We start from the raw sequence: 72,089 nt of genomic DNA, 5'->3' as shown, positions 1-72,089 counted from the left end.
CTACGCCCGAGAAATCCCTTTCTGTTGCTTATAGTTTTTCTATATATGGTTTGAACGTTTCGAATACAATCTTTGATGGGGATCCTGCCCAAGTTTAAACAAACAACATTTAGTAATTGATCTTTTAATCGATATAAGACATATGATGTACTAGGTAGGATAAGTTACCTTGGCGTTTCGGCAATGTCCTTAAGTAATACTTGAGCAATCATGTTTGTATCTAAATTATAATGATCTGCTCGATTTTATTCCATATCACAAGTGTGTCTTTCGCGGAATTTTGTGATAGCCCACATACCATCAGGCTTAACAATTCCCCGAAGCAACCACTCACAGCCTTGATACCGTCGTTTACAAACTAGTCTCCATATCTTTGAGGTTGAAAGGTCAACCTTAAACTCCCTCATGTCCTTAAAACAATAAATTTTGACAGCCCGTTGCAACACCTTTTTGGATGCGAACAACATTCCCTTTGCAAGGTAGCATCGATCTTTGTTGAGATCCTTTGGTTCAATCCAGGTTTTTTGGCGACTATCATCATCTTCTCTTGTGAAGACAAATGCATCATCACGACCCTGCAGGCTGTCAAGATAAGGGATATTGTTAGAATGCCACTGAATTGGGCTTTCAGAAGTTGGGTTTTCAGCCATCGGTGGTGGTACGTGGTGGTGCATTGGTTCTTGTTGGTTTTGGCTTTGAGGAATATTGTTGGTCATACCAACTTGAACATCATCATCATCATCTTCATCATCGGTTACCTCTGCATTATTAGCTAGTTCATCGTCATCACTTGATGATGACTCATAATAATTAGGAAAATCTTCATTATCAAGTGCATTCATCCTCCTACATGAAAAGTAACATATTTTAAATACCAACTTCATACATATATATAGATAAATTAATATCAAGGTGATGAACTTACTGTCGTTCATAAGCACTGTCATGGTGTGGAGAATGATCAACTCCACCGAACTGAGAGGATTGACCAACATCCACATTTGGTACCACTGGTGAGTTTTGAGAATAGTTCCTATAAAGATTTGAAAAACTGGTTATTACCAATTTATACAACAAACACATGCTACTACACGTAATAATAATATAAAAAACTCATATTTACCAATTTTCGTTGTAAGCTTGATTAAATTGCTGGCTTAGATTTTCCAGCGGCACTTGACCACTCAAAATGTCTCCATAGGAATTAAAGTCCCCATATGTGTTACCATGAATAGGCTGGACTTGAGGGATTTCTTCCCGAGGTATCTTTTCAACATACATCTCAAGAACATTAATGAATACTAAATCACGATATTCTTCCGGCGATCCCAAATAATCACTCAAAGATTCATCATCGTTGATATTGTGCATGCCATAACGCACTACACCGTTTGATATTGTTTGTGGATATCTTCCAGTTATTGAGATTCCAAACTCAGTGGGTGTAGTTTTCATTCTTTCGTGCATGTACATGACTAGTGTTTCATAATCTAAATTTGTTGGAAATTTAACATGGGGTTTTGGTTTGGTACTATAACGAATGGAGTAATTGTCCTCGACGATATCTCCATCCCAAAATAGTGAAACCTTAACACGTGAAGCATTTTGAGACATTTTTTCAATGAAGTTTGATTTTTTTTATGACTTGTAAGACTTACACTTATGCAATTGATGGGTTTTCACTCGTCAAGCCTTCAAGTTAAATAGATTCCTGAAATCGTCATGCGTGGTGTGTTGTCAAATCAATACTTATAGTGCACATTAAAATGGTGCGCAATACAAAACGGTCAAATATTGCAGCAACGTATTGTCAAATCAAGCCTTTATGTGTCATAGATTCCTGAAATGTTGTCAAATCAATACTTATAGTGCGCATTAAAATGGTGCGCAATACAAAATGGTCAAATATCAAATCAATACTTATAGTGCGCATTAAAATGGTACGCAATACAAAACAGTCAAATATTGCAGCAACGTATTGTCAAATCAAGCCTTTATGTGTCATAGATTCTTGAAATGTTATGGGTAACGTGGTGCACTTTCACGCACAAAATCTGTGCGTGAAAGGGTAAAATATGCTTAAATTTGGCACGCACAAAATCTGTGCATGAAAGGGTTAAATATATTTTTCCACTTTCACGCACAGATTTTAGGGTAACGTGGTGCACTTTCACGCACAAAATCTGTGCGTGAAAGGGTAAAATATGCTTAAATTTGGCACGCACAAAATCTGTGCGTGAAAGGGTTAAATATATTTTTCCACTTTCACGCACAGATTTTAGGGTAACGTGGTGCACTTTCACGCACAAAATCTGTGCGTGAAAGGGTAAAATATGCTTAAATTTGGCACGCACAAAATCTGTGCGTGAAAGGGTTAAATATATTTTTCCACTTTCACGCACAGATTTTAGGGTTTATGGTCCACTTTCACGCACAAAATCTGTGCGTGAAAGGGTAAAATACATTTTCCACTTTCACGCACAAAATTTGTGCGTGAAAGGGCATAACGTCATTTCACGCACAGATTTTAGGGTTTATGTGGTAGTTGCTGCACTTTCAATTTACGATATGAAACAATAATAAAGACTAAATATGCAAAAACAAATATGTTATTTACGATAAATTTTACAACACTAATGTATATACACTATCGAGGATGGGTCCCACATGTAGTATGCCGGAGACTATCCCTAGGCCTAAGGCTCATACCATCCCCACCGCCCTCGTCATGGTCTCCATCGCCTTTTTTCCTCTTAATAACAGGGCGCTCCAAGTCATGATCATCATCTCTTTGCCTGGCACGTGCTCCCTTGACTAGAACGTGCTTCTTCTTGGGATCTGGTCCCACTGCCACACTCAGAACCTCAGGCTGAGTTAGGTCTGGTATCTCGAACTCTACCTCGTCGGGAGTCGCCACCTCAGGCGCCGAAGGATGAACCTGAAAAGTATATAATAATTAGTACCATTTATTATTTATATTGAATACATTAACGTTATTTATTTAATAGAACCTGTGTGTCAACGGGCGCCTGAGTAGTCTCCTGAGATAGGTGTGGTGGTGAATATGAGGTAGTCTCCTGGATGTGTCGCTCTTGTGGACCCACAGGCGTAGAACAATGAACCTGAAATAATATATAAATAATTTGGATTTGATGTATTCTAAAACGGAACTGAAATAAAAAATAATTAATAAATTATTTCCACTATATTGTAAAAGTCAAACCTGTGTGTCGACGGCCTCCATAGATGCCTGGTGAGAGGGCTCCTGAGCGGCCGCTGGAGCAGGAGATGCAGATGGTGCCACATCAAACACGAAGTCCTCGAACATGGAGTCGTCGAACTGCAAATGTAGGCCACCCTGTAGATCACGAACAGGCCGCTCACCCTGTGGATCACGAACTGGTGGATCTGAAAGTGAAGGCCAGGGCACATAACCTGAAAAACGGTCCGGCGTATACAGAGGTGTCTGTGAAGTCGACGGCCGGGAATGAGAAGTCGATGGGATATCTGTCGACGGAGCGTCATCACCTCTGCCAGCCCTAGCACCTCTGCGACGGCCACCAGCTCCTCGGCGACCACGGCTACCTGCTGCCCCAGGTGGGGCACGGGGAACACGCTCATGGAGACGCTCAAAGTCATGTGCCTGTCTCATACCAGTCTCGGCAAGCTCAATCATCCGTGCTGCGTACTCCGCCGTCTCGGGGGACTCCGTACGGGCAGTGCTCTCATAGCGTATCGTCTGAACGGTCCGTACCTGCATATGTTTGTCAATATTAACAATTGAATAAATTTGTAAAGTAGTACATAAGACGATGGTTTAAGTTTAAGACTAATACAACTTACCAGCGCCTCGTACGCTCCTGCGAGAGCTACATATCCCAGGCCATCTGGACGACGCCTAGAGGGGTTGCCAATAATGATGCGAGTGATCCGCATGTACCACTCCATGTACACATGGATGGGAGTGTCATGTCCGACCACCGCTAGGCTCGCCATCCTCACATCCCAACTCTGGACCTGCTGCTGCATATGGAGTCGCCATGCATCATCGACGCCCGCACGCTCGTCCCTCGCATAGTGGTCATGCTCCCAAACCGTAGCCACATGTATATTCTGTACATACCCAAACTGCCGTAACACGCGGTCGGGCGCGTGATACTCAACGATATCCATATGTATCAATGGACACCGCGACATCCACATGTGCTAACCAGCCCTACAAAACGCCGGCAGCTCATCCAAAATATGATCATACGGCGTCCATATAAAAGCCTGTAAAAAGAATTGAACTAGTTAACAACAAAAGACTAAAATAGTAGTTATGTGGTCTAGCGTGTGAATCCAAAATATGAACATACCGTCTGCGCCGTCATGCGGTCTAGCTGATCCCTAAACGGGAGAAGGCTGTGGTGCGTCTCCACACGTCGATGTACGCCTCGCGACCATCTCCGCGCGTATGGCATCGGGACAGTAAGATAGTCAGCGGGAGGGTCAGCTGGTATGGGCTGAAAAGGTCTCAACCTAGTCCACACCCATATCTAATATGGTCAATTAAAAAAAAAAATTATCAGTCGTCGTTTTAAATAAATATTTTTTGTGTATAATTACACACACTTAAATATATTACCTGAAGAAGCGAGCAAAATGCAGGGACCTCTACCCTCGTGCCCATAGAACATCGGCATAATCCTCGATACATGTAGCCCAGCACAGCAGCGCCCCAACTATAACATCCTATCTCGGCGAGATCGTCGATATACCGAAGATACCTCAAGCTCATATGCGAACCCGAAGTGTTCGGGAATAGGATGGCCCCGAATATGATGAGTAGGTATAGACGCGCACGTCGATCAACATCAGCCTGAGGCGTGTCCTCTCCAATCGGATGCTGCATGTCTGTGAGGCGCAAGTGAGCGTAAAGGGCCGACAACAAAAGCCGACTCTGGCCGGAAATATGACCATCCAGAGCCGCGAAACCGGTGAGCCTAATCAACTCACCCCGGTAAGGTGGCAGCACAGGAGGCTCCTCAATATACAATGGGCGTCCATCAACCTGTAGCCCATAAATGACCTCCACATCCTGAAGGGTAATGGTAGCCTCACCGGTGCGGAGATGAAATGTGTGTGTCTCCGGTCGCCACCTCTCAATCAATGTCGTCACTAGCGACCTATCGTGCTGTACCCGACCAACTTCGACGCACCGGTAGATACCGCCCCGACGTAGTATATCCAGGACACGAGGATGTGGTGGACGAGCAGCTAAGATCTCCCATGCTGAGTCCCCTAACCGGGTACGGACCTGAGACTCAGGCTACAGGTCGGATGTCCATATATGTTGCGACCTATGCTCGGGCTGAAGATACAGTAACTCTCGGTCGAAGGGCCCCGGATCAAGAGGGTGGTGATCCATCTATTTTACGCATTTTAAATAAATCATTAACAAGTAGTATTAGTATTAGTTATGTAATCTTTTATCGAATATTTTATTAAAGATTGTGGTGACCCATCTGTTTTACGTATTTTAAATAAATCATTAACAAGTAATATTAGTTATGTAATCTTTTATAGAAAATTATATTAAGGGTTTTCAATCCTAAGCTACGGGTTAAGAATCCTAAACTAACGGTTTTCATTCCTAAAATATAAAGATAAGTCAAATAATTAACAATTAGTTAGCATACAATTAGTATAAATAATTAATAAATAAACAAATAACTAACTAATCAAATAATTAACAAGTTATTATCACATATTTAATAAATAAACAGTTAAGTAACTAATCAAAAAATTAATAAATTATTATCGTATATTTAACAAATAAACAATTAATTAACTAATGAAACAATTAATAAATTATTAACAAATAAACAATTGGCTTAACAAAAACAAAATAAATAATTAGCCAGTCTAACAATTAATAAATACTTAAGTCGCTAATCCAACAATTAACAAATACTAAATAAACAAGCAATAAATAATTAACTAATTAACAATAGATAAACAAATAAAAAAAATGAAAAAATGGGCAGTCCCAACAGTGCACGGACTGACCAAAAACGCAAAAAAAAAAAAGAAAAAAAAAAAGAGTAATGCACCATAGTTATACAATGATCATGCTTAGGATAATAATATATTTAACAATGTAATAGAAAATTCATAGTGAAATACCTAGATTGAAGCTTTTTTTGAGTTTTTGAAATATGTTATACGCCGCTCTATTCCGAAATCCAACCTTAGAAACTTGTTCCTACACTTCAATATACCAAGAATATTGAGTTTTGGATTGAAAAATAACACGAAATTATCGTTTTAAGGGGGGTGGGACCACTGGAACGGGGTTTAATGGGGGTGGGGAAGGGAGCAGTCGCTGGTGGGGAAGATGGAGTCAATATATGTTGACCCATTCACGCATGAATTTCGTGCGTCAAAGGCCTCATCTGCAATTTTGCAGTTTGGTCCTTTCACGCACGAATTTCGTGCGTGAATACTACTTATGTTTTTTTTTTTATACTAGTTTGGTTCAATTTTTTATTTTTTGTGCTACTTAAGTCGCGGATTCTTAAGAAAATGGGAGGGAGCAAAAAGGGGTAGGTCGTAGGCCCTTCTGCGACATGTAGCTTTTTTTTTTAACGAACCAATATTAATCGTCGCCTCACTGTACTTAATTACATATCGCACAGACCTCCACGTATGTATTGAAAAAATTATATGTAATTGCTTATCGCAGATCATTTTAGCTGAAGCAGAAGGGTTCCAGAAGTCATTTTTGAACCAAACCCAACCTTGCATATCGCAATTTCCTTGGCAATAAGCCACAGAAATCACACCAAATCCATTAAAAAAAAAAATCTTGCTCCCTACACCCGTGGTGACTCAATAGAGCAAAAGTTCAGTCCAAATTCCAAGAAATTCGGTCATTTTTTAAGTTCTTAGCTTTGGAAAAATTTGAAGTTTAGGTACTTTTCTTCATCCTAAAGTTTTATTATTTTTCACATAGAATCTCATTGTGACTGGCGCTTGCATTAGGTAGACCACTTACATCACACCTTTTGGGGTCTGGCCCTTCTCCGAACCATGTTAACACGAAATGCTTTGATTAATAGTCCATGTGTTATTAGCTTATTATGATTTTGATCCTGGTGTTATTAGACTAAGCACATCGAACCTTTAATTAAATAGAGTGTGCAATTTTTGTCCTTATACCTAACTTTAAGTTAACATCGTTAACTTTTGATATCTTAAAATTATAAAAAGGAAGTTTCTTTTCTACCAAACTGGGAAAAAGAATCTAAGCAATGTCATTGAACTTCTTCTTTTACGTCTCTTTTCTTTGAATCTACAAAATAATTTGAAGTTGAACACCCAAATATTTGTGGATGAACGAAAAAGAAGAAATTGAATCACAAAACATCTGCAATTAGCAAATTCAATATCCATATGTAAGATGTAAAGGAAAACATATGCAATTGGACAACGTTTTTGGTTGTTTATCTGAGGCCATTGATACTGATACATACTAATCACTTTAATCTTGTAGTTGAATCATAACTTTTCCATTTGTTCTTGTTTCTACGCTTTCAAGGGAAAGACAACCTCTAAGCTTTGATCATTTCTAAAAGAAGTTTTAGATTTAGAAATTTTAGAAAGATCAAATGATGGCATGAGAAGCAGATCTAAGTGTAGTCTCATTGCCTAATGATTTCATAACATGTGTGGACACTTTTGAGAAGGTTTTGAAAGGAAAAAAAAAAGCATTGAGCCTTGTGCTTTCCAAAGAGGCTTTGTTATGTGAATTGTTGTTGTTGTGCATTAGATTGTACCCGGAAAACGTAATGAAGCGTTATCAGTGAATTTACCTGGAATATTGGTATCCGATTAATGTGCGGAGAGATTGTTTAAGAAGGAAAAAAAGAGTAAAAACTTAACGGTGTTAACTTCAAGTTAGGTATAAGGACTAAAATTGCACCCTCTATTTAAGTAAAGGTTAAATGTGCTTAGTCTAATAATACAACGACCAAAATCATAATAAGGTAATAACATAGGGACTAAAACCGTCATTTTCCCTTTTTTAATCATTGATCTACGTTTTGTGATCTTTCATTTTCTTTTAGTTAAAAGTAATTGTTAATTAAATATGGATATTTCTTGATTATTCTTATAAGAATTTTTCTTATTTGAATATTTTGTTTAACCTATTAAAAATCGCATTATCCTCGTGATGATTATTAGTAACTAGTTACAAGCTAAGCGTGTTGCACACGTACTCTATATCAATGCGTATACAATTAAAAGTCACATAAATATTATTAAACTATATGATAAAGTTACAAAATATAATTAAAAAATCACAATGTAATAATAAAATTCCAATAATTCTTGAAGATTCTTCCTTGGTCACTCGAAAGAATATAAGGTCTTCAAGAGCACGATGGGAGGGCAAATATTTCCTTGTATAAAGAGTTAAAGACACAATAACGGGTCCCTCATCCTTAAGATAGTTTGTTTTGATAGGTGGATGATATCGCTTGGACAAATGGAAGACCATGCCAGCAACATAACACCTCGTGATACCACCGCTTGGAATATAACTCCACCCACAGGAGTTTCTCCCCATATGCCTACATCTGAGACTTGTATTCGTTAACCTCTTCTTTGATGATATGTCTGGCTTTTCCTTCGATGATATGCGTACATGGCATATGCTAGTTTTTCCACTTTCCACATAAATATTTCTTTTCTCGATCAGTGACTGTATGCAAGTTTTCACTCTTACCTACTTGTGCAAATGTCAGAATCTTAAACGTCACGTCCTTAGTATTGTCATTCATGCGATCAGTGTGCTCAATATTCTTGTAACCTCTTTTTAACAGTGGAATCTCTTTAGTAGTGCAGCAGCAAAGGTGCCTCTTTTGACAAAATGATCAAATGTCAAATTAACTATCACAGTAACATGTAATCTATGAGCTTTATTGGCTCTGAGATGTTAGTTGTCAGAGCTCCCATCTATGATCATCTTCCTTATGCATTACTCTTTTTTACTCATTTTCCTCAAGATGATTGCTTAACCATAGATATTGTTAAGCCTTATAAATTTTTGCGTCGTTTGTGTCATAAGTAAAATAACATAAGACGGAGAGGCCATGGAACTCCTATAAGGTTAAGGAAGACCTTTAACAAGTGTTAATTAAGTATTTGAAAGTTTCGGGGTCAAGTGAATCGAAGGAATTAAGTTCGTCAAAAATCAGGAAAAACTTGGAAGAATTCTGGACAGAATTTTGATCCAAATTTGGAGAGGTATATATTCTAGCACATGGGAGTTATGGAATGCATAACTTATGTAAATTCAAGTTCAGAGAGTTATCTTTACAATGCAACTGACAGATCGCAAATCTGAGAAGTATGGGATCATGTACGGCCCAACAAATATATATGTTTCGTACCTCATTTTCCAAAAGTTGGCAGAATGTTGGATTTTTTATGGTCCAAGTATGTGATCCAAGTACGGGACGTACATGGAAGTACGCCCGTACATGGAGGGTGTATAATTAAGGCAATGGAAATGTTTTTAAGTGTTTAAATTGGTCCAAGCTCGTTTCTCCTTTATTTCTCTTCACCAATAGACCCTAGAGACCCCTAAAAACCCTCTCAAACATTTCCTAAGTAAAACCAAGATAAATCAAAGATCAAAAGTGAGTTTTAAGTGACGGAAGCCTCGGATTGTGCCTCGGATTCTAGTATTTCTTCTTGTGGCAGTTTTGGAAGGAACTTAAGGGTGAAGTAACATTGGATTTGATTTGTTCTTAAGCTCTGTCATTTGTATCTTTATGTTATTAGGTTATTAAGCCTTAACCCACTAGTTAAAGATGGATATCATGAAAGGAAAAGCTCAAACTTTCTATGAACTATAAGTTGAGTTGTGGACTGATTTTTATCATGTTGTTGTGGTGTTATTGGAATGATTTCCTTGTAATTGAGTTGTAGTTGACGTTGTTGTCATGTTGTTATGGTTTTGCTAGATGGATACGTAAAGAAAAAGTGTATAAAGTGTCATATACGAAGCGTATATTGGATTTTTTTTATGTGTAATACTTGTGAAGTGAGTATAAGGGAATTATATGAGCTTCTTGTTATTGTGGTTGGTTGCTGAATATGCTATGGATGTTGAAGAATAAGGGAAATGCTGCCCGTTTCACTTTATAATCGAGTTATCATTTGATATACGTGATATGCTAGCGCCATCTAAGTTGTATATGTATTCCTTTATTATAGGATTGGCGCTCTAGTGGTGATAAGCTCGTTGTTGGATTGCTTGGACGACTTGAGGTATGTTAAGGCTAACTTTTCTTCTTTTGGCATGATCCTTACGACGAAACGTCTTATAAGCTAGTGATGTTCCATATTGATTCAGGTTCTAGAATGTTATTTTCAGTAAGTCTTTCCTCATATTCAGTATGATTCATAGAGTCACTTATTGATGAAAATGCTATTCCATAACGATGTTTGGAGGTATAACGACCTTACGTCACTCCGACAGATTCAGGATGTACTCTTATCATATTATATATATATATATATATATATATATATATATATATATATATATATATATATATATATATATATATATATATATATGACCCCTCAGGCGTTATATACGCGTATATTATGTATTATATATATGTATGGGGTATGGGGAATGTCACGGGGTTATATACACACTACCACCTGATCAGCTGGTCACATGATGGGATGCCCACAGAGGCTTGACATATGACATATGTGTATACATACATACATACATACATATATATATATATATATATATATATATATATATATATATATATATATATATGTATATATATATATATATGTATATATATATATATGTATGTATGTATCACCTAATGCATGCATGCACAATATTTATGCATATCATTGGCCCACAGAGGCAGTTCAGACATACAAGTTGCATTTATTTCATTTTACTTCCATGCCTTACATACTCAGTACTTTGTCTGTACTGATGCCCCTTTTTCTGGAGGTGTTGTGTTTCATCCCCGCAGGTTCAAATTGACGATCCACCCCTGTAGGTTGCCTTTCAGCTGATATTGGAGCACTCCACTTGTTCCGGAGTTGCATTCTAGTCTCGGTTCAATATTTTTGATATGCATATGGGTATGTCGGGGCCCTATCCTAACTTTGTTACGTCATATACTCCAGCTTGTAAACAGTCATGGTTTAGTTAGACGTTGTATGGTCCCCTCGGCCTATATTTTGATGCATGGTTATGCAGTATGTCTTTTCGGGCTCATCCTTTTGTCAACATATTTTTCATATGATTTAGCAGATTTCCATCTGGTGACCCCCGAGGTCCACTCTTATCTATGGCCATGATATGAAAGTATGATTAGAGGTGCTCGGCAGGTAGGGCCCGAGTGCCCGTCATGGCCTTTCAGTTTGGGTAGTGATAAACTTGGTATCAGAGTAGTTGCGTCCTAGGGTTGTCTACAAGTCGTGTCTAGCAAAGCCTTGTTTATGGTGTGTTCTGCTCCACACTTATAAACATGAGGCTGCAGGGCATTTAGGATGGTTACCCTCTCTTCTTGTTCTAGATCGTGCTATAGTGCTTAGTCATAGGATATGAACTCTTAACTCTGACCTTTGTTTGTTTTATAGCAAGGAGATGACTTCTACGGAAAAGACTACAAATGATCCGAAAGAAGGATCAAGTTACTCTATTGAGACAGACCCGTCTGCGGTTGTGTCTTCTATTGAGACGGACCCATCCGAGGTGATGTCTTCTCTCGAGACAGATCCATCTGAGATACGGGGTGAGTCACTACGATGAGAGATTCCAACCTCGATGGTATTAGAGGAGCCGGGAGAGGGAAGAACTCCAGTACTATCAGTTTCCCTTATAGACCCAGTTGAGCAAGAGGTAAGAAGGGTAACACAAGTGTTGACTAGATCGGTTGATCCTCGGACCCCGTATTGTAATAGAGCACTAGAGGATATAGGGTCTTCTGAGACATTGAGGAGTACACGATCGTGGGAGTCAGTTAATCAGGACTTACCAGCGTCTGCAGAACAAGAACTAGATAAGGGTAGTGTTCAGTCTAGGAGAGTCGAAATAGTAGGTGTTACGGTTCACTTTTACGCGGGTTAAAGCATAAAAGCTACTACAAGGCTATTGGTGCTCTAATTGAATTTTAGTATTTTAGAGTCCCGCCTAATTTATTTGAATGAAAAGTAGGAAAACCGGATAAAAAGATTCTTCAAGCAAGAGAAAAATCTTTCAGTACCAAAGTTCGAGGTAAGGGTTCTGGTGATCCCCTAGGGAAGGTTTTACGCACCCTAGTATTAAAGATCCATAGAATACGGTTGACCTATGAGCTTCAATGTGTGATTAATGTATTATTTGCTAAAAAAATGTTTAGTTTTTGCAGACGTCATTCATTTGTATCATAAACTCAAGGAAAAATTTGGCAAAAAGGTCCCCTTAGAAAGGGGCTTTTGGGGTTTAAAAATCGACATAAGTGTTCAATTCACTTCATTTCCGGACTAAGACACATCCGGAATTTCTTCCGAGTAGAGTCGCTATTATTTTGGTCCTAATGAAATGGGTTCAGTACTTATAGGTTTTGTTATACGCATATAGAAAATATGGATTATATCTCCTTTTTTATACATATATACATATATAGAAAAAAAAGGAAAGTTTTTATTTGAGTCCAATTTCATCAATTTTCGAAGCCCATAAGTCAACTTATATTCCAGTCCAGATTCCATCTTATCTCATACTTGGCCCAAATGTATTTCTTCTTGTTTCCAGTCCACAGATTTCTGGGCTTTTTGTTACACCTCGGAAATTTTTCGTGAGCCAACAATGAATAGACCAACGAAGGGCATGAGTGTGCGATGTTTTACTAAGTAGGGGATGACTATTTATGAACTTTGGAAATAAGAAAGTTGCAGAATTTCATTTCAGCCCAGTGGTCGTAAAATGGAATACGGCCCGTAAAGTGCTGTCGTCCTTTACCCTTCCAAAATTTCAACTATCTGTCAAATGCATCAAATGGTTAAACACGACTTGGAATACGAACCGTAAATTGAAATACAGCCCGTAAACTGAGTCGTAAACTGCCATGATCTTCAGCCTACCTTTATGGTTTTGATATGCTTAGATACGGTCGTGGAGGATGGACCGTAAACCAGTATACGGCCCGTAAAGTGGGGTTTACGACCACTGTACACCCCGACTGCTGTTCATTAAAAATCAGATTTTGAGTTCTTAAAAAGGGACCCTAAGCTCATTTTATTTCATTTCTCACCTACATGGTTCAAGAACTCTCTAGAGTAATCCAAAACACTTCATCCACAAGAATTTAAGGGAATCAAAGGGAGATCAAGATCAACCACATTAAATCCATGAAACAAAGTGTGTGAAACTCAAGTGAAGTTCATCCAAACCAAGAAATTCCAAAAGAGGTGAAGTAAGGTTTTAGTGCTAGAGGAAGAACTCCACTCTAGGATTATTCCACCACCATCTAAGGTAAGTTTCATGACTTTATCATGTTGTTTAAGGTATTGGAAAGCTAAGATGCTTGAATTGTAGAAAGACATGGAAAATGGGTCTTAAATGGGAGAATAGTGTCATAATTGAATGGTAGTCGAATGGAACCATAAACGTTGATGTGCCATGATTATGAATATGTTGTAAATGATGTTTAGACCAGGAAATAAGCATTATATATGAGAAAACGCGATAACGAACTATAACCATAAATGTGGAGAAAATGGAGAAAAATGGTGGATTTTGCTCAACGTATATGAGTGACGATTGTTGATACGATATTGTGAAGTGTTGTTGTAAATGTTTAGGATTTGAAATAGAACGTGGGAAAAGTAGTAAAAATAAAGGAAATGCTGCCCAATATTTCCTAGAAATAACGATACGTTCTCATAATCGATTAACTAACGTAATGCGAACTCTCTCGTGAGGGTAGCGACGTGATATTGGAGGAGAACACGTGAACGATAGCTTAGCTAAATGACAAAGGTATGTGAGGCTAGTCCTTTCTTTCTATGGCATGAATCCTATGACATGATTCTTCTTTCTTCTTCACGACTCTCCTATGCTCCTATAATCTAAGAGTGTACGATCATGAATAATGATACGAGATAAGAGCAATGTCATGAGTTCAGTAGTGATATGATGAAATTCCTTGCTTACACTCACCTTACATACTAATTCCCTCCAGGTGTGGCATAATGTTTATAAATGTTCATAATGAAATCGAGGGTTCACGACCTTACGTCACCTCGATAAAGTATGGTTGTCTTAGAGTCTTTATGCATATGTTCTGATGAGCATATTATAATGAGCATATTATAATGAGCATTTTATGATGATATTACACCGCGCCTAGTTGGCCGGGCAGTCACCGCTAAGGCGGGCAGCTTATACACCATGGCCAGTTGGCATGGGCAGACACCACTAGTGGGTGACATGAGATGGTACCCCGGACGCAGGAGGCCTGGACACGGACTAATGTTACTGATTATCACACCGCACCTATATGGTCGGGCAGTTTATATATCTATGATATGCATACATGAGATGATAATAAGCTTAAAAGTAAGTCAGCATGCATTACTTTTCATGTAATTCCCAGTCAGGTACAGTTGCTCCATACTTGATGCCTCCCTTGTTTCCTTGATGCATTATTATTGTTCATGCCTCTCATACTCAGTACAATATTCGTACTGCCGTCTGTTTTCTTTGGATGCTGTGTTCATGCCCACAAGTAGACAGGGAGGTGAGCTCGATCCAGATTCTTAGTAGCTGCCAGCTGATTGCGAGCACTCCGTTGTCCGGAGGTGCTCATGATTATTCTCTTGGTATATGTATATTTTGGGCATGGTGGAGTCTTGTTCCACCTATATGTATAGTATATCAGTAGAGGCTCGTAGATGCGCAGTGTGGGTAGATGGTCTCACGAGAGGCTTTTATGTATATGTATATATTATTTTGATGGCCGAGAGACTTATGTATATAAAAGTATTTTTATGTTCTCAAATGAAAAGATGGTTTTCTTATGTCCTAAGCATGAATTGATAAAAGGGCATTAAATGGGTAAGGTAAGTAGCAGAACGAGTGGTGCTTGGTGGCTAGCCCCGGGTACCCGTCACGGCCCCTAGCTGGGCCGTGACAAAAGTGGTATCAGAGCAGTTCGGTCCTAGGAAGTGTCTACGAGCCGTGTCTAGTAGAGTCTTGTTTATGGTGTGTTGCGCGCCACATCAATAAACAGGAGGCTACAGGGCATTTAGGAAAAATGACCATTCTTCTTCTATGAGATCGTGCGATAGAGCCATGTGTAAGATTTTATCCTCCCTAACAGTGTGTTATGATTTCAGAATGCCGCCAAAGGGGAAAGCTACAGCCGCCCGGATGGGCAAGACTACGACAAAGAGGCGGGTAGAAAGAGAACCTCCAATGAATATAGAAGAAGGCGAATCGCATAACGAAGCCTTGTCCAATACTTCTTCTACCCCGACCAATGTGGGAGAGCAAGGAGGAGCTCCAGCTCCAATCCCTCCGCCGGCTGCTTCGGGTCAACTAATGACTGAGGCCATTCAGCTATTGACACAATTGGTCGCCGCACAGGCACAACGGCAGAACGTGGGTTCAAGCGATCGGGCAGCGAGTACAAAGGCCCGTGATTTTATGAGTTTAAATCCTCCAGAATTCTTCGGGTCAAAGCCGGATGAAGATCCGCAAAGCTTCGTAGATGAGATGTTAAGGACATTGAAGATTGTCCATGCCTCTGAGACCGAATCCGTGGAGTTGGCATCTTATAGACTCCGGGACGTGGCGGTGTTATGGTGCAACAATTGGGTGTTATCAAGAGGAGAGAACACACCTCCTCCGATTTGTCAAGAGTTCGTAGATGCTTTTATTCGTCACTATTTCCCACCCGAGGTCCGCCGAGCTAGAGCGGATAGATTTCTGAACCTGAGGCAAGGAAATTTGAGCGCCTGGGAATATAGCCTCCAATTTAATTCTCTGGCCAGGTATGCCCCGACTATGGTGGCCAACATGGGGGATCGAGTGCACAGGTTTGTGAGTGGTTTGGGACCACATCTATTCAAAGATTGCTTGACAGCTTCATTGCAGGACGGGATGGACATTTCCCGTATACAAGCCCATGCCCAGAATTTAGAGGGGCGACAGCCATAGCAGAAAGGTGATCGTGATGTTGACAGGAGACAAGGCAAGAGGGCTAGATCTATGGGGGCAAGCAGTGAGTATAGAGGGGGACTGGGACAGATGCATTCTAGGCACCCAGGTCAGTCAGCGACTAGTGCACCTTCCAGATTTTCGGATAGGAGGTTTGATCGTTCTTTTCGGTCAGGACAGGGCCAGAGTTCGAGGGCCTTAGATTTTCAGTCTAGAGGAGATTTTAGGGTTCATATGGGACGCCAGAGGAGGAGATTTCCGAGACTGTGCTAGAGTTGACTCCCCCAGCTGCTCCTATGGCAGAGCACTATGTCAGGCTAGCTACGCCTGAGAGTGTTACTGATTATTCTATCCCATTATCTTGGTCGTTAGTAAACAAGGAGCTGCCCGAATATCCGAATCCTTCGGACTTAGATGAGAGAGATGAGGGGGGCCAGACTAGCAGATGTCGAGAGGACAATAAAGAGGACACTTCACTTTATAGCCCTCCAGACAAAGCTCAGGACAGGTCTACTACAAGTATATGATTTCTTTATTGAAATTTCTTATGTGTGTGTACAATTATTGCAGGATATCACTAATAGGTGACAAATGGGAGTTTTAGAGGAACCGATAACCAAAGTACTTATGGATAACTGGGACTAAAATGTTTTGGCCCCTACTAGGAATCTTAAATTTAGGAATGGAAGAAAGTCGTGTGCTGATCGATGGTTATTATTGAGAGTTCCGAAGGATAAACCAACATTTGCTCGGTCAGGAAAGTAAGGAATCTTTCCAATCCAGAGGGAGATGCATTACAGGAATTTTATTGGGATCCATTAGAACTTCAACTTGTTCTAGGTCATGCGATAAAGGTCACGTAGCAGAGTGGATGCGATCGTACTAGCACTAACGCACTGGATCCCATCAGGACTCCAAAGTTAAGTGTGTTGGGGTGAGAGTAATACTAGGATGGGTGACCCCCTGGGAAGTGTGCTAAGAGTCCTACACATTCGGACATAAGACAGGGATGAGGGACTAGAATAGCTTGAGGGAAATTAGAAGCATGTGAAACTCACCGTTGGAAACTCCAGATGATTGTGAGAGATAAGGCAGACCGACTTGGCAAAGAGAGAGAAGACGAATTACAACTATAGAACTAGGACGAGTTTAAAAGGGTATTGGGGACATTTTGTAAGTAAGGTGTTAGGAGAGGTATGTACGATATTTTATGTGTGGTCAATCAGTTTGCGTGCCCCGATAATCGACGTTGTGATGTGTTAAAAATACTGATTGAACAAGGTATTAAAGTTCAAGTGGTAAGTGTTACAGGGCGAGGCGATATTAGTCTATCGAAAATTAAAGTTGGATAATCCTGAGGCAATCACATCAGGAAAAAGGGAGGAAATGAGTATACAAGAGTAAGAAGATTAGGATGCCTTGAGAAAAGGAGAGGTGTAAGCAACAAAGGTATATTGCTAAAAAGGGTTAACTCAAGCTTCAAGATGGGAATCTTGAAGGTAAGTACCGCGGCAAAGAACCATTCGGATGAATCTCGAAAGTAAGTAAACGGAAAGAATGGAGTATGTAGTATGGAACGGAAGACGAATGTAAAGGGTTCAACATCAGATTCTAATAAGTGGGACTGAAGGGCAGTAACAATGAATAAGGATGTGAATTGGGAGAAAATAAGCAGGTTTTGCAAAAAATAAAATGCCAAGGGATTTCCGGCTCTTGGGGGGCAGTCGAAGAGATAAATGTGCAACCATACTGACACGATTACCTCAGAAACGGGAAAGCCTTCCAAAAAGATAAATTAGCAATAGAACGGATTTGCATTCGGAAAGGATATTTTATGAATTTCAGGGACAATACCATAAAAATAGCAAGTGGAGAAGAGTGTTTCGGAGGAAAGGGACTCAAGGAAGGTCCTGAGGACGAAAGTAAGAAAAGTACACTAATGGATTGATTATAGAAAAATCGAACAATTACCAAGGACAGGAGAAAGGATAATAAGTAAACAAGTCTGGCCAAGAGACAAAACATCAGCAACATGGGATAAGAACCTTGATAAGTAATACAAATATTCGATTATAAAGGAAAATAGAACGATACACGGGGGATATGCATAAATATGAACCAGCTGTAGTGTTAGAAAGGAAGATGAAGACTCGACGAAAGAAGAAAGAAAAGGGTGTACTTTGTAAGGATTTCATGATAAGAACAAGAAGCTGCAGAATACTAGAAGAATTATGACGCATAGTAGTGATACAAACAAGTAGTAAGGAGAATTATGGACAAATGGGCTAAGCAAATAAAATGAGGAGTCGTGAAAGTGTATGGTGTGGAATATTGACTGTTGACGGTATAGTACAGACGCAAATAGGAATTGGGAATCTAGAGCAAAAAGAATTTCAAGGGTATTAAGAAGATAGTTGTGGAAAAAGACTAGGGTTAAAAGAGCGAGGTATAATCGGACACTCCATTAAAGGGGCATAATGAATTCCGCTGTCCCCACTAATTCATTAACCCATGGAATTACTAGTCATAAAAGGTAGAAATGAAAAGACAATAAAGAAGACATCTGGAGCGGATCGGATATGCATAAGTACTTCGGTTAAATACAAAGACTTCAGCTAGCAGAAAAGAATATAAGTCAAACTATATGATGAAAGAACTCTGATGATATGAGGAATAGAAAAGTAGAAGGATCGTTAAGGTCGGCCAGGTGATTATTAAAAAATGATTAATATTCAAAGGTTACTGGTGTATAAGAACATCCTTAAAAAAGGGGGGGGGGGGGGGGGGGGGGGGGAGAGCAGATTTAGTCCTGAAATGAATTATGAACTTCTCAAAATTCTAAAGAAAGAAATGTGTTAGTTTGAAAAGGCCAAAGTTCGAGAATGTATCAGGAGAAAACAGAAACAGATTGAAAATAAGTATATTACGGGGCAGGTATGAGAAAGAAAGTATGATAGGAAAATAAGGGAAATTAACGAGTCAAAGAAAATGATGGGAGATATGATGTTTTTAGACCATAGGTTGAAATCGTTCGTATCATAGAAATTTTGATCGTATTTAAATATGTAGTAACATACCCCGAAAGACAACAAAAAGAATAGGAAAGGTTTGCAAGCCACCCAGAAATGAATGGATACAAAGAACAATTGGGTCACAGCAAAAGGGAATCTTAGTGCCAGAAGCGAAGGAAATTTTAACAAAAAGGATAATTATAGGCAGTTTGGCAATCTCCAAAGAAAAGGAAGGCGGTGAGCTTATGGATAGCAAGATAGCAGTAACGCCAGGAATCAGAAAGTATCTCATAGGTCGCCGATTATGCCGAATATGAGAGCATGTGTTATAGAACTATACGAACAATCATCGTGAGGAAATACCCAATAACATGGTGTAAGAACAACGATGGAAAGCCAGAGAAGAATAAAGGCTAAGCGAATGGTCACCAATACAAGAGAACCAAGGATGAGCATCCTCGTGTTGAAAGGGAGTTATGAAAAATTGAGGTTTTACCTCAGTTCTATGCCTGTAAAATTTACATTGCAAGATTTGAGGAGAAGAAATTAAAGGAAAAGTTCTAATATGAGTTCGAAGATATTTTGAGCTACGGATTAGTTTGAACGATGATTATTAGTTTATCATAAGTGTAACCCTGCTATGAGAATGATAATGATGGCGGGGAAACATTATATATATATATAAGAGATGATTTGAGGTAACTAACCACTAAGCATAGGGATTCATTAGCAAGGAAATGCTACTACAAGCCATTTGAGCGTTATTATAAGTGAAACTATGATGAGATTGTAAAGGATCAAAGAGCCTGACCAATGAGCTACAAGGAGACAATATGGTGCATATATGGGATCAACGAGTACGAGAAGGGATATCTAAGATAGCCCCAAAGGAGTAAGCAAGGGAAGGTGCCATAGTCGAGCAAGGGAGTTGTCCACTAATAGGGAAATAAAGAGCTAGAAAAAGAGAGTATTCGCAGGATAGCGAGTAGCCGTGACATAATAAGGCAAGTTATTGGAACAGGGATAGAACGAGACCAGGATACTGGTTGATTTCTGATTATGTACGTGAGAACAAAAGAGCTCCAGCCAAAGACACCATTATCCTCAGGTATGTGATGCTTCTTTGAATGATTTCTTGGTCGTGTGTGGCCAACATGGGTATTAATGTTGTAGCCCTAGGAGGCATTGCATATTTTGGGTTGTTGTGACAGGATGGTAGTGGTACAATTACAGGGGAAACTCTGGCAAAAATTTTGTAGAAATCCCTAAGAGCTTAACATTCGAGGACGAAACTGTAGCACGAGTTTCTGCTCTGTCAGCTGAACTTGTAACGTCCATAATTCTCTACTCCGATGTCCTATCAACAAGCGGTTTATTGCGTTGGAAACTAGACTCAACGAACTTCATTTTAGGCTTTTGTTTCACTCCAAAACACTTCATATGCTAAGAGATATTCGTCCCTCAATTTGGACCAAAATTTTCATATGAAACTTTACCCATCCTTTCTCCAAAGTCGTACTACTCCCCCTGCATGATATTTATCATTTATTATACTTGATAATGGCCATGTTCTCGTGTTTCAAGGTTGTCCTTCCCGATTACGACTTACGAGATCGTAATTCATCATTTACTCCATTGCTACGTACTTCTCATGGCTTGTACCTTTCAAAACCTAACGAGGCGTCTCCGATGCTCCATTACAAAAGTAAAGTACGTGGCATGCTCATGCTCTTAAAGTGCGGGGTATAACAATATATGTATGAGGTATGGGGAAGGTGACAACTTTATATACGTACTACCACCTGATCATCTAGTCACATGATGATGATGCCCACTGAGGCCGATATGATACGATAGGATGCCCACAGAGGCTTGAGAGATGTTATATACGCATATATATATATATATATATATATATATATATATGACCTCATGCATGTATGCACAGTATTTATGCATATCATTGACCCACAAAGGCAGTTCAGACATACAGGTTGCATTTTGTTTTGTCCTATGTACTCTTATGTCTCTTTCATGTTACTTCCATGCCGTACATACTCAATACTTTATCCGTACTGACGTCTCTTTTTCTGGGGGCACTGCGTTTCATGCCTGTAGGTTCAGGTTGACGATCCACCCCTATAGGTTACCGTTCAGCTGAAATTGGAGCACTCCACTTGTTCCGGAGTTGCAGTCTAGTCTCGGTACGATATTTTTTATATGCATATGGGTATGGCGGGGCCCTGTCCCGACCTTGTTACGTCATATACTCCAGTAGAGGTTTGTAGACAGTCATGGTTTAGTTAGACATTGTATGACCCTCTCGGCCTATATTTTGATGCATGGTTATATAGTATGTCTTTTCGGGCTCATCCCTTTGTCAGCACATTTCTCATATGATTTAGAAGATTTCCATCTAGTGATCCCTGAGGTACACTCTTGTCTATGACCATGATATGAAAGTATGATTAGAGGTGCTTGGCAGGTAGGGCCCGATTTCCCGTCATGGCCCTTCAGTTTGGGTCGTGACTGATGTGCTGCTAGTGACAATTTTAATTTGTTCAAACCTCTGTTTGTACTTTTTTTAGTGCTCTATAGCCGCCAAACTCATTAGGTTCTCAAGGTCACTGCTGAGAAACTTTTTAGTAAAGTTGCTTTTCATATGTCGAACACAGATCTTATGGTATGTAAGGGGTGATTGTTAACATGCACATGTTTGGACACATTAAAAGATGTCTGGATGATGGTTAGAAATAAGCCCAATTGGTATTTTATCACAAAAAACATATTTCCACACCAAAGCAAGAAACCATGACCATGAATCATAGCTTTTACATGCAACTAAAATGTGTGAATGTGAAAAAAAAAATTGTTGTTCGCATCACAGTTTCATCTCATACTTACCAAAGACATGCAGTTTTTGAATCCATCGATGTCTGGGTTATAAGTCCAGAAAGATACTCGAAGAAGTGGTCATCCTGCATTGTAGTTGACTTGTCACCCACTCGACAACTATCGCCGAATTAAATTCTTGTTGGGTAGTCATGTATCTAGGCAACGCCTTGAAAGAATTTTTAAGTTCTTAAAGACCATTTCAAAAGCTCACTTACATCTTGGAGATGTTTTTCTTTTACTAGGCGTAAACCTGTATAACCCTTTTATTTTTCTTGAACCTTTGTAATTTTGATGTGTGGGTTGATACTAATAATTGGTATCAACGCAATACCAATCACATTGGTGTTCAAATCGGAATGATCTTTCGTATACATAGCCATGGTACATGTGTGTTTTCCAATCATTCTTTTGGCCTTCTACATATCATCTGAAATCATCTTAAAATGGGTCATTCAAATCGCAGTTTTGCGCATAATGCTTGCAAATAAACCTCTAAAATAGACCTGTGGATTGATCAGAAATGAACTCTCGCTGGGGGGGGGGGGGGGGGGGGGGGGAGATTGTATAGTCTCACTGCGCCTTTCATTTTCTGCTTATTAACATACCTAGTTGCATGTACAAAATAATCAACACCTTAAAATTTATCATTATGTGATTAACTAAAGTTAAGGGTTAAACAAAGGATTGAGCCTAACATACAATATGATATATTATTAGTATTCTTTGGCACAGACAGTGCAAGATCTTCTTCAGAATCATCATCATCACTGAACGAAAGTTCATCATCCGTCCCTTCGTAATCTAATGGGATATCACTACCCAACTCATTAACTTCATCTTTAGCAACATCGTTGTTGTTCACAATTTCGGTGAGTTGAGTCAATATGGGGTCATCTTAAAAATCATTACACATACAAACATATAAAAATCCAAGGAATTCAAATCCCAAACACAATTAAAAGTCCCTTAATAAAAGTGAACAAAATACTATTATATTTACCTATCAATTAACGATGCATGACCAAGAGAGGGTTGATTGCTACTGCCCCTACCTAATTCACTTGTACCGGGATGTTTAGGGTGACGAACCAAATTCACTTGTATCTCTTGACTGGCTACCAACTCCTACAATTGTTTATTTTTTTATTATTGAAGTGCACCCCTTGAAAAATCAAAATCCAAACTAGAAAGATTCATATTACCTACAACATCAAACTCATCGTCAGTAGATTCTTCAACTTGGGTTAAGCGTTCAACTGTTGCATACATTTAAGCATCATTATGACAATTTGATTACTAAAACTCTCAGGATTTCGGAGAAATAAGATAGAGATTCATCATCGTAAATTCGAATCTCACCATAAATTAACTGGGAAATCTATTGGCCGTAAATGATAATGGATATCTTCTAGACATGAACACCATAGGTTGAGGATCACTTATACCCATTTTACTCCTAAAAACGCATTGCAAATGATCGTACTTGAGCGAGATTGGGAACCTTTGCATCACTTCAGGTAATTAGTTGTATCTCATTGAACCTGATCAGACACAACATGACCACCCCAAAATAAATTAACTCTTACATAAGTTTCCCCTGTGATTACCCCAAAGATAAGGAAACAATAATTTGTTCATCCTTTGCATAAATAGAAAATTCCTGTGAGTTAACATTCTTGGTTGATATTCAAATATCTAGAATTATGTTCATACTCTCTGGGAAAAACCATTCGTACTCTCTTCCTTTGTTAGATTCTTGTTAAACTTGCCAAAAGAGAATAAAATAAGAGTATCACAATTATTTGTTACCATGTGACTGCAACAGAAGAATAAGTTAGACATTGTCTTCTTTTGAAGTTGTGGGTTCCTTTTTCCAATATCATGGAATGACATATTTGAAGTTGATGGTGCTTGTCAATCTCAGCACTAGTCCTTCTTGTGGGGTCAGTTGAAATTGTCGTCGAAGGTATTGACGACATTTATTTTGTGGGGAATTCATTTCAACGAGTTGGTTTCCAATCTCTTTGGAGTCATTAAAAAGGCTATTGAATATTTATTATTAAAATACGGGAACATATAGCTGTATACGGTAAAAACCGGATGTGAGCCAAACCGGTGGAACGGGAACCGGAGGAAGGAACAGTAATGCGCCCGAGGCTACTCGCCCTTGACCGAAACATTGCCTGGGCCGAAGCTGAGCAAGGGCACCGACTGATCTGCCCTCTGCATCGTTGAAACGGCCAAGCCCGAGGACTCGGGCTTTCATGGCCGTTGGTCCGCATGGTCGTTAGCCCGAGTGACCGTTTGTCCGTGTGGCCGTTGCAGACGGGTCACGCGCCAGTAACGTCCAGTCATGGTCAACTACCTACCATGCGTGTGTCAGACGGCGCCGTCAGTCTAATCCCACCAAATCCGTGCAGAGCAGTCCTTTTTATTATTATTTTATTAACTCATATTGTATGAGAACCATGGGAGTGCCACTATAAATAGGGCATGTCCCCTTCCTTTAGGGGGGTTGGTCACTTTTATTTTCCAAGAACACTTGTAGTAGAAAAATTCATATATACAATCTCTCTCATTGTTTGATTCGGCCAAGGCCACCAGTTATTATTATTATTGCATTCCATCCATCTAATATCATACTTTGTTCACTAACGCTCGTATCACTAGCAAACTATCGTCATTAGCCGTTTCACTAAGGAGCTCCCAAATACTTGTTTTTCCCCCCTAACACACATCAAGAACAAAGCACATATCCTATACCCATTCACAAATTTAATTGATTATCCGAATCCGGGGTAAACAGTTTGGCGCCCACCGTGGGGCTAGGATAATAGTGGTCTTTGGCCTTGATTTCTACCATATTCATCAAAACCAAAAGCGTCCCTACCCATCTCTGTGAAAACGGTCCAAATGGCTGACATCGAACAATCCGGTCATGTCAATAATACCGAGATCGTGGCGGAAAACGAAGGGAGCGGACTGCGGGCATTGCCGAACCCCGCTGACCCGAACCCCGTTGATTCAAGGGAGGGACTCAACCGGCAAAATACTGTGGATCAAGAGAATGCCGTCCTACCGGCCACCGATCCTCTAAATACTCACCATTCCGTTACGTTGTCCCAGGATCGGGGCCAGAGAGAACCGGACGCACCAAACGATGGTGTTAACTTACGTTTAATTTTTGAAATGTTGCAGGAACAAATAGCGGCAATCGCCGAGCAAGGAATAGCAATAGCGCAGCTGCAGAGCGGGAAGGGTGAAACAGGGCCGGTAAAGGCAAAGGGTATAGCCGAAATCGAAAGAAACGAAACATATGGCTGAGAGCGACGGCTCCGGAGCCGGCTCCTCAACCGAGGTCCTAAAGATGCTCGAAACCTTGGCGAAACGGGTGGATTCGACCGAAAAGAGGGTCGAGACATACAATTCTCGGGTGGACCAGATACCGGGGGCTCCGCCTTTACTGAAGGGGCCGAATTCGAAAAGGTACATCCAAAGGCCTTTTCCACCGAGTGCGGCCCCGAAACTGATCCCGAAGAGGTTCAAAATGCCCGACATACAGAAGTATGACGGCACCACGGACCCGCACGAGCACGTGACCTCGTATACTTGTGCCATAAAAGGCAATGATATGGAAGAAGATGAGATCGAGTCGGTGTTGCTGAAGAAATTTGGGGAAACTCTGTCGAAGGGAGCGTTGACGTGGTATGACCATCTACCCGAGCACTCGATCACTTCTTTCGAAATGCTCGTCGATGCCTTCGTAAAAGCACATGCCGGTGCCATAAAGGTGCAGACCCGTAAGGCCGATATCTTCCGGATAAATCAAAGGGACGATGAGCTACTACGGGAGCTCGTCACCCGGTTCCAGAGGGAACGGATGGAACTCCCCCCGGTACCAGAAGAATGGGCCGCACAAGCTTTCACAAAGGGGCTCAACATGCTAAGTTCAGTTGCCTCGGCCAAGTTGAAAGAAAATTTGCTGGAATATGAGGCCGTGACATGGGCCGATGTCCACAATCGGTATGAATCGAAGATTCGGGTAGAGGATGATCAGTTCGAGCTCTCTCCGGTAAAGTTAAAAGTGGATAGAGGATTCGAGAAGTCGAGGAAAGGTTATGAAATGAAGTCTGAATCATCAAAAGAAAGGTTTCGGCCATACTCCCACTCGGAGAGACCAATTTTCAGGTCGGAAAGGTCAAGGCAAAGCCCAAACCACCTCTCCGGTCGAGGTAGCAAGCGGGTCGAGCACCCTTCAAACAGCCGGGGACTCTCTTTCGGAAGCGACGCTGGAAATTCCGTCAACAATAAGGGTCCACCGAAGATTTCGGAGTACAACTTCAACGTCAATACCTCGGGCCATGTATCGGCCATCGGCCGCGTCCCAGATGTGCGATGGCCAAAACCACTAAGGTCAGACCCGGGACAGCGGGATCCGAGCGTGGTGTGTGAATATCACGGAACCCATGGTCACAAAACGGAGGATTGCCGCCAATTGAGAGAAGAGGTAGCCCGGTTATTAAAGAACGGCCACCTCCGAGATCTATTGAGCGAACGAGCCAAAAATCACTACAAAGAAAGGGAAGCTCACCGAAGGGTCGAACCGGTTGAACACCAGCATACAATCAACATGATAGTTGGGGGAATTGACGTCCCTCGGGGACCGGTAATGAAACGGACCAAGGTCTCAATTGTTCGTGAAAAACGCATCCGAGACCATTCGACCAGGGGCTCTATTTTCTTCGATGACGAAGACGCGGAAGGCATCGTTCAACCGCACAACGATGCACTGGTAATTTTTGTGCTTGTCTTTAAAACTAAAGTTAAATATATTTTGGTTGACCCAGGTAGCTCGGCCAACATCATCCGATGGAGAGTGGTCGAACAGCTAATGTTTCTCGATAGGATCGTATCGGTGGCTCGGGTACTCAGCGGGTTCAATATGGCCAGTGAAACCACGAAGGGAGAGATCTCGTTGCCCGTGAACGTGGATGGCACCATTCAGCAAACAATGTTTTATGTGATCGAAGGGGACATGAAATATAATGCGTTATTGGGCAGACCTTGGATACATAGCATGAAGGCAGTTCCCTCAACACTGCACCAGTTGCTGAAATTCCCCACTCCGGAGGGGGTGAAAACCATCCGAGGCGAGCAGCCCGCAGCAAAGGAAATGTTCGCAGTAGAAGAGGCAACTCACCGGCCCGAGGAGCCGGCTCAGGAAGAGAAGGGAACAACCGGAGGGGAGGTCCCCCAATAGCAACTAAAGTATACTGGATCGGATCCAGTGCATGAAGAGGATGACTTCGGAATGCCCAGATCCTTTGTCATGCCGGATGACTCGGACGCGACCAAGTCAACTGTGGAAGAGCTGGAGAAGATCATCTTGTTCGAGTTCTTACCGGACAGAAAGGTATACCTGGGCACGGGGCTTACCCCGGAGCTCAGGCGTAAATTAATTGAGTTTCTTCAAGCTAACGCTGATTGCTTTGCATGGTCGCATATAGACATGACAGGTATATCACCGGAAATAGTGTCACACAAACTCAGCTTGGACGGAAAATTTCCCCCGGTGAAGCAAAAAAGAAGGCCCATGGCAGAGCCAAAACACGCTTTCGTGAAAGACGAGGTAACAAAGCTTTTGAATATAGGTTCCATCCGGGAGGTGAAATACCCGGATTGGCTTGCTAACGTGGTGGTGCCCAAGAAAGGTAATAAATTTCGAATGTGTGTCGATTATAAGGATTTAAACAAGGCATGCCCGAAGGATTCATTTCCATTGCCTCACATCGACAGAATGATCGATGCGACGGCCGAACATGAAATGTTAAGTTTCCTCGATGCTTACTCCGGGTACAACCAAATCCGGATGCACCCGGAGGATCAAGAGAAAACGTCCTTCATCATCCGCTATGGGACTTACTGTTATAACGTCATGCCTTTCAGGTTAAAAAATGCCGGTGCAACTTACCAACGCCTAGTTAATGGGATGTTCGAAGAAAAAATAGGGAAAACAATGGAAGTTTATGTTGACGACATGGTTGTTAAGTCCCTGGAAATAGAGGACCATTTAAAACATTTGCAGGAAACCTTCGATGTGCTCCGCAGATACAACATGAAGCTCAACCCGGAAAAATGTGCTTTCGGGGTGAAGTCCGGTAAATTCCTGGGTTTCATGGTGTCGAACAGGGGAATTGAGATCAACCCGGACAAGATCAAGGCCATCGAGGATATCGAGGTCGTGAACAACATAAAGGGGGTACAGAAGCTCACCGGGAGGATAGCGGCGCTGAACCGTTTCATATCGCGATCCTCGAACAAGAGTCACTGGTTCTTCTCTTTGCTCAGAAAGAAGAACGACTTCGTTTGGACACCAGAGTGCCAAGAAGCCCTAAGGGAGTTGAAGAAGTATTTGTCCAGCCCCCCGTTGCTGCACACACCGAAGACCGATGAGCCACTTTTCCTCTACCTAGCAGTCTCCGAAATGGCGGTAAGCGGAGTTTTGGTCCGAGAAGAATCAGGTACGCAATTCCCTATCTATTATGTAAGTAGAACTTTGGGAGATGCGGAGACCCGTTATCCCCATTTGGAGAAGCTGGCATTAGCACTGGTAAGCGCTTCCAGAAAGCTCAAACCCTATTTTCAATGCCACCCCATATGTGTAGTAACCACTTACCCTTTAAAAAACATCATGCATAAACCAGAGTTATCCGGTAGATTATCAAAATGGGTTGTAGAAATTAGCGGTTACGACATCGAGTATAAGCCTCGGACGGCCATCAAATCCCAAATCTTGGCCGATTTTGTGGCAGACTTTACCCCGGCCATGGTCCCCGAGGTCGAGAAGGAACTTTTGCTGACCTCGGGAAAGACCACGGGCATTTGGTCTTTACACACAGACGGGGCCTCAAATCTTAGAGGTTCCGGACTAGGGATCGTCCTTAGGACCCCGGCCGGGGATGTCATCCGACAGTCCGTTAGAACTGCTAGATTGACTAACAATGAAGCCGAGTATGAGGCTATGATTGCAGGTTTGGAGTTGGCTCGAAGCATGGGAGCCGAAACGATCGAGGCAAAGTGCGACTCGCTTTTGGTCGTGAACCAGGTGAGCGGCATATTCGAGGTAAAGGACGAACGGATGCAACGGTACCTCGAAAAAACCCAAGTGGTACTTCATCAATTGAAAGGATGGACCATGCAGCACATACCGAGGGAACAGAACAGCGAAGCCGACGCACAAGCAAACTTGGGATCCTCGGTCGAGGGGGAGGAAATCAGCTTCGGGGCAACGGTGCACTTATCAAACACGGCCATAGAAACCGGGCACGTCGAAATATACACAATGGGCTTGACCTAGGATTGGCACAACAAGTACATCGACTACTTGCGTGATGGTAAGCTCCCAAATGACCCGAAGGAGTCACGATCATTACGGACCAAGGCTACTCGCTTTTGCTTGGTGGACGGTCAACTGTATCGACGCTCTTTCCTCGGTCTACAGGCTAAGTGTTTGGGCCCCGGTGAAACGGAATACGTGATAAGAGAGGTACACGAGGGAACCTGCGGCCACCACTCCGGTGCGGAAGCTTTGGTTCGAAAAATTATTAGGGCCGGTTATTACTGGAATCAGATGGACGAAGACGCGAAAAGTTTTGTCCGAAGATGCGACGGGTGTCAGAAGCATGCTCCGATGATTCACCAGCCCGGGGAGTTGCTGCATTCGGTGACCTCACCTTGGCCTTTCATGAAGTGGGGAATGGACATTGTGGGTCCGTTGCCTCAGGCACCAGGTAAGGCCCGTTTCATTTTGTTTATGACTGACTATTTTTCTAAGTGGGTTGAAGCGCAGGCTTTCGAAAAGATAAGAGAGAAGGAAGTCATCGACTTCATATGGGATCACATCATCTGCCGTTTCGGCATCCCCTCCGAGATAACCTGTGATAATGGCCCCCAGTTTGTGGGTGGCAAGGTCAACAGTTCCTCGAGGGGTTGAAGATCAAGAAAATCGTGTCGACCCCGTATCACCCGTGTGCGAACGGACAGGCAGAATCAACGAACAAAACAGTAATCCAAAATCTGAGGAAGATACTTGAAGCATCGAAGCATCATTGGAGGGAGATACTCCCGGAGGTATTGTGGGCTTACAGAACCACATCCAAGTCGAGCACGAGGGAAACCCCGTTCTCGTTGGTTTACAGAGCCGAAGCCCTCATCCCCGTGGAAGTTGGCGAACCGACCCTCCGTTTCAGGTATACCACCGAAGAGTCAAACGGGGAGGCCATGGCCGTGAAGCTCGATCTCGCGGATGAACTGCGCAAAAGATCGGCGGTCCGCATAGCGGCCCAGAAACAGAGGATGGAAAGATATTACAACCGAAGAGCCAACTTCCGGCACTTCCAAGTTGGGGATTTAGTACTTCAAAAAGTTACCTTGCACACCAAGAACCCCAACGAGGGAAAGCTGGGTCCGAACTGGGAAGGCCCGTACAAGATAACCGGTATAACGGGCAAAGGGTCGTATCAGTTGGAGTCCATGGACGAGCAACGTCTGCGTAATAACTGGAACGTGGCCCACCTAAAGAGATACTACTGCTAAGGTATGGACTCCCCGTATTCTCTTATCAACTTTTCTCCTTTTGCAGGAAGGCAAGTGAGGGACAAAATTAGAGCCCAGATCTGAAAACACGTGTTGCACTCTTTTCCTTAGTACGATTTTGTCCCAAAATGGGTTTTCCGATAAGGTTTTTAATGAGGCAACGAGTACAACGTGTTACTTGACGAATACGAAGGGCAAGTACCCGGTCACCCGGTGTCGCATCCTCCGATAGGGACATAATAGCACTCACCCGACCTTGGAGATCGGATAAGTACTAGGGGAGTACTATGCCACACCAAAGATGACACCGGTTAAAACAAACGGAGAAGCTCAACATTTGCTACGGCAAAACTAAGGCCCGGCCACCGGCCATAGCCTCCGATGTACGGACCAAATGATCAAAATGAATCGTGTCCCATTTTACATTTACTACGGCAAAACTAAGGCCCGGCCACCAACCATAGCCTCCGATGTAAGGACCAAACGATCATAATGAATCGTGTCCCATTTTACATTTGCTACGGCTAAGGAAGAAGGAGTTAAAATTCTCATATGTACAAACATTTTTGCAAACACAAGTTATCAAAACTTGGGATAATAACTCTATGATTAAATATACTTTGCCCAGTTGATAACCGTCGTATATTGGCGCTGCCTCGTTCGCATACCCTACGCCGGGTACCTTGGTCGGAATTCGGCAAGGGCAACGAGATCACTATGATCCAAGCCAAAATTCGATAAGCCACCGGCCCCAAAATATCGGATAAGACCGGCGGGTATGAACTGGTCCTAGAACGGACCAACAACTATAGCAAAAGCAGCGAGTAACCATTCAAACGAAGAAGCAAGAAAGATGTATTTTTCATTTATACAATGAATGTCTCTTACATCAAAAGAAAAACAAAGTCCTACAAAGGCAAAAAACAAAAACAAAAAGCAAGGCATAAGCCCCATATTTTCCGGCATGACTGGAGGTGGATGAGTGCTCGGACACAGTTCGCTCGGAGTCGTCTGACTCGGACCCGAGGGCACGATTGGCTTCTTCCTCCACCCTCTTGGCCTCGAGTATCAGGGCCGGAAGATCCGAGAGACCGTGCTCGGCTTGCTCGAGGGTGATCCGCCGAGACTTCCACTTCTCATACTCGGCAACAATAGCAGTATGAGCCTCGGCCGCCTCAACACTTCTCCATGTTTCATCCAAGTCGGCCTCAGTCTTGGCCAGTTTTGGTTCCAAATCGGCCCGGTCCCCCTCAAGGACACTTATCCTACCAGTAGCTGCATCCAGCTCGGCCTTAAAGGCATTGTTGGCAATAGCCGCCTCCTCGAGCTCGGTTCTTAGGCCTTGGCATATCCGAGATCGCTCCTCGGCTTTCTCTTCGAACACCCTCCTGCGCTCGTCGGACAAAGCAGCCTCGGACTCGAGCCGCCGGTTCCTCTCAGCCAGGGTTGTTGCATCAGCATTCACCAAGTCCAACTCCCCCCGGAGTCGGGAAACCGTGGTCTCCAGCTCATCTAGCCTCGAAGAAAACTGGGCTTTATCCCGGCTAAGGCCGATCTTTTCAGCCTCAAGGCTCTGGTTATAGTCGGTCATAGCGGCCAGCTCACCCTTCAAATGACGGTTTTCGTCCTTAGCCGCATCGAGCTCGGGACGAAGGTTGGCCAGCACGGCCGCCCGATTCAACTCTTCCTCCTTCTCCTGAAGGAGATGCCGGTATTTCTCCGTTTCTCGGCCTTGGGCATCCAGTTGGCCTCAGAGATCATCTATCTCATGTTGGGCACGGATGAAAGCTTCATTAACCAACACCACACTCTACAGGTAAAACAAGTCAGAAGGCTTAGGCGAAGTGAGGATAAAATCCATTAATAAACTGTACAAGGATGACAGAAGAGCTTACCCGGTTGCTTGCATGCATACCCTCGTTAATGAGGCACTGCCAAGTGAGCCCGGTCATTTTGCACTTGTCCGAGTCAGAAATAAGGGGTCGCAAATAGCTCGCTACGCCCACCGGGCGCGACAGAAAGCTGCAGTCCTCGGGTACGGTGACTACGGCCAATCTGGTTCTCCTTGGCTCGCTCGGGGCCGGGAAGATGTTTACCAAGCTGTCCCTGGCCCCTGACTCGGAGATCCGGTTGGCCGGCCTCGTGGCCCGAGGAATAGGGAGATGACCAAAGCCCGCTGCTTCTCCGGTAGCAGGGGGCGTGCTCGAGAACATATCATCAAAATCATCCACCCGCCTAGCCGGGGTAGATGAACTTGGAGCAGCCTCAATAATTTCGGCAAAGGCCGAGGGCTCCACAGTTGCAGCAGGCTCGTGCTCGGGAGACGGACGAACGCCTGTGGAGGCTTCGCACTCCGGCACTGGGGCAGTCCTTATATCGGCTTCAACAGCAACCGCTCCCCCGGACCTTTTTCTTTGAAGGGGAGCATCTTCCGAAGAAGTTTCACCTGAAATGTCGACAAAGTCAATCGACCGAAGAGGAGCTGGTGAAACTATATCTTCCACACCTGAATGTGGAGTAGGAACCAAGAGGCCTTCGCCGACGGAAGGAAGGGGCGGAACGGAGATCGCCTCCTCCGGTATTGAAGCCACGGTCGGAACGGAGCCGAATCTCCGAACAATGATGTCGGGCTCTGTCTCTTCCCTCGAAGGACGAGCAACACTCCTTGCCTTCTTCCTTTTCGACGTCTGCCCCTTTTCGGAGGGCCGCTTTCTTTTTGCAGCATCAGAGAGGACACGGGAAGAACCCGTTGTGTCGAATTCGGGCGCCGGTGCTGGAGGGGCGGTCCCCGACTCCGATCTAGTTGCTACCGAGCCCTTAGGCAAACCTAAAAAGACAAAATGTTAGCAAAAGTCAGAGGACGAAACGAATAAAGGGGAATGCAGCAGAATAAAAATAGAAGGTTAGCGTGATTTTGGGCAATCCATCGGCCACGAGATAGGTGAGCCCATGTCCGGTCGTCGTAGGGATGCTGGGCGAGGAGCACGGTGACCCAATCGTTCAGATTCCGGATGACCGGAGGAACGTACCCATTGGCTGGCAAAAGTAAGAAAGAAACGGTGAGAAAGCAGAATCGAAATTTGACGAAGCAATACTAACGCAATTGTTCGAGACTTCGGGCTTACGCTTGTTATTCCACTTCTCCGGGAAGGGCATGTGCTCGGCTGGAATTATTTCCTCGGTCTTCACCCGGACATATCGCTCCAACCATCCCCGGTCTCGATCTTCATCCATTTTCGAGAAGAATTGGTTCCGACTCCACTTGGCCAGTTTCATTACGCCACCCTGGAACAGCCTCGGGGAGTAAAGGCGTATCAGATGGGCCAGTGTGAACTCCTCCTCGGCGTTGTTGGCCAACATCCGGAGGAACGCTACGACCCTCCAAACGTTTGGGCCGATCTGAGCCAATGTAACGACGTAAACCCGACACATGTCGAGAATGACCGGGTCCACCGGGGGGTCGAGTTTGAGAGTGAAGGGGTATGTATAAACATACAAAAACCCTTCACGATGGTCGGTAACGGATTCATCTGGCCCGGGGGCGAAAACCCGAACCGGACGGGTGTCCCACCCACAATCGGCCCGGACTATGTCGAGCCTCTCCTCGGTGACAGATGAAGGATACCGCCTCACGTCAAATCCCCTGTCTGAAACGGAGGAAGGCTTCTCGACCTAAAAGGTCCTTGTTAAAGTTGAATTTAGCCGGTATAATATCCGAGGTCGTGGGCTCGAATTTAACCGGGGTCGCAGGCTCGGCCCCTGGGGACGATACTAGTGAAGCATCATGAGAAGTGGATTCAGACATCGTGATGACGAGAAAGAAGGAAGGCCCAAGAGAGGGATTTAAGAAAGATGAAGAGACTAGTAATAACTAAAAGCAAGGGGAGCAGAATTGGTTCTTTTTGCACGCTGTGCGAATCAATGAAACAACAGCAGATCAAATGGGAAGTTAATTGTGTGTGGTGAAGATGAAAAGGTGCAGAAAATGGAGTGGAGTTGAAGAAGAGCAAATGCGTGAAAATGGAAAAATGAGGAGGTGAAGGGCCTTATATAGGCAAAGAAGAGGAGCGGTTACCGAGGACGGCCAATCAAGGGGCGCCACGTGTCACGTCATTAATTCGAAGTGACTTGAAACGATGTGAAAAAGGCGGTTGACAAAGTCGAGCCATCCGGAGCGGGACACGTGGCCGATAAAAGGGGACGCATTACGCAACCGTTCCCACCAAAATAAGAAGACAATGACGAGCTGCCGGAACCACCGGTTTTCGGGAATTATCCACTTCCCGTTACTCCGATAGATCGCAGATCCGGGAAGTGTGGGGCTATCTGTATACGGTAAAAACCGGATGTGAGCCAAACCGGTGGAACGGGAACCGGAGGAAGGAACAGTAATGCGCCCGAGGCTACTCGCCCTTGACCGAAACAGTGCCTGGGCCGAAGCTGAACAAGGGCACTGACTGATCTGCCCTCTGCATCGTTGAAACGGCCAAGCCCGAGGACTCGGGATTTCATGGCCGTTGGTCCGCATGGTCGTTAGCCCGAGTGACCGTTTGTCCGTGTGGCCGTTGCAGACGGGTCACGCGCCAGTAACGTCCAGTCATGGTCAACTACCTACCATGCGTGTGTCAGACGGCGCCGTCAGTCTAATCCCACCAAATCCGTGCAGAGTAGTCCTTTTTATTATTATTTTATTAACTCATATTGTATGAGAACCATGGGAGTGCCACTATAAATAGGGCATGTCCCCTTCCTTTAGGGGGGTTGGTCACTTTTATTTTCCAAGAACACTTGTAGTAGAAAAATTCATATATACAATCTCTCTCATTGTTTGATTCGGCCAAGGCCACCAGTTATTATTATTATTGCATTCCATCCATCTAATATCATACTTTGTTCACTAACGCTCGTATCACTAGCAAACTATCGTCATTAGCCGTTTCACTAAGGAGCTCCCAAATACTTGTTTTTCCCCCCTAACACACATCAAGAACAAAACACATATCCTATACCCATTCACAAATTTAATTGATTATCCGAATCCGGGGTAAACAATAGCTAGCAAATACGTTTATGGGTATTAATGATTTGGTTAGGTCGACGATTCAAGAAGCATTCTGATTTTTGGTTATTCTATCGTGTAATATTAAAAATTAAATTTGAAATTTTTGAAACCATCTCAATCATCTCAATTTATCTTCGATATCTGTATATTTTGATTAATTTTTATTTTTTAACATCATTTAAGAGTCAAATTATTATTAGAATGTCTCCTAATTTATTATGAAAAATAATAACAAGATTTAATATAACACATAAGCATAAACTACAGTGTCTAAGTTACTTAATAGTAGTGGATGTAGGCTTTGGTAGCGGATATAAACAAATTCAACTTAAGACTTAAATTATATATAATTAAGAAAATTATCCATAGTCCTACGGGATTGTCACAAAAGTAGTTAACGGAATATTTCAATATACTATGCACGTACTGATTTTAAATTCTCAACTAATATGCGTACCCGCGCAATGCGCGGTCGTCAAAGTTAAAAATTGAATTATTAAAAAAAGATTTATGCATTTAAAGGTAACGACATAAAATCATACATAAAACTTATACATATCCGCACGATGCGCGATCATCATAATAAAAAATTGAATTTTTTAAAAAAGGTTTATGCATTTAAAGGTAAAGACATAAAGTCATACGAAAAACTTATGATTTATATGAAAACGCACTTAGTACAAATGAAATTATGTTTTTGAGTTGAGATGGTGTTCGCGCAAGTTTTACATAAAATTAGAGATGCATTAAATATGAAAACGTTGATTACGTATAAAACAAAGCAAGCATTCAAATTTCAATCAACATAGGCTCGTGAGGCCTCATGGGACTCTCATGGAGTACCTTACACTGGTTCAAGTTCCTACATTTCTACGTCTGTTCGATTACCTTTTATATTCATCTTTAATAATTCTGATTGACATAATCATGTTTTAGAAGAGGTGAAAAATATAAGTATTAAAAATCATTGCAAATGAATAGATCTAAGAATAGGATGAATGACTGAATTCTTTTTTACTCACATTATATGAGACTTTGAGAAATTGATGTGAGGGTTTGGCATGTCATTCTAAAAGAGTGTCGTTCAAACTGCTCTGCAAATTTACTGTTCTTGAACCATACACTTATAATTAAGTAAAATATATAGAGATTAAAAAAGCATAAAACATTGAAGCTTGAATGACATTGCACCTTGATTGGGTTTTAATGGTCTGAAATGATAACTTAAAATGAATTGGTAAGCGACGCAATGTATCATTCACGTGTAAATTTTGGATATGAAATTATCAAATTTGTTCAAATATATTTACTGCCATCTTCAGTTCACTTTAATTCAGTAATATTAAAGCACTAAGATTTAGGGTAGTGATAAAACTCTGCAACCGTAAAGAGAAAGTTGCAATTAGTTTCAAAGTACTACTTACAATTACGCTAATAAACTCTAAAACTGTAAAAAGAAGTTACAATCAACATCAAATTCAAAAACCTCAACCGATTTGGCTATTTATTTTGATAAATACAGTTTTTTTAAAACAAAAGTGAAATGAAAGATCCAAAAATGTCTATTATATTGGGCTATATATTTGTTGCAATATATTTTTGCGCATGTGTAGTGAGGGCTTTGGTTGGCTTACGTTAGTTAATTTTTTTTTTTTTTTTTTTTGCTTCTTATTTATCCTTTTTTTGCTTCTTATTTATCCTTAGTTAAATACAATGCTTCATTATTTGTCCGCTTTTTATGACACATTATGCTTGATGTGACAACATAATGCTCCAATATTTGACCCTTTTTTAGGACACAATATGCTTGATTTGACAACACCATGCTGTATTATTTCAAAAATCTTATCCTATTGCACAACATTTTCATGCGCAAAAGTATTGTGCAGTATTTTCATGCACAATAGGGTTCCCACGTTTTTAAATATTCACTTTTGCGCTCATATTTGACCTATTTAATATGCATGTTAAATGAGGTAAAAACTCATCAATTTCATAAGTTTAAGTCTTTTAAGTTCTTGAAAAACTCAAACTTCAAAGAAAAAATGTCCTCTCCTTCTTCAACCGTTAGGGTTTCTCTATTTTGGGATGGAGTTATACTTGATGACAATAATACCGTTCATTATAGTATCAAACCAAAAGCCCATGTAAAGTTTCCAACAACCTTAAACTACGAAACATTAGTCACTTACTTACATAAAAAAATGAAAATTGATCCCACAGAGTATGAATTATCTGTAACTGGCAGATATCCAAACACAGTTTTACAAGGCTTAGTGCTTTATGGTGTGCGGAATATCAATGATGATGACTCTTTGAGGGAGTATTTGAGGGCGCCTGAAGAATATAGGAATTTAGTCGTCATTTATGTAATGGTAAAAATGATTTCCATGCAAGTTGTGGAGTGGTTTGTGACAAGAACCAAGCAAGCCAGAGCCATATTAACACAGGAGAGGAGATGGATGCCAAAACCTTTCAAAATGATGGAGCATCACAGGCAAAAAAGACAGCTGCACAAGATGACAGAGTATAGTCTGACTGAATATGTGTATGAAGTCACAACATATTATTACCAGGGTAGGGGAGGAAACATACATACCGTTTATGAGGGCATGAGAACATGCAGTTGTGGTAAGTGGCAAACATACCACATGTCGTGTTCTCATGCCGTCAAGTGTTTTGAGCCAATGGAAAAAACGGTAACAAGTTATGTGACATCGGAATACAACGTCAAAAGGTACGCTAAAGCATATGCCGCCCGCTTCTACCCACTTGGTGATCAAGCTTATTGGCCAGACGAGCCATTTTCAATGGTTGCTAACAAGGAGTATATCCGTAAAATTGGGTTTATCGCACGAACTCGGTATCCCAATCAAATGGATGTTTCGGATAGGCCATACTCTCAAAGGTGCTCGACGTGTAAGGAGTTTTGCCATGATAAGCGTTTGTGTAACCTACGAGGCCGTGGTGATGCAAGTACGTCTCGTAATAGAAAAGCCTCTCGTACTTGATGTATTGTTTAAAAAATTTTGTTATTGTAAATAATGATGTATTATTTGGCTATTGCAATGAATTATTTTGAACCTCTCGTATTGGATGAATTATTTTTTAATATAATATTTTTATTGTACATTGAAAAAAAGTAATGCCTTGACTAAAAAATAAAACACTTAAAACGAAACCTTATAAATAAAAGACTTAAATCTAAACATAACAAGATTCAAACAAATAAAACTTACTTTAGGGCACTTTACAACCCCTAAAATGACGATCCAAACGTTTAGGTAAACTTGATGTAATGAGCCGACATTATTGTCCGCAAAAAAATATATCAAGTTCTATATGAAATATTAATATTTTGGAGTTTTGAAACATGACTAATCTTGCGTCAAAGTATGAAAAAAATGTGAATTTGAGAGCTTTAAAATTGTGTGGAAAAAAAAAAATGAATTTGAAAGCTTTAAAATTGTGTGCAAAATTACAGTTTGATCCTATTGCGCACTAAATTAGTGCGCAAAGGTTAGTTCAGTAACTTTCTTTTTGGGGGGGGGTGGGGAGGGGGGGATATTTTGGTGTTTTTTGATAATTTTTGAGTTAAAAAAGTTGCGGACTCTTAGAAATTGTAGAAGCTAGAAATGCCATGGGCAGGGCCGCATGGGGAACAAAAGTAGATGCATGACCCTATGACAGCAGGCAGGAAGCATCCTAAATGAATAGTATGTTCAACTAATGATTTGAATGGCCCTTGAAAATGTTTGATCTTTACCTCGAATATCACGAGGCTTTTTTATTCTCACCACGAAAGTGCTACGAGGAAATAACCTGTAGCAATATGACTCTACACCCACTGTAATTTAGACACGTTTGAGTGGCTTACATGATTGCAAAACCCAATTAATGTGGGGGCACAACCAAAAGGCAACAATAAGACATTAATAATGCTTCCGAAATTCAGCAGGACCATGTTGATTCTTGTACTATAATTTTGTAATTCCTCTTTTGTTTGCGCTATCATTTTTTGAAGACACACGAAGTAATTAACTTCTTTTTGTGTTAGGGTATTATCAACTATTAGCTCGTCACTTCAGTATGAACAATATTTGGATAATTGCTCTACTGTCCAAGCAAGTGCTTTTGCAATTTTATTATGATACATATTGAGTTTATATATATTAAGTGCTATATATCTTTTGATCAATAAAACTTTTGAGTGCATTTTGACGGCAAGAAGAAAGATTAACAACTTAATATCATACAAAATCATTAAATTGGAATTATTTATATCAAATAATCATCCTACTCTACCTAAGTATAGTAGAAAATATCATCCATTTTCAATGTAAAAAGGACATGGATTTGTTTTGTGTATTATTGGGGAAGTTTAATCTTTTTCCACATAGGGAGGGACGTCCAAAAAATTTGGACACTCATTAGGCTTGGCACTAGTATTTACCGTTATGGGAAGCCCCCTTGTGAAAAGATTGATCTTGACCTAATGTTTAATTTTGTTTTGAATAATAATTCAAGCTTTGGGCCAAATATTTAAGAAGAATTATTTTTGGTTCTTACACTTAGAAGTTAAATTACTTTTTGAATATAGAAAAGAAGCATTCTATTTTAGACAGACTAAAAGGAAAGTGTGCACATAATTGAGACAAAGGAGATATTATGTTCTGTAATCTTTAACAACGACAACAACATACCAAGTATGATCGCACAAGTAGGGTCTCGGGGGGGGGGGGGGGGGGGGAGTAGAATGTACGCAAATCTTACCCTATCTTTGTGAGGTAAAGAGGTTGCTTCCGATAGATCCTCGGCTAAATTCCGTAATCTTTTGTGAACAAAAAAGAAATAAAACTTTTCATGCTAACAGAAAATGTATTTGGATGGTTTTGTTGTATTCAAGATTTTTGGGTGTTTCGTGAGTGGATTTCTCTTTGAAAGCACCTGACACCACTTCTCTTAACAATAAAAACGAACAGTTCTTCGATTCTTTTTTTTTCTTTTTTTCTTTTTGCGCAAAAACTTCTTGAAATTTTTTATTATAGAAACATATTTTCGAGGTAGTTTTGCAAGAATGTTAAAGTTTTCCATAAAGGAAAGTCTTCTGAATTACACAAACCTTTTTCTTCAAAAGGAAATTTAAAACAGAAATTGTTACATCAAAATATAGAATTTAAGTAGTTTTACTGAGTTTAAAATTTTATTAACCAAAAAAGGAGTTTAAAATTTTAAAAGTTATGAAAATCGAATATGAAAAGTTCATAATAAAATGAGTGTTTTATAAATTAGAAGGAAGATATCGCAATTTTAGTTTCCTAATAGTGAAGCAACGTATGGTAGCCAAACAGTTCGAGAGTCCCAAATACATACTAGGCACGTTAAGAATCTTGAATTATTTGTCCCGGTCCCCACTACGTATACCGTCATAACTTGTGATCAAAGTAGTATGGGAATCCGCGACTTAAGTAGTACAAAAAAAGAAAAGTTGAATCAAAGTAGTATAGAAAAAAAAAGCACATAAATAGGAATTCGTGCGTGAAAGGATCAAACTGCAAAAAATAACAGTTTGGCCTTTCACGCACTAAATTAGTGCGTGAATGAGCAAACAAAAAGTCATCCTCTTTTCACCTTTTCAGCCAATGACATTTGTTGTCATTAGCTGCCCACTTGCCTTCTCCTCTTCTTCTTAAGTTCTCATTGCACTGCATCGCATGGAGTCCGGAATCAAAATGCCCCCAAAAAAATCACTTTGAACCAAAATATCCCAACAAAAAAAAAGTTAAAAAAATACCTTTAGCGTAGTAAAATACTGCGTTATAGAAACAGTACCAAAAAGAAAAAAAATTGGCCAAACTTTATTTTTTGCAACACTTAGTGTTTTTTTCCATACTTTGACCAACGATTAGTCGTGTGTCAAGACTCCGAAACGTCAATATTTTACATAGAACCTGAATATTTTTTCTGCGTACAATAATGTAGGCCTAATACATCAAGGATACGTAGACGTTCGGATCGTCATTTTAGGGGTTGAAAAGGTGCCCGAAGTAAGTTTTGTTTGAAAAAACTTAGTGTTTTTTCCATACTTTGACCAACGATTAGTCGTGGGTCAAGACTCCGAAACGTCAATATTTTATATAGAACCTGAATATTTTTTCTGCGTACAATAATGTAGGCCCAATACATCAAGGATACGTAGACGTTCGGATCGTCATTTTAGGGGTTGAAAAGGTGCCCGAAGTAAGTTTTGTTTGAAAAAACTTAGTGTTTTTTCCATACTTTGACCAACGATTAGTCGTGGGTCAAGACTCCGAAACGTCAATATTTTATATAGAACCTGATATTTTTTCTGCGTACGATAATGTAGGCCCAATACATCAAGGATACGTAGACGTTCAGATCGTCATTTTAGGGGTTGAAAAGGTGCCCGAAGTAAGTTTTGTTTGAAAAAACTTAGTGTTTTTTTCGTACTTTGACCAATGATTAGTTGTGGGTCAAGACTCCGAAACGTCAATATTTTATATAGAACCTGATATATTTTTCTGCGTACAATAATGTAGGCCCAATACATCAAGGATACGTAGACGTTCGGATCGTCATTTTAGGGGTTGAAAAGGTGCCCGAAATATGTTTTGTTTGAAAAAACTTAGTGTTTTTTCCATACTTTGACCAACGATTAGTCGTGGGTCAAGACTCTGAAACGTCAATATTTTATATAGAACCTGATATTTTTTTCTGCGTACAATAATGTAGGTCCAATACATCAAGGATACGTAGACGTTCGGATAGTCATTTTAGGGGTTGAAAAGGTACCAGAAGTAAGTTTTGTTTGAAAACTTTAGGGTGTTATTTTTTAAGATTTTGATTTAAGCGTGTTATTTTTTAATCAAGACATAACTTTATTTTGAATATAAATATAATTCTAAAAAATATAGGGAGAAAAACTAGTTGTAAAGTCGTCAAACTTTAGATGGTCATAACTTAGGGAGAAAATTTTTTTGCTTCTATAACGCAGTAAAATACTGCGCTAAAGCAGTTAACGGCTCCAATTTGTTTTGCTTTTTGGTACTGTTTCTATAACGCAGTATTTTACTGCGCTAAAGGTAGTTTTGTAATTTTTTTTTGTTGGGATATTTTGGTTCAAAGTAATTTTTTTGGGGGCATTTTGATTCCGGACTCCATGCGATGCAGTGCAATGAGAACTTAAGAAGAAGAGGAGAAGGCAAGTGGGCAGCTAATGACAACAAATGTCTTTGGCTGAAAAGGTGAAAAGGGGATGACTTTTTGTTTGCTCATTCAGGCACTAATTTAGTGCGTGAAAGACCAAACTGTTATTTTTTGCAGTTTGCTCATTCACGCACTAATTTTGTGCCTGAAAGGCCAAACTGTTATTTTTTGCAGTTTGGTCCTTTCACGCACGAAATTCGTGCGTGAATCCTATTTATGTGTTTTTTTTTTTCTGTACACTTTGGTTTAACTTTTCTTTTTTTATACTACTTAAGTCGCGGATTCGTAATAAGACAGTTTTTAGGTGATAAAATGATACACGAATCTAAACCCTTTTCCAAATTGAAAGGGTCAAATGTCCCCTCACTCTACCTCCACTATACATCAACCTTCACAAGACACATAGATCACACATTAATTTGATTTCACAATGGCCACACTTTAATTTGATTTCACATACACATCTATGTATGTAGCAGCAGTTTCTAATTTTTTACGAATTTCCCATAATTGGTATACTTTCTAAACTATGCATGATAATCACACAAGAGCTACTGAATTCAAGCTGAAACCTTAACAAATGCCATAGCTATACACTACAGTAAAAACGCTTTTTCACGGCGGTTGGGTCCTTCATTTTGTGGCGGTTTGAACTGCCGCAGTTTGTAGTGTAGGTTGCTACCCATAGCATCAAAGCTAACAAATGAGACTTTGGTTTAAATTTTCAAAGTTTGCTAAAGCAATATGCCCAACTTTCAAAGTTTGGCCGAGCTTATCCCTCATCCTCGCCTCACGAGATCGATCTTAGCCATGAAATGTAAGACAGGGCTATCCAACTTCGTGATATCAAGTTCAATTGTTCCTTCAAGCATATGGGCATCTATAGTTATCCGTCCCTACTTACAATAGGCATTAATTAGAAATTAGAAACTACAAATGCCATGTGGAACAAAAGTAGACGCATGACAGCAGGCTGGAAGTATCGTTGAATATTTTGTTCTACAAAGCATGATCAATTATTATCGTTCAACTAATGATTTGAATGGCCCTTGAAAATGGCCTTTTCTCATCTTTTGTTCTCACCAGCAAAAAGCCAACTACAATAAAGCCTGTGATGAAGCTAGCAATATAATTCTACACCACTGCAATTGTGACACGTTTTAGTGGCTCTTTAATTTAATTATGTTCTTATGTGAAAATTTCCCACATGATGACTTGAAACCAATTTATGTTAGCTTAGTGCGTTCTTGCTTCTAAAAGCAATGTGTTCCCATTCAAAAAAAGTTTTTTGAGATATATAGATGGCCTGGCTAAGTTGCGTAGGAGATCATTCAAACCAATTCAAACTCGGCTAGGAAAGAACTGTCGGGCTCGCTTGTGCTCGCGCGATGCGAGGAAGGCACACGAGTTCCCCCTCCCCAAAACCTCCAGACTTCTCCCGATGGTCTCGACTCTCGAGACCCCTTCACTTCACTGTTTTGCAAGGCGCCAAGTCCCTTGGCTCATCCAGCAGTCTCGTGAGGCGAGGATGAGGGATAAGCTCGGCCATTTTTCGATCTTTGTTTTCTTCCCTGAACTGGCACCAAATTAGTTCTTTTCCGTCCTCTCATCCTAAGAGCTTTCCACACGTATAAAATACTTGATAAGCTAAAAACACTTCAATAACAACATAAATCACATAATTATGCACAAAATATATATGTGACTATAATGTACTATAATTATAGACTTTTAGCCCAATATCAATAAGCATAACCAAAGTAGAAAAAGAATATTGGAACAATAAGACTTAAAACTTTTAAAATTCACATCATGATCGTGCAAAGATTTTTGAAATACAGTCTGTGAGATAACAAAAAAGTTACGAACGTTTTACTAGATAACAATCAATTAATTCTTATACTTATAATTTAGAAATTAAGTTATACACTGTTAGTTTAAAGAATTATTTGCACAATTAAATCACTTAAATGATATCTACGTACAACTCTACAAGTAATCCTCCTTAATTAAGGTGTGAAATTTTTATTTTTAAAATAAGATAGATTACCTGCTAGTCTACTATAACAAATAAAAATGACCCGACAACGTAAAATTTTCTTACTCTGTATATAACTTAAAACTCCATAATTAATTACCTTCTACAGTAGTTAATATGATCGTGCATGCTCATACTAAATTATGGCCTACTTCTGACAGTGCAGTGCTAGTTCATAAACAAATTTAAACTTTGGATTCTCATGAGAGGAAGCTACCTTGTTCAGTTTTAGAGCATGATATATTTGCAGATGAAACATCATCACTTATAGTAGCATTATGTATATCTGTCTTGTGTCTCTGTATGAATATAATGGAGGGTTTTTATCGTATGACAGAAAAATTTACTATAAACTTCCTATTATAGTAGTTGTCATCTTCAAATTGTACAGCTGGGACCTGGCCATTTTCTATATCAATCAATCTATGCCATATATCTTATATTATAAAAACTTCAAATAGTGAAAACACTGATTAAACTTCTGTCGGTACCTTACTATATATGTCACTATCTATATTTATGTATTGCCTTGTCCATTTGTACGATTGTAAACTAGTGGCTAAATTATGATGGATTGTCGATTCCTGATTCAATTCTCTTCAATTAGAGCAGTTTCAAAATTTAGAAATACTATAAGTATGAATTTCTGACCAAGTACCCCTTACTGGAAGAAAACATATTAGGCAAAACTCCTAGAAAGTGCTCATCTTGAGGATGGGATTTGTGGACTTGTTCGTTGTAGCATTAGTGCCTGTTCTTAAAACACTTATAATTACTGGTGTTGGCTTATTCCTTGCTCTCAAACGTGTCAATCTCCTTGGCTCTACTGCTAGGCACCATTTGAACAATGTAAGTTTTCTCATATATATTCTTTTATTTCTTGAAAATTAAATTGGAATGTGGTCACCGCCAGAAACTAGGCATACTCATTCTTGCTATCTACTGGTCCAGCCTTAAAATCCTTCGTGGGTTGGTAAAAAGTCATAAGTTGGACAAAGAAGAGAGAATGCTCGACCAGAACAACGCCATTAAATATATATGCAGAGTTTCAAAGTTTCCATAACTTGATAAGGAACTTTCCATTAACTTTTTTTTTTTTTTTTTTGCTTGGAGCAGCTTGTGTTTTATATTTTTACTCCTGCGCTGGTGGCTAGCAGCTTGGCTGAGACAGTAACATCGAGCAACATTGTCTCATTGTAGGTTCATATTCTTTATGTAATATGTAATTTTTGTGGCTCTTGAATTGAAGTTTTTATTCAACAAAAGTTAGTTGTTAAAATATTTTGTTTTATGTGTAGATGGTTCATGCCTGTAAACATCCTTCTCACATTTATCATTGGTTCAGCACTTGGATGGATACTTGTGAAAATCACAAGAACTCCCATAGAACTCCATGGCCTTGTTATTAGTTGCTGTGCTGCAGGTAATTAAACAAATAGGGGTATATACTAGTACTACAGATTGTTCAAGTGTTGCAGGTACTCTGATATTCACATTCTCACATTGAAGGTGTTTTTTTTTCTTCTTCTAGGGAATTTGGGGAACTTGCTTCTCATCATAATTCCTGCAGTTTGTGAGGAGAAGAATAGTCCATTTGGAGATACAGTTACATGCTTCACAAATGGAAAGGCATATGCGTCACTATCTATGGCGGTATATTTTACAACAATTGTCTCATTCTAAGTCTTTTTCTTGGACAACCACCACCCCACCTCTTTTTTGGGACGTAACTTCTACCAACAGCGTAAAAATATTTTAAAATTAGGTCATTCTAAATATAATTAAGGGTAAGCAACAATTAATGAAATTAGTAACCTAAAAATTAAGCCAATTAATTAACCTTTTACAACAAGTTAAAATATATTGATTGCGTAAAGTAATAAATTGTCAGCATGAGCAGAGCTAGGGGTGGAAGAGGCTCCATCCGAACCTCCTGTGCCATCTGCGTATATATGACTAAATCTTATTTTATGTATATATATTCGATGTTGTAACCCCTTATGTCTTTTTTGTGTGTTTATTTTTGTTATTTTTTGAATCCTTTGAGTGAAAATCCCGCCTAAAGACCTTTGAATGTTAGTTGATCTCTTATACCTTGTTCTTTGGATTTCACATTATGCAGATAGGAGCAGTGTATATATGGACATATATCTATAACATCATTCGAGCATCTGAAACACAACATAATACAACAACCGTCGACATAGAGAATTCTGGAGAAGTTCCAAAAGTATTGTCCGAAAGCTGTACAAAACCTTTACCTCCAAAGGATAGCCTACAATCTGATATAGACCATGAAGCTCAACTTGCAGTACCTCTCATTGGATATGAAACCGCAGATGATCAGGTTCTTTTCGTTCTTTTTTGTTTATCATTGTAATATAGAGTTTAACTTTTATACACCGGCAGTTTTACACTATCAGGTCGTTCTTTTTTGCTTATCCTTGTAACATAGAGTTTAACTTTTACACTGGCAGTTTTACACTATCAGGTCACCCATAACATATAACTACAAGTAACTATTCTTAAAAGTTAGATTAGTATAAGAATAAAGCAGATTACTTGCTACAACGTGTAAGAACACTTTAATTCTGTAAAAATTATTTACCTATCTGTGTAAGTTAAATACTTATAATTAAGCAGATGACCTTTCTTTTTGGAAAAACTGATTGTCCTTATGATCACTCTGTTTCTAAGATCAGTATAATGGATTAGAACTCTACATGGTGTGAAAATGGAATAGCTTTTCTATTCCTTTAACTATGTTTTACTAGTTGTTTTAAACATTGCTTTGAATGTTGTATAGGGACATGTTGTGAAAAAGATCAAAAACCATATCAAAATATGGACGCAGAGGATCAATTTCAAAATGTTGTTTGCACCATCAACAATTGCTACGGTACGAAGATCTCATTCATGTACTTTCTACAGTCAGAATCTAATCTAATATAATACTCATTAATTGACAATTTAAACTGCAAATGGCAAATCTAATTTCTACAGATGGTTGGGATCTTGATTGGTGTATCGTCCTTGCTAAAAAAGATAATGATTGGAAATGAGGCTCCATTGCATGTGATTGATAGCTCTGCATCTATGCTTGGGTATGAAGCCCTAAAAAACTTCATGTAAATGTTTTGTATATATGACACAATTGAATTAACTGAAGCTATGTGTATTGTGCTGCAGAGAAGCTGCAATACCAGCCATGACATTAATAGTTGGAGCAAATCTTCTTAAAGGTAATTCCTGACAGTATAAGATATATTAAAAAGATATTCAATTTCCACTTGTATCTGTTGTTGGCTATAGCTTGATAAAATGTTGCTCACTTCTTTTCTCCACTTTTTTATTGGGAAAGTATGTTTCTTGTGTGGAATTAACTTATAACACTGACAGTAAAGAATTTTTTCACTGTCAGTGCATATGAATATTTATATACCATAAATTAAATTAGTTTTGCTATGTATTATAAGTGCAGGACTGAAAAAATCAGCAGTAGGTATGTGGGTTGTGATAGGAATTCAAGTAATACGTTATGTGGCGTTGCCACTATCTGGAATTTGTGTTGTCAAAGCAGCACAACATTTAGGGTTGGTTGGATCAGATTCCTTATATCAGTTTGTACTTCTCTTGCAATATGCACTTCCCTCTGCCATGACTATAGGTACTTACTCACTCCATTTCAATTTTATGTGTCAAAATTTGAATCGATACAAAATTTAAGAGACCAATGATTTTTTTAAAATTTGTAGTCTAGAATATGTCATAATATTTGTGCGGCTATAAAATCTTTGAAACTTGTGGTTTTAACTAAACGTGTTGTAACATTTGTGTGGTCATAATAGTTTCTCATTAAGGGTAAAATGGAAAGTGTAAAGTTAATTATTTCCAAATTTAGAAGTGTGTCATTCTCTTTCAAACGGACTAAAATGAAAAATGTGCCACATAAACTGAAAGAAAGAAAATATCTTCTAGGTTATCTAAAATAATATAAGAATTCTTTTATACTGCAAAGTTTATACTATATAGAAATTATAACTTTTTCTTTAGGGGAGGATACAAATACAATCTGTGTTATTTATTTCTCATTTCAGAAGCAATTTTTTTCTCATTTTTTTCCTTCTTTTTGGTTGGCAAATGAGCAGGTACAATCACACAGTTGTTTGAAGTTGGTGAAAGTGAATGCTCAGTGATTATGCTATGGAATTATGCACTGGCATCTATTGCTCTTACTCTATGGACGACTTACTACATGTGGATTTTATCTTGAGCTTATGTACAAATTAAATATATCATGTCATCTAATATTATAATAGCGTATTATAATTCATACTCAAGAAACCCCAACCCCAAAATATCAAGGCTCAAACAAGAATAAAATAGGCGTCGAAAGAAAAAAAATAATGTAATTTAAGGGGTATAATGAAGGGGTTCTTGTAAATTTTGTACTGATTGCTTCGATTTTGATGTTAAGAGTGTTTAGATTTATAACATTTGCCAAAGAGGCAATGAGCATATCGATGGTGACAATTTTTCTGCTTTCTTTGCTTTCGCTTTATTTTTGATTAATAAAAAAGATAACTGCTTACCCTTAAAATGGATAATAATTAAATTTATACGCGGTGCAAAGGACATGATGGGCGAGATTGGTGCCAAAATATCTGGCTGGTAGCAGATATTTCAATCTCCTAATTATGTGATTAAAAGATTCTGGGTACGGGTTCAACTAACCTAGAGGGAAGGTATTAGGCATCCTCTAAATTCCATTAATAATGGTTAATCCTACCGGACTAAAATTTAATTAGGCTAAGTGTAAGTGTAATATTATAGAAAAGAAAATAATTTTGTAAGTATTGCTAAAGTTATAGATAGACATGTAAGAATGTTATTAAAATAGGGCTTGTAGAAAATAATGACTTACATAAAGAGAGTTTAGTTGTAAATAAACTGAAGGAAAACGCAAGATGGTGCAATGTTTTATAAATACTTGGAGAAAAGGAGTTACGTTGACTAATAAATGAAAACAGTTGTTTGTGAAATTAATTCTAATAAAACGTTGAAAAGTTTACGGAAAGAATATTAGTTCAATACAAATTGTGTAAAGGTTGTTAACAAATGTGTGTTTCAAATGTTGGGAGGAAGCTAAAGTGAACGGTTGTTTATGAAAACTGGTTCACTTTTCTTATTCCTCAAAATAAACTAACGTTAGTGTAAAATTTGTGATATTTTAAATTTCTAAGATAGTAAGAGTGAATCTTAATTCTTTTGACTCAAAATATGTAGTCATGGTGTTTTGAAAACCAATAATTCTAAGAAAGATAAATATTATGAGTATTATAAATAACTTAACATAAAAAGAAGAAAATGAGATTTATGGAATTAATTATTAGTTTCTCTTTTAGACTAACCACCCATTATACTAACATTAACCCATTAATCCTACTAAGGTTCATTCTAGCTAAGAAAACCAAAATAAAGTAAAATGTTAGCTGCATAATACAAGTTAGGCACACAAAATAAAATAAAAAGGGGAACAAATATAATTAATGGGCTCAGCCCATTTTAGAACTGCTGATGCGTGTTGCTGTTGGGCTTTGGCCCAATTTCTTCTTCTTTTTTTTCGCAGGTGGGCTGACTCGAGAGAAGTTATATTGGGCTTTTAGTCCAATACCGAATGCGGAAGAAGGCGAGTCCCCTCGGACTCGTATGCGATGTTCATGCATAAGAACAAAAAGAAAAGGATTAGCATATAATCAGCGAATGAGATTAAACATGTAAAATATAAGTTCAAAATAAATCAGCAGATTATGTATATACTGTATATATTCGAGTATATCGCATGTATACACATTCATAAAGAAAAGATTAAGGAAAGCACATGTATACACATTCAGTCCTGTGCCCAAACTGCCTTAACCAATTTTAAGGAAAGCACTTAATGTTCAGTGGACATAGTCAACAAACAGCAACATGGATCAAGTAGAGTATTATGAGGCTGATTAAGCATATAACAAGAAAAAGCAAACACTTAGAGTAATTGTAGACATTTGTGGAAGCACTTACAGGATGCCAGAAAGCAAATACCAATTGTAGAGGGACATAGTGGTTCTATATAATGTTTAGACAGTAAGGCAAACAGATTGAACTAATATGGACCAAAGTTCCAATTAAATCTTCACAAAGGGTAAACACGTCTTAGGATCCATTAGGCTAGTCCTTACACTGATCATATTCAGTTAAGGTGTCGATAAAAAGGGCAACTATCCTCAAAGATCAAAGGAACAAACATGTACAGGTACAGGGGAAAGGGATCAAACATGGTATGCTAGGATTCTTGATTTTATTTGTCACGACCCAACCCCGTAGGCCGTGACTAGTGTCCGTGCTGGACACCCAAATGTACCCAATAATCCAAACCAGCAGACTAGCAGATTATATAAATATAAAAGTCAGTCGACATTACTAGTGTCATAGAGGAACATATATAACACATGGAAACCGATAAGGCTATCACAAATCATAGCAACCCAAAACATATACAGAACCCACATGTATGTCTACGGACCTCTACAGAACATAACAGAAACATAAGACAGGACAGGGCCCCGTCGTACCCCTGAATAGCGTACATATATCCAACAGCAGCAGACTGTACCAGAGTATAGGCTCTGGACAAAAGAGCGCTCCAGAATAGCAGAATAGGTGTCCTAGGCAGGTGGGTCAGCAAATCTGTAGTCTGTACCTGCGCGGCATGAAAACGCAGCCCCCGAAGAAAGGGGGTCAGTACGAAATATGTACTGAGTATGTAAAGCATGGAACGTAGTAAACAAAGTCATAATCGGAACAGGAGGTACAGAAAAATAAACGGAATATCCAGATTAGCAAAATGCTGATCATAAATCATAAATAGTACTTACAGGAAACGTATGTCATACCTGGTCCCATTACGGAACAAAATCATAACCGGAACAGAACGTACAGAAATGTGAGTGAGATTTCCAGAGTATCAAATGCATATTTTCAAAACATGAAGAGTATGTACAGAAACATATGCCATATCATATCCGGCCCCTGCCAAGGGACTCGGCAGACAAAACGTGGTCACCCCCCGACACTGGTGCCACAACACATAAGGATCAGAAAAGGGGAATAACCCCGTAACATAGCATATCATATCAGATGGCCATATCAGATCATATCAGAACAAGCGTACATGGCACAGCATACTCCACAAACCCATGTACGCGTATACCTGCCCCCTCACATCGAGGCACAGCGAACAATGCAAAGGATCACGCTTGACAACATATCCTGGCCCGGGCTCAGTGGGGGAAACATTGAGGCATCCACGAACGGAGTAGTGAGAAACTAAATGCACTAAAAATACCATATATATATTTCCAGAGACTCAATGAGGCATATCGAATGTCAAATCAAATCAATGAAATCGGACGGAAACATAGTAAGTAAATTTAGATGTCATAACGGGTTACGGAGGCATAATTTATCCGAGATCGTTTTCAAGATTCAAAACAATTTATAAGACTTAATGAAATATTTAAAATAGTTTTTATTTAGTAGATAAAGGAGTAGTTAGAGTATCTCTAACGAAAACGCTCGAAGACAAGTCATAGACACATAAAGGGTAAAATTGGAAATAGTGGGCCCACCTCGGAACCAATGAAGCGGTGGGCTCAAATTACGTATTTTTAAGCTTATGGGGTCACCTACAAAGGTTCTAGGACATTCCATAACTTCCTAAGCAATTTGGGAAAAATTTTCATAATTTTTCATCAAAGCATACTTAAGGAATTCAATTCTATTGAATGAAAAAGCGACGATTTCAAACGCGGATTCCGATGGACAGAATATTCCCCGAGGCGTAAATCCAAGCCTAGTACATCTAGGACATGCCAAGAGAAGAATCGGGATAACTTTACATACCTTTCTTGCCCTTTACGCTTGCCAAAACTCAAATCCCGTTTCGTCCAAAACCTACAAATGGTCACATTTACCAATTTACTATTCATAACACTTAAAATTTCAACCTTAACCAATTCTTGTCTATAAAAATTTGAGCAGCATCTCCCCTATATATATATCATCCCCGAGGTTAAAACTCGGCTAAAACAACAACAACCATACCAACAACAATATATACAACATCAATAATCGACTAGGAACGCATTCTAGCGTAAATAGTCTTATTTTCCAAATAATGCGACAATTCCAAATCCAACTTTGCACTTACAACCCGATATCAATATTTTCATATTCACATACTAATATAAGACCATTCAAACATAAACCAAAAGTATTCCAAGCTATATATTCAATATTCAACAATTCCATCAACTTCCATATTCAATCCAAAATTCTTATATATGCAACAAAACCATTCCAACACATTTTCTACTTACTAATTCATCTCCAACAACAATCTACCACACGACCAACATGGCTTCTTTCCAATTTCATCCAATTTTCATTCAACTTCCATTTCCAATACAAATTCCACAATAACCACAACTAGTATACAACTTAAAATTCAACTCATATATGTATACAACATATATACACCCATGGCTACATATATAATATATATACATACCCACTTTGCAAACTTCCATATTTCCATAAATTCTACTCATTTCTACATACTACAACACAAACAAACCTTCATAACATAAGAAAAAAGAATTGATTCTTACCTTGTTTTTATGAAAGTAGCAAATTCTTCAACATCTTATTGTTCCCATGCTCCTCTAACTCCAAACAAAATTATATTCGTGATTATCCGTTGCCCGGACTTCGATTAGTACTTCGTAGCTTGAAATTTCACTCACAATCCTCACTTTTATGTGAGATTTAGGCCCCTTTTTGTTGCTGAATTTTCTGGAAAATTTGAGAAGTTTTTAGATGATAAAAATGGGGGTTTGCCCCTTTTTATAAGGGCTGAAACGGCGTCACTGTAGCTACAGTACTGTAGCAGTGCTGTAGCGTACTGTAGCAGTGCTGTTTCTGCGCGACAGTTCAGTTTGTAGCGTCTATAATTCTCTACTCCGACGTCATATCGATGAGTGGTTTGTTGAATCATAAACTAGACTTGACGAACTTCATTTTAGGCTTTTGAAACGCCTTAAAACTCCAAATATGCATAGAGATATACCCCTCCAAAGTTGACTAAAAATCTGTCCAGCATTTCTCAAATTTTCGTCGAACTTATTTTCTTCAACTTGCTCGATCTCGAAATATTCCGAAACCCTCCATACATGATATTTATCACTTATTATACATGATAATGACCATATTCTTGTGTTTTAAAATACTCTTTCCCGATTACGACTTACAAGATCATAATCATCCATTATTTAAACAATATACTTAATAATGCCTCATTCCTCATACTCCAAAGTTGTTTTACCTAGTCGTAACTCGACATTCTTACATTCAAATTTAACAGTGTTTCTTCGAAGTACGGGGTGTAACATTATTCTAGGTAAGACACATGCAGCATATTTGCATAGCATTTTCCACAAGATTATTTATAAGTTTAGAAACCAAGAAACTGGTTAATGGAACAAGATGTATGCATATTTAACACTGATGAAGATGGGACAAAGATCATATGCAATGATAGGTTCAAATCCTCCAAATTCGATACACAAATAATGCTAATGGGTATATAATGCAAGCAAGCTTGTCATAAGCCTTGAATAACATGGTCAGACACTGCAAACATAAGAATCACACTTAGACGATCGTAGACATATATTTAAATCGTACAGGACCTTAATAAGCTAAATTTGGCCCAACTAATCCACAGGGAAACCAAAGTTTGTAGACAGATGATGAAAGAAAGGGAACACAGGCGAGGGACAACAAGCAGATGTAAAAGGAAAACCACACAGTAACATGAAGGAAACAGGAGGTAAACATACAGAACACTGAGTATCAAAGGGAAGCAACATTCAGGCAGTGTGAGTAATCAAATATGACTACTGGGTTTATGTTCAACAGGGCACATACAAGTGTCTGGTGACAGAAGAATGCAGCAAGGTAAACAAAGAGGGCATAATCAAATTTTAGATTAACAGTACAGGCCTTTCTAATATCATTAGAGATAGACAAGGGCATATTGCACTTCAACAAAACATATTCCCTTCCCAGAATCTTAAGTTCTCCTTGAATATCCCAAGAGGGTAGATCCTGATTCTTTTAATGTTAATGCCTTCCTTTCAGATTGTAATCAGGGTGTCAGGGAAAGAAATCAAATAGCATTTTGAGTGGCAATCAAGATCACAGTGCTGGACACTTAGCACACAAGGAAAAGATCAACTAGGTTCTATACACACATAAGCATGGGTTAACAGATCTATCACATGGGTTTATATGCGCAGATGTAGTCTAAACAAGTATGATTATACTTTCAAACCATCTAGGTATATCAATCATATCATACAGCAGTCCAAAACATGCTCAAAATCAGTCAACTACTCCTTTAACGTGGACAACATTTTGTATATATAACCAACAACACTTGCATACACACAGATCAACTGGACCAACTTATATTAGGAAACTAAGCTAAAGCTAATCTAGGTCGGATCGAAGAGGCATAATTATCAAATGACATATATTCTAAACCAAAGTACCATATAATTAAGTAAACCTGAAAACTAAACTAAAGTAAGACGTAAACATACAGATGCTGTTAATTACCAAACTGAGACTAAACCGAATTAAGGCACAGACATATAAACATTATTAATTACGAAATCGAAACTAGACTCACTAAACATGAACATGCATAATACCGCTAAGCCGCTAAACTAAAATTAAACCGACTGAAACAACAACACACACGAACATATCAGAAACTTTAGGTTCGAAATAAAAACATACTGACCTTTTGTAGGTGCAGTGGAATGGGGGCGTCGAAGCCTCGAATCTACTCTCGTATTGACAGATTCGAAACTCGAGTCAAAATTAAAGTATTTCAATCCGTGTCCGATCAGTGTTCAATTCTCGAGTTTTATACACTCGACTTCGAAATAATAAAAGAGCAAACAAAATGAAATGTTTAGGATTTCTAATCGACGTCAAGAAACCATGGGATTTTTCGGATCTTTTTTTTTCTCTCCCAATGACTCAAGCACAACAATTTATAAGGTTTAAGAAAGGAGAGGGAGGAGCGTAAGAGAGAGAGAGGAGTGGGGGGACAGAGAAGAGTGGAGGCGGCAGAGGCGTGGGGGACAGCAGTGAGTGGAGGGAGCGTGAGGCATAGGAGAGACGAAGGAGGAGAGAAGGAGAGCTGAAGAGGAAGGAGAAGGGAATGAGGGAGGCGACTGAAGGGGTTAGGTTTAGGGATGAAAAAGAAACCGTGGGCCGGGTCGGATTTAAAATGTGTAATGGGCTGGTCCGTTTGTAGTGGTGAGCTGATTTGGGCTGTTTAATATATGGGCTGATCCGTTTGTTGGTCCGAAAATGTGGCCCTTTCTTCCTTCAATTAATTTATTTGGGCTTTTAACTTAATAACCAGTATAAAATATACTATGTGAAATATGTAGAAAAATAAGGATTTAACAAAGTGTTGTCTTGTAATTAAATTTAACGAGTCCGAACCCGAAAAATGAAACGATGGCGAACCATTTAAAATTTGTGATAAAGTAATACTAGTAATGTTGATAGTAGAGTAGTGAAGCAGTAAAATAATAGTGAAAATAAAATGTTTAGCTCGTCAATGAATTTAGAAGCCCGAAGAAATAAATTGAAATGAATGAGGGACAAAATTGGATGTCAACAGTAATCCCCTCCCCCATTTTCCTTCTCCTATCCCCTATGTAATATAATAAAAAAAACATTAAAAAAATATTTCAATGGAGGTTAATATATATAATTAAAGGAGGTAACACATATTATATGGTTAACTTAACTATCTAATCGCTTGAAAATACGCGCAAAATATTCAAAAAAAATTGAACAAAAAATGTCTAGTAAGAACATTTTACCATGTGTTTAGGTGCTCAATTAAAACAGAACGTAGTTTGAGTGTTTAAATAGAATTTTCTGACAAGTTTAAGGGGTTTCATTCGCACAAATGCCCTTATTCGGGGTGGTCTTTAATTTTTGTCCCTCAAATTGCTGGTATTTAATTTTTATCCTTCGACACTTTAAGTGTCCGAAAATACCCCTGGGATTCTAGATTCGAATCCCAGAATCTCGGGGCATTTTTGGCAACTTTTTTAGATGAAGGACAAAATTAAAGACGAGCAATTTGAGGGGCACGATTTTTTAAGCCTAATAATATAATATTTAATTAACTAGTAGATGTAATTATTTTGACCGGTCGGATGAATGTGTAGCTTGCCCCTTTAAAAACAAAGGACCACTTGGCAACAAAATTGTATTGAGTAAATTTATACACACATACATGAAAATGAGGGTTCAAAGTGTAAAAGAAGCATCCTTGTTCGGAAATTTGGAGCCAGCCTCAAATGTTGTCCACTTGCTCCTTCCCCAAAGAATTATCGCAACTGCTAACCCTAACCCAATTCTATGATTCCCTTCATTTAAAGGAGACGAGTTTGAATATAGTACAAATTGTACATGCAAGAAAATGTAGCGTCATTGATTAATGGTCAGTTCAAGCTACTATTGCTTTATTGATTCTATCAAGTTTCTCGATACCCATTTGTATTTGAATCTGTTTTTATTAGCATACTACTCCTTCTGTTCAATTTTTTTTTTCTTACTCTCTCTTTTAATCCGTTCAAAAAGAATCTCTTGTTCCTTTTTTGGCGACTCTCTTTCCACGCGGCATGTTTAAGACCATAAGATTAAAGGACATTTTAGTACATTCTACATATCTTTAGCTCAAGACCATAAGATTCAAAAGTCTTTTATATTTCTTAAACTCCATGCTGAGTCAAAACCAGATAAAACAAATTATAAAGGAGGGAGTAGCATATTATTAAATAGTTGTTGGAAATGGAGTTTGAACCCTTGGGAATTGGGAATGATGTGAGAGAATTCGATATGATAGGTTTAGGAGTAGGAGATGACACAATTGACATGGAACACCCTGTTGAAGAAGGGGAAGATAAACAATTACTAATTGACCCTTTTGATGGTTTTGTTAGTAATGGTAGAATTTCTGATGGGGATATTATGAATCTTGAACCTTATGAAGGAATGGAGTTTGAGTCGGAGGAATCTGCGAAAGCCTTCTATAATTCATACTCACGTAGAATAGGGTTTAGTACGCGTGTTAGTATGTCTAGGAGATCTAGGCGAGATGGGGCTATTATTCAGAGATCATTCGTTTGTGCAAAAGAGGGGTTTCGTGTTGAGAAGGAGAGGGCAGTTGGGCGTGATGGCAGTGGTGGTGCTAGGGTTAAGAGACCCCGAGCTGAGACTAGGGTCGGGTGTAAAGCGATGTTAGTGGTTAAGATTCAAGATTCGGGGAGATGGGTTGTATCGGGATTTGTCAAAGAACATAACCATGAGCTTGTTGAACCTGATAAGGTGCATTGTTTGCGTTCGCACAGACATGTATCTGGACCAGCTAAGTCGTTGATTGATACATTACAAGGAGCTGGAATTGGTCCGAGTAGGATAATGTCTGCCTTGATTAAGGAGTATGGCGGAATTAGTAATGTTGGGTTTACGGAGCGTGATTATAGGAATTACATGAGGAGTAGTAAACAGAGAACACTTGGGGGTGATCCGCAGACTCTTCTTGATTATTTGAAACAAAAGCATTTGGAAAATCCGTCGTTTTTCTATGCTGTGCAAGGAGATGAAGATCATTGTATGAGTAATATATTTTGGGCTGATCCTAAGGGTCGGAGTAATTTTGCTTATTTCGGTGATACTGTCACTTTTGACACCACTTACAGATCAAACAGGTATAGGTTACCGTTTGCCCCATTCACAGGGATAAATCATCATGGACAACCAGTGTTATTTGGTTGTGCTCTTTTAATAAATGAATCTGAAGCGTCTTTTAGTTGGCTATTTAGAGCTTGGCTGACGGCAATGTGTGGAAAGCCGCCAGTCTCAATCACGACTGACCATGATCGGGTGATTCGGTTGGCTGTTAGTCAGGTTTTCCCCGAAACACATCACAGGTTTTGCAAATCGCATATTTTCAAGGAATGCCAAGAGAAGTTGTCCCATGTGCTCTCTGAGCATATTAATTTCGAAGCAGAGTTTCATAAATGCGTAAGCTTGATGGAGTCCATTGAAGAGTTTGAAGCTTGTTGGTTTACTCTGATTGATAAATATGATCTTGGGGAAAATGAGTGGCTTCAAGCTATTTATGCAGATCGCAAGCAATGGGTTCCCGTCTATTTGAGGGATACATTCTTTGCAGAACTGTGTATAACACAGAGTAGTGATAGTATGAATTCATATTTTGATGGGTATGTGAATGCATCAACTACTCTTCAACAATTCATTAAGTTGTATGAAAAGGCTGTAGAGAGTCACTACGAGAAAGAAGTTAAAGCAGATTATGACACCATCCATATTGCCCCCGTTCTAAAGACCCCATCACCCATGGAGAAGCAAGCTGCCGAGATATATACAAGGAAACTGTTCATGAAGTTTCAAACGGAGCTTGTTGAAACACTCACATTCTTGGCAACTACAGGTGATGATGATAAGGAGTCAACAACTGTATTTCGAGTGGCTAAATTTGGGGAGAGTCATAAGTCTTACTTAGTTCACTACAATGTCAGAGAGATTAAAGCATCATGTAGCTGCCAGATGTTTGAGTTCTCTGGTCTCATTTGTCGGCATATACTAACAGTCTTTAGAGTCACCAATATTCTCACTCTTCCTCCATGCTATGTTTTAAAGCGTTGGACTAGGAATGCTAAAAGTGGTGTCATGTTGGAAGAACAGACCTGTAATTTAGTATCAAATAGTTGTCAAGAATCTTTTACTGTCAGATATAACAATCTTCAGCGAGAAGCCCTCAAATATGTAGATGAAGGTGCGAAAGATGAGGAACTTTACAAGGTGGCTATCGATGCCTTGCGAGGAGCTGCAAATAAAGTTGCTAATGCTAAGAAAACTGATGTGGGAGTTTCTAGTTTTAGTGGACCTTGTAGAGGAGAGAGTCTGCCACTCAGGAAAGGCATGTAAATAATCCGCTTGAGGCTCGTCAATTGAGTGCAGATCTTTCAACGGGTGTGGTAAGTCGTCTTTAATCTTTCTTTTATTTCAAATATGCTATGCCAACATATGTGTTTTCGCCTATATTTTGTAGCTCTTTTCTTGACGATTGCTTTGGTTTACTTCTGTTGGACGCCTTCCATCTTACAATGATTGCTCAGATCAGTTCTCAAGTCAAATAAAATTATGCATCTTGTTTACTGCTTAGATGAATTCTGTGAAGAGAACAGCTTGATCTCTGACTAAAGGGGGAATAAAAAGGAGAGGCTTGCTCATTTAAATTTGTTGATGTTGTTTGTCATAGTGTTCTCTAGCTGCAGATTGTTCTTCCTTTTCTATCTAGGTTCTTTTACTTGAATAATCTTGTCTGCATTTACGATGAATCTGATAAGATGTTCACCAACTCTAATGCCCATTCTTTTTTTCTCAAGGAAATATGGGAAAATTGGATCACCATATTATCCCACTTGTGCAATCTATTCTTATTCATTTGTTGATTTCCTTGTAGGATGAAAAGGACAAAATGATACAGAAACTTACAAGTAAGCTGGAACGTGCAAGGCAAAAATGTGAATTATACCGGGCTAACTTATTGACAATCTTGGAAGATATTGAGCAGCAGAAGCTTCAGCTGACCGTTAAGGTTCAGAGTATTAAGTTAGGCATGAAAGATTAAGCTTGGAAGAGATAACTGCAAACCTCCACTCTCTTGTCTGTAGCACGCATTTCGCATTTGAATGGGTTGGGGCGCTGAGGTGGCATGCCACTCCAAGAAAATGTCTGTGCCACATGGGATTGGATGTCCACCTTTGACAGTCTAAATGGAGGAGGCGATATTTGAGCCATTTAGGTAACAGTGGGGGTAGTTTTGTACAGAGAGTATAGCGGAGGGTAAAACCTAACCTTTTCGCAGAGTAAAGGGTAAATTTAACCCTTTTCCCTACAATATAAAGCACTTTAACTTTTTCACTTCATAGTATTGTCGAGGATCGTATGGATAACAGTTTAGAAGTGTAGCTCAAGCTAGAACCCTCAGGTTAGGTTGGAGAATTAGGCATCCGAGATAACAAACACCAGCAAATATAGTGGGAACTGCATTTTGATCTTCCAGATGAATGGAGAACAACTTGTGTACATATTGTTACTCACTATTTGCTCCTTTATTGCAACAGATGTACATACCTTTCTTAAAATTCTCTCACGGTTGGACATAAGGAGTTTGGATTCTTTTTCCTAATCCAAATGTGAATGGGTCTGCTAATCCAAAAGGTTAAAATAGTTCAAATTTACTCTTTCAAATTTATAGATTTATTTATTTGTTGTAATACTCTCTTTCCTAATCTTATAAGGATTGTCATATCCAAAAAGGAAATTCTCCCACCTTTTCTATTCTTAAGTCAAAAGGATTTCGGCTTCTAAAATACTAAAACATCAAACCTTTTTCATGTAGTATTAGGATTTCATGTTTATAAAAAAAGGTTTCAAGACCACTTGCTCAATAATCATATTAATCGAACATTTGTTTTTGACTAGAGAGAAGTTTTAATACTCTGCATAATTTATTCATGATGATGTGTAAAAACCCTCGAGGAAAAATACGTCAGGAGTTGGCAAAAAAAGACGAAGCCATTATTGAACATCTAGGATTTCCTTCTAATTCCTAGGAAACCAAGGACAAAAACAATTGTAAAAAGGATTGTGAAGAAGGATCAAAAGTTTAATTCATCAACTAGCTGCATTGGCTACAAGAGGGTGAGCAGAAAAGATGATTAGTCAAAGTGTAGTAATCAAATGTGTAGCAATTGTTACTCTAAATCACTTTCAGAATACAAAATTCCAGGACCTATTTCTGATGATCTTGATGTATTGGTATAGGATAAAAATATCGGTTTTAACTTTTGGGATAACATTCCAGACATAGTTTGCATGTGCATCTGTGTTTCGAGATTGAAATTTCATATGCATAAAGAAAATGTATGAAAAGCATTGAGTTTAATTTATTCCTAAATTGGTATACATATTATTTTATTTTTGATCTATGATTGAACGTATCCTTTGACTTTATAACATCAGACTAGATAAAATATCATTCCTCACCGGCAGCACGGCACCCCCAAATTTATAACATCTTATATTAATATGTTGTTTGATACATAATTCACTCCTGAACTTGCACCAAATTTGCAGTTATACACTTAAACTTTGCGAGTAAACTGACACACTCCTGTACTTTTCCGGGAGTACTTTAGTTAAGATAAAAGCGAAAAAGAGCGAATCTGTTAAACCAACTGCTTCATTAAGGCATATATAACAATGGTTCCAAACATTCACATATCATAGTTTAACATCCCAGTCGGAGCCACCCAAGCAATTTTCTGAGGGATATCCTTCTCTCAATCCTACTCTTATTAGTAATAGTACTTTGTTCTGTCTTTTTTGTCAAAGGTATTTCATTAGTCAAGCCCTTTTCCTGCAAATAGGTAATTCATTATCATATCATATTAGTAAGTTTGAAATGTTAACTTGGAAATAGAGTGAAAATTATCGCAATAATCAGTAAAAGTACAATGACAGTATAAAAATTGTGTACATTGTTAATGTATATATAATGTAAATCCTTCTAATAATATGATAAAGTTAGAAAACTAACTTGTATACGCAATCTTTTTAGTTTATCTCTCGCGGAAGTCCTATTAAACAGGATAAATTAAATCTGATATATTCTATAAGACAATAAATACTCCTCCCTGTTGGTACTCCTTAAGGAGATGACTTTTCAACTGTGAACTCACTAGTTAGTAGTAGTACTCTCTCTGTTTCAATATGTGTTTTTCAATTTTTTTTTTCCCAGTTTTGCTTCAAACTGGATGTCATTTTCTATGTCTAGTAACTCTTTTAACTCCAACATCCCACAAAATATGTTTAAGACCACAAGATTCAAGTGCAGTTTGGTGCATTACACATCTTTAGTTGAAGACCACGACATTTAAAGTCTTCCTTACTTAACTATGTGTCTAGTCAAATTAAGACACAAAATGAAATATAGGGAGTAATTAGTGATTACTATAGTATTAACAATCTTCAGGAAGTGACTTTTTGTATATAAAATCCAAAAAGAAGTTATTTTATACACATGCATAACAAGCGTACATATATTATTCCACGAGACATCATGAAACGTGGTCTTTATAATTACCTCAACTACAAGATGATCAGGGCCTTTCCTATCCCGGAGTTTTGATTTTTGGTCCTGGGCTTGGCCTACTGTAACTGAAACATGCCCTGATGATGAGCTGGACCTTGAAATGCAAAAGTGCTATATACGTATATGTACACATATGTTAAGGGATTCAATGGTTAATATATACACAAAAAACATTGTGCTATATACGTATATGTACACATATGTTAAGGGATTCAATGGTTAATATATACACAAAAAACATTGTTTTTATCCTACTTGTTGCACGGTATAATTTCCAACAGAGGGGATTCAATTGAACTCTCTGCATTACCTTTAGCTCCGCCACTGCTTTCCTTTAGGGGCAGTGGCGAAACAAAAATTGTGACCATGTGAGTGCTGATCAGTTGAGAGGGTGGATTCTACGATTTATTTAGCTTTATATATACCTTTTTTACACATATATAAGTATATAGAATTCGACAATGAACTACGAGGTTCTGCTAAATGACTTACTAGGCGATCAAGGCGATCTAACCGTGGAAGAGCAGGCAAGGAAGAAGCCAAGTCTTGATTCTCTTGCTGGTTCATAATGTGGACACACAAGTAAGGGCCTTATTTTCTCTCTATAATATGTGCAATATATAAGGCATATTAGTGTAAATTTATCTGCTATGGTTGAATGTTTATCAAGAGAGAGATTGCAGAAGTGGACAAAGTGATTCTGAAATCTGACCAGTGCTAGCTTTCTAAGATGTTGAAATATCAGTAGTTGGTGATCTAATAGAAGCCCAATTAAACAATAGGGACGTGGGGTATTAAATGACAACCAACAAGCCATACCCTTTCGTCATCTTCCCATACCCTTTCGTCATCTTCATCATTTAATTTGCTCTTTATCTTATCATGGGCTATGTATCTCATATCTATCTCAATGACCAGCTTGTTTCTCTCGCACCTCGCTGCGTGCACAAATTATCTTGACAAGTCAAAGTTCGCCTCATTATGTGACTAGTTATATGGTTATTGGCCCGTAAATAATTTTGAGACAAAATTATGCTTAACAAAGGCATGAAATGTGAGTTAATCAATTTGAAGTGTGTGTGATCCCACAAGGTTAAGAGGAGTCATGTTTACATGTGTGTATACGGTAAAAACCGGGTATATGTTAAACCAGTGAGACCGAAGGCCGAGGGAAGAAAGGGACAAGAACGTGCATGAAGGCTCCCATTTTGAACCGGGGAAACGCTTGGACCGGAGCAAAGGAAGGGCGTCATTTGGTCCGGTTCTTCCATGACCGGTTGTTCGAGGCTGTATGTCCGTTTGGTCGTGGCCGGTGGTCCGGGGGATCCGTTGCGCGGTTGCCATGCGTCGATGGCGTCCTGCTGTGTTCAATTGCCAATCGTACGGGTGTCAGACCGTACGGTCTACCTAATCCAACCTAATCCAACTCATAACTTTTTCTTTATTCTATTATTTTTTATGTTGTATGAAGCCTATGGGGCAACACTATAAATAGGGGGCATTGTCCTCCTTTTAGGGGGTTGGCTTTTTCATATGAAGAACACTTTGTAATAGCAATATATATACAAAAATCTCCCTCTCAATATCTGATTTTCGGTCAACATTTGTGGTGTTCATCTCTTACATTGCTTCAATTAAATAACACTCATCTATTAGAAAACATACAAGTATATAGTGAACCATCGATTGTTGGCTGCTCCTTCATACTATATTCATATATTTCTTTTCTCCATCGAATAAACTCAAGATATAACCACATATCCTATACCTCACCAACAAATTTAATTGATTATTCAAATTCGGGGTAAACAGTTTGGCGCCCACCGTGGGGCTAGGATAATAGTGGTCTTTTATCTTGATCTCTACCTCACCCATCTAAATAAAAAACACCTTCTGTTCGTGTTTGAAGAAACAGACTAAATGGCTGACAGTGGGCAATCTGGTCACGTCAACAACAACGAAATCGTGGCCGAAAACGAAGGAAGCGGTCCGCGAGGACCACCAAACCCCGTTAATTTGAGGGAGGGCCTCAACCGTCAAAACACCGTGGACTAGGAGAATGCCACCTTACCGGCCACTGATCCTCTAAATACCCACAATTCCGTTACTTTGTCCCGGGCACAGGGCCGGAAAGAGCCGGGTACACCTAATGATAATATTGACTTACGTTTAATTTTTGAAATGTTGCAGGAGCAGAGAGCGGCAATTGCCGAACAGGGAATCGCAATAGCCCGGTTGCAAAACGGAGGGGATACAACGACCCAAAAAAAAACGAGCGGTGTTGCTGAACCAAGAAGGGAGGAGGCACGCGTTATTGAGAGCAATGGATCCGGAGCTGGATCCTCCACCGAGGTTCTAAAATGCTTGAGACTTTGGCAAAACGGGTAGACTCGACCGAGAAGAGGGTCGAAACATACAACTCTCGGGTGGATCAAATCCCGGGGGATCCGCCTTTACTAAAAGGGCCGGATTCGAAGAGGTACATCCAAAGGCCTTTTCCTTCGAGTGCGGCCCTGAAATTAATCCCGAAGAGGTTTAAAATGCCGGATGTCCAGAAATATGACGGCACAACGGACTCGCACGTGACCTCATGCACATGCGCCATAAAGGGCAATGATATGGAGGAGGACGAAATTGAATCGGTATTGCTGAAAAAGTTTGGGGAAACTTTGTCAAAAGGAGCATTGACATGGTACGACCATCTACCCGAGCATTCGATCACCTCCTTCGAAATGCTCGCCGATGCCTTCATCAAAGTTCACGCCGGTGCCAAAAAGGTGCAGGCCCGTAAGGCCGACATTTTTCGTATAACCCAAAGAGACGACGAGTTACTACGAGAATTCGTCAACCGATTCCAAAGGGAGCGGATGGAACTCCCCCCGGTTCCGGAAGAATGGACTGCACAAGCTTTCACAAAGGGGCTCAATGTTCAGAGTTCAACAATTTCGTTCAAATTAAAAGAAAGCTTGCTGGAGTACGAGGCTGTGACATGGGCTGACGTCCATAACCGATAAGAGTCGAAGATTCGGGTGGAGGACGATCAATTCGAGCTCCCCCCGGGGCCAATAAATGTGAATAAAAGTTTTGAGAGACCAAGGAAGGGCTACGAAACGAGGGCTGAATCGTCGAAGGAAAGGTATCGGCCATACTCCCATTCGTAGAAGCAAAGTTTTAGGTCGGAAAAATCAAGAGTGAGCCCAAGCCGTTTCTCCGGTCGGGGTAGTAAACGGGTCGAGCGCCCATCAAACAGCCGGGGTCTCTCATTCAGGAGCGATGCCGGAAGCTCTACTGGCAACAAGGACTTACCAAAGATATCGGAGTACAACTTCAACGTCAATACCTCAGGCCTAATTTCGGCCATTGGTCGTGTTCCGGATGTAAGATGGCCAAGACCTCTAAGGTCGGATCCGGGCCAACGGGACCCGAGCATGGTGTGTGAATACCATGGTCACAGAACAGAGGATTGTCGCCAGTTGAGAGAGGAGGTAGCCCGGTTACTGAAGAATGGTCATCTTCGAGAGCTGCTGAGTGAATGAGCCAAAAGTCACTACAAGGAAAGGGAGGCTCATCGAAGGACCAAGCCAGAAGAACCCCAGCATACAATCAACATAATAGTTGGGGGCACCGATGCCCCTCGAGGGCCGGTAATGAAACGGGCCAAGGTCTCTGTTGTTCGCGAGAAGCGCAGCCTGGACTATTTACCCGAGGGCTCTATCTCTTTCAGCAACGAGGACGCGGAGGGCATCATTCAACCGCACAATGATGCATTGGTAATCTTTGTACTTATCTTTAAAACTAAGGTTAAACGTATTTTGATTGACCCAGGTAGCTCGGCCAACATCATCCGATGGAGAATGGTCGAACAGCTAGGGCTGCTCGATCAGATCGTACCGGTAGCCCGGGTACTTAGCGGGTTCAACATGGCGAGCGAAACCACAAAGTGGGAGATCTCATTGCCTGTGAACGTCGATGACACCATTCAGCAAACGGTGTTCTATGTGATCGAATGGGACATGAAGTATAACGCATTACTGGGCAGACCCTGGATACGTAGCATAAGGGTCGTGCCCTCAACACTGCATCAGCTGCTGAAATTCCCCACCCCGGAAGGGATAAAAACCATCCGAGGTGAACAGCCCGCTGCAAGAGAGATGTTCGCAGTTGAGGAAGCAACACACCGGCCCAAAGAATCGGTTCAGAAGGAAGAAGATGTAACCGGAGGAGAGGACACCAAATAGCAATCAAATCACACCGAGTCGGATCCGGGGCATGAAGAGGATGATTTTGAGGTACCCAGATCGTTTGTCATGCCTGATGACTCGGATGCAACCAAGTAAACTGTAGAGGAGCTGGAGCAGATCATCCTGTTCGAGTACCTACCGGACAGAAAGGTATACCTGAGCACGGGGCTCACCCTGGAGCTCAGGAACAAGCTAATTGAATTTCTTCGAGCTAACGCAGATTGCTTCGCATGGTCCCATATAGATATGACAGGTATATCACCGGAAGTAGCAACTCACAAGCTCAGATTGGACGGGAAGTTTTCCCCGGTAAAGCAGAAGAGAAGGCCCATGGCGGAAGCAAAACACGCCTTTGTAAAAGACGAGGTAACAAAGCTTTTAAAAATAGGTTCTATCCAGGAGGTAAAGTACCCGGATTGGCTTGCTAACGTGGTAGTGGTGCCCAAGAAAGGTAATAAATTTCGAATGTGTGTTGATTACAAGGATTTAAACAAAGCATGCCCGAAGGATTCATTTCCATTGCCTCACATCGATAGAATGATCGATGCGACGGCCGGGCATGAGATGTTAAGGTTTTTCGACGCTTACTCCGGGTATAACCAAATTCGGATGCACCCGGAGGATCAAGAGAAAACGTCCTTCATTACCCGGTATGGGATTTACTGTTATAATGTAATGCCTTTTGGCCTAAAATAATGTAATACCTAGTTATTGGGATGTTCGAAGAACAAATAGGAAAAATAATAGAAGTTTATATTGACGATATGGTTGTTAAGTCCCTGGAAACAGAGGATCATTTAAAGCATTTACAGGAAACCTTCGATGTGCTCCGCAAGTATAACACGAAGCTTAACCCGGAAAAATGCGCCTTCAGCGTCCGGTCCGGTAAATTTTTGGGTTTCATGGTGTCAAACCGGGGTATTGAAATCAACCCGGACAAAGGTGTCAAACCGGGGTATTGAAATCAACCCGGACAAAATCAAGGCCATCGAGGATATCGAAGTAGTGAATAACATCAAAGGAGTACAGAGGCTCACCAGAAGGATAGCGGCGTTGAGTTGCTTCATATCAAGGTGCTCTGACAAGAGTCATCATTTCTTCTCCTTACTAAGGAAGAAGAACGACTTCGCTTGGACACCGGAGTGCCAAAAAACTTTACAAGAATTGAAGAGGTACTTGTCTAGCCCCCCACTGCTGCACACACCGAAGGCGGACGAGCCGCTTTTTCTCTACCTTGCTGTCTCCAAAGTAGCGGTAAGTGACATTTTGGTCCGAGAAGAATCAGGTACACAATTCCCTATCTATTATGTGAGTAGAACTTTGGGGGATGCGGAGACCTGTTATCCCCACTTGGAAAAATTGGCATTGGCATTAGTAAGCGCTTCCAGAAAGCTCAAGCCCTACTTTTAATGCCATCCGATATGTGTAGTAAGTACTTACCCCTTAAAAAACGTCATACATAAACCAGAATTATCAGGTAGACTAACTAAATGGGCTATAGAAATTAGCGGGTATGATATCGAGTACAAACCTCGAACGACCATCAAGTCCCAGATCTTGGCCGACTTCGGGGAAGATTTTACCCCGGCTATGGTCCCCGAGGTCGAGAAAGAACTTCTGCTGACCTCGGGAAAGGCCTCGGGCATTTGGTCTCTACATACGGACGGGGCCTCGAACCTCAAAGGTTCCGGGCTTGGAATCATCTTTAGAACCCCGGCCGGGGACGCCGTTCGACAGTCCATTAGAACTGCTAAATTGACTAACAAATGAAGCCGAGTATGAGGCTATGATTGCAGGTTTGGAATTGGCCAGAAGTATGGGGGCCGAAATAATCGAGGCAAAATGCGACTCGCTCTTGGTCGTGAACCAGGTTAACGGCGTCTTCAAGGTCAAGGACGAGCGGATGCAGCAGTACCTTGAAAAAACCCAAGTGATACTACATCGATTTAAAGAATGGACCATGCAGCACATGCCGAGGGAGCAGAACAGCGAAGCCGATGCATTAGCAAATTTGGGATCCTCGGTCGAAGGGGAGGAAATCAACCCCGGGACAATGGTGCACTTGTTAAACAAGGCAATAGAGAACGAACATGCCAAAATAAACACAATGGGTTTAACTTGGGATTGGTGCAACAAATACATCGACTACTTGCGTGATGGGAAGCTCCCGAATGACCCAAAAGAATCACGGTCATTAAGGACCAAAGCTGCGCGTTTTTGCTTGGTAGACGACCAATTGTATCGATGGTCTTTCTTCGGACCCCTGGCCAAGTGTTTGGGTCCCGGGGAGACGGAGTATGTGATGAGAGAGGTGTACGAAGGAACCTGCGACAATCACTCCGGTGCCGATGCTCTGGTTCGAAAGATTATCAGGGCCAGTTATTACTGGAACCGGATGGAGGAAGACTCGAAGAATGTTGTCCGTATATGCGATGGGTGTCAGAGACATGCTCCGATGATTCATCGACCCGGGGAGTTGTTGCATTCGGTGGTGTCGCCCTGGCCTTTCATGAAGTGGGGAATGGACATCGTCGGTCCATTACCATGGGCACCAGGTAAAGCCCGTTTTATTCTGTTTATGACTGATTATTTCTCCAAATGGGTTGAAGCGCAGGCCTTTGAAAAAATCAGAGAGAAGGAAGTAATTGACTTCATATGGGATCACATCATCTGTCGTTTCGGCATCCCCGCTGAGATAACTTGTGATAACGGGCCCCAGTTCATGGGTGGGAAAGTCAACAAATTCCTCGAAGGGTTGAAAATCAAGAAAATTGTGTCAACTCCGTATCACCCATGTGCGAACGGACAGGCGGAATCCACGAACAGGACAATAATCCAAAATCTGATAAAAAGACTTAAAGCATCAAAGCATCATTGGAGAGAAATATTACCGGAGGTATTGTGGGCTTACAGAACCACATCAAAATCGAGCACGGGGGAGACTCCTTTCTCGTTGGTCTACGGGGCTGAAGCCTTTATCCCCGTAGAAGTTGGTGAACCGACCCTCTGATTTTGATATACGACCAAAGAGTCAAATGAGGAGGACATGGCCGTAAGACTCGACCTCACGGACGAGCTTCGCGAAAACGCGTTGGTCCGTATTGCATCCCAGAAACAGAGGGTGGAAAGGTACTACAATCGGAGAGCCAATTTTCGTCATTTCCAAGTTGGGGACTTGGTGCTCCGAAAAGTTACCTTGAACACCAAGAATCCCAACGAAGGAAAACTGGGTCCGAAGTGGGAAGGACCTTACAAGATAACCGAGGTAACGAGTAAAGGATCATACCAGCTGGTGTCCATGGATGGGCAACGGCTGCGCAATAACTGGAATGTGGCTCATCTGAAAAGATACTACTGCTGAGGTAAAAATACCCCATGTTTCTCTATTTTTGACCCTTCTTTTTTGCAGGAAACCGAGTACCAGGCAAAGAAAAGAATCTAAATCTGAAAACACGCGTTGCACTCTTTTCCTTAGTACGGTTTTGTCCCAAAATGGGTTTTCCGACAAGGTTTTTAATGAGGCAACAAGTACAACGTGTTACTTGACAAAGATAAAGGACAAACGTCCGGATTCTCGGGGTCACACCCAATGAATGGGGACTTAATAGCACTCACCCGATCTTGCAGCTTGGCTAAGAGCTAGGGGACTATCACACCCACTCCGGAGGCCGCCCTCAACAAACAAAACCGGGCCAAAAATGTTAGGTTCCGATGTAAGGACCAAACGATCAAAATGAATCGTGTCCACCGAGTGTTTGCTACGGCAAAAGCAAGGCCGGACCTTCTGATATAGGTTTCGGTGTAAGGACCAAACGATCAAAATGAATCGTGCCCATTTAGTACTTGCTACGGCAAAAGAAGAAGGAAACAAAATTCTCATGTATACAAACACTTTGCAATGCAAAATTATCGAAAGTTTGGATAGCAATATCTCGGTTATCTTCCTGTTAAAAGACTTTACCCCGATGTTAACCATCGTATTTTGACATTACTTCATTCACACACCCTATACTGGGCACTATGGTCGAAATTCGACAAAGGCGACAAGGTCATAGCGAACCGAGCCAAAATCGTTAAAAAATTCTACTAAGGAAACGAGGTCACAACGATCCGAGCCAAAATTTTCTAACCTTTATAACCGGGGACTGTTACGTCAAAATTCAGCCAAGGCTGCGATTCGGGTGCCCGAAAGAATACCGACCCTAAAATATTTCCAAAAAATACCAGCCCTAAGAAAATGCCTATCGTGATTCGGAGGCGTCTGAATTCACGAAGCATTAGGTAAGTCCTATGGGCACAGTGAACTAATGACTACGAGTCAGCTTGTCCTTAAAACGGACCAACAATTCGGGCAAAAATAATAGCGAACTTCAAACGAAGAAACAA

The 72,089-nt window shown here is 40.1% G+C and overlaps 3 protein-coding genes and 1 pseudogene across 3 annotated transcripts; 3 read left to right on the top strand and 1 right to left on the bottom strand.

Moving 5' to 3' along the window:
- Positions 1 to 17,112: 17,112 nt before the first annotated feature.
- LOC132608577 (5S ribosomal RNA) lies at positions 17,113 to 17,229 on the top strand (annotated as a pseudogene).
- Positions 17,230 to 45,555: 28,326 nt separating this feature from the next.
- LOC132606355 (protein PIN-LIKES 3-like) lies at positions 45,556 to 49,589 on the top strand. The gene is made up of 10 exons (XM_060319807.1): positions 45,556 to 45,920; positions 46,188 to 46,267; positions 46,370 to 46,494; positions 46,603 to 46,724; positions 47,194 to 47,418; positions 47,878 to 47,970; positions 48,075 to 48,175; positions 48,261 to 48,313; positions 48,553 to 48,738; positions 49,220 to 49,589. Exons 1-10 carry the CDS (start codon positions 45,786 to 45,788, stop codon positions 49,342 to 49,344), a joined length of 1,245 nt encoding a protein of 414 aa, XP_060175790.1. The 5' UTR covers positions 45,556 to 45,785; the 3' UTR covers positions 49,345 to 49,589.
- Positions 49,590 to 57,469: 7,880 nt separating this feature from the next.
- Positions 57,470 to 61,450, top strand: LOC132607980 (protein FAR1-RELATED SEQUENCE 5-like). The gene is made up of 3 exons (XM_060322062.1): positions 57,470 to 60,223; positions 60,352 to 60,430; positions 60,766 to 61,450. The coding sequence occupies exons 1-3, from the start codon at positions 58,065 to 58,067 to the stop codon at positions 60,931 to 60,933; spliced, it is 2,406 nt and encodes an 801-aa protein (XP_060178045.1). The 5' UTR covers positions 57,470 to 58,064; the 3' UTR covers positions 60,934 to 61,450.
- Positions 61,451 to 62,373: 923 nt separating this feature from the next.
- LOC132605154 (uncharacterized) lies at positions 62,374 to 64,243 on the bottom strand. The gene is made up of 3 exons (XM_060318392.1): positions 63,955 to 64,243; positions 63,454 to 63,573; positions 62,374 to 62,727 (listed from the first exon to the last, which is right to left on the bottom strand). Exons 1-3 carry the CDS (start codon positions 64,027 to 64,029, stop codon positions 62,599 to 62,601), a joined length of 324 nt encoding a protein of 107 aa, XP_060174375.1. The 5' UTR covers positions 64,030 to 64,243; the 3' UTR covers positions 62,374 to 62,598.
- Between the last annotated feature and the right edge of the window lie 7,846 nt (positions 64,244 to 72,089).

The sequence above is a fragment of the Lycium barbarum genome, chromosome 8 (genome assembly GCF_019175385.1).
Source record: "Lycium barbarum isolate Lr01 chromosome 8, ASM1917538v2, whole genome shotgun sequence".
In the NCBI taxonomy this organism is placed as follows: Eukaryota; Viridiplantae; Streptophyta; class Magnoliopsida; order Solanales; family Solanaceae; genus Lycium; species Lycium barbarum.
The sequence above is the reverse complement of the archived record's forward strand: the minus strand, read 5'-3'. Positions and strand labels throughout refer to the sequence as shown.

Excerpts from the sequence above, each read along its gene's own strand:
- LOC132605154 (XM_060318392.1), bottom strand. The coding sequence starts at position 64,029 with ATGAACCAGCAAGAGAATCAAGACTTGGCTTCTTCCTTGCCTGCTCTT. Across the intron at positions 63,574-63,954 it reads TAGATCGCCTTGATCGCCTA|CACTTTTGCATTTCAAGGTC; the intron begins GTAAGTCATTTA and ends ATACGTATATAG. Across the intron at positions 62,728-63,453 it reads CTGATCATCTTGTAGTTGAG|GAAAAGGGCTTGACTAATGA; the intron begins GTAATTATAAAG and ends ACCTATTTGCAG.
- LOC132606355 (XM_060319807.1), top strand. The coding sequence starts at position 45,786 with ATGGGATTTGTGGACTTGTTCGTTGTAGCATTAGTGCCTGTTCTTAAA. Across the intron at positions 45,921-46,187 it reads CTAGGCACCATTTGAACAAT|CTTGTGTTTTATATTTTTAC; the intron begins GTAAGTTTTCTC and ends TGCTTGGAGCAG. Across the intron at positions 48,314-48,552 it reads TGGAGCAAATCTTCTTAAAG|GACTGAAAAAATCAGCAGTA; the intron begins GTAATTCCTGAC and ends TTATAAGTGCAG.
- LOC132607980 (XM_060322062.1), top strand. The coding sequence starts at position 58,065 with ATGGAGTTTGAACCCTTGGGAATTGGGAATGATGTGAGAGAATTCGAT. Across the intron at positions 60,224-60,351 it reads CTGCCACTCAGGAAAGGCAT|CTCTTTTCTTGACGATTGCT; the intron begins GTAAATAATCCG and ends TATATTTTGTAG. Across the intron at positions 60,431-60,765 it reads TTGCTCAGATCAGTTCTCAA|GATGAAAAGGACAAAATGAT; the intron begins GTCAAATAAAAT and ends ATTTCCTTGTAG.